The 53,493-nt window shown below is 33.9% G+C and overlaps 1 protein-coding gene across 3 annotated transcripts; it reads left to right on the plus strand.

Moving 5' to 3' along the window:
* The first annotated feature begins 3,219 nt into the window (after positions 1–3,219).
* Positions 3,220–46,883, plus strand: LOC124368783 (5-aminolevulinate synthase, nonspecific, mitochondrial-like). Of its 3 annotated transcripts, none has more exons than XM_046826151.1 (10): positions 3,220–3,315; positions 25,572–25,863; positions 26,907–26,984; positions 31,582–31,792; positions 34,778–34,962; positions 35,506–35,717; positions 36,372–36,504; positions 40,968–41,236; positions 42,439–42,648; positions 43,813–46,883. In XM_046826151.1, exons 2-10 carry the CDS (start codon positions 25,605–25,607, stop codon positions 43,912–43,914), a joined length of 1,659 nt encoding a protein of 552 aa, XP_046682107.1. In that variant the 5' UTR covers positions 3,220–3,315; positions 25,572–25,604; the 3' UTR covers positions 43,915–46,883. The 3 variants fall into 3 exon arrangements, with proteins under 3 accessions (XP_046682107.1, XP_046682106.1, XP_046682108.1); XM_046826150.1 differs by lacking the exon at positions 3,220–3,315 and adding an exon at positions 21,058–21,190; XM_046826152.1 differs by lacking the exons at positions 3,220–3,315; positions 26,907–26,984 and adding an exon at positions 21,058–21,190.
* Positions 46,884–53,493: the final 6,610 nt, after the last annotated feature.

A 53,493-nucleotide genomic window follows, 5' to 3' on the forward strand; every position in this document is an offset into this window, starting at 1 on the left:
AATATTATAGGTTAATCATTTTGGAGATGGTTAGTGTAAAGGCGTGATCAAAATGCGATCGTATGATAACACCGAAGCAGAACAACACTTCAGTTACATAAAGACCGCCCGAGCTGCTCTACTGCAAAGATTAAAAACTGAGTTAGGCCACTTTCCTTTCTGTTTCTCTCGAGAAATATGCAGAATTACTCAACGCCAATGAAATTATCGAGTGGATGGCTGGTGCAGGCCTAGCGCAAGAAGTCAAGGTGAGACAGAGGGCCTTGTATGACGAAAGCTAGAGAAAGTGAGGGCCGTGGTAACAGGTAGCAGGGGCGGATCCTGAAGGGGGGTGGGGGGTCTGGGTCCTCCTTAATTACAGTTTTATTACACCCCTACTTCTTGTTTACAATTATGTTTTGGTGCCATTTAAAAGAACGTTTTTAACACACACCGGTTTAATGTTGTTTAAGCTCCATTAATTATATTTGAAATGTGTACACACCTTCGAATTACGGTTAAGAAGATAATCATGCGGGAATCGATTATTGTGTACGGGTTACATTCCGGTTCAATCAAACTGCAATGTTACAAAAATAGGCTGCTACTATCCAATTTACAAATTTTGAGCTGAATTACCGCTTTTGTCATTACAACCAAATTTCCAATTACACAAGGTTTAATTTTAACATTTTCACGATTAATTTTTAGTTTAAAAATAATGTTAAAATTGTACTTCGAAGCGTAAAAAAATAAGTTTACCTGTCATTAGTACTAGCGGTCGTCTGGATTTGTTCACTATAAAAATAATGATAAACTTCAAACATTTTTACGATCGTAATTTAGCCGTAGAATCGTGGGAAGTGCCTTATTTTAAAGGTATGGTTCAAACCCATCCAAAATCTGTATATTGTTTCATATTTTAAAGAGTATTAAGAAATATCTAAATATGTTTATAATTCATCGTTTGAATATTGAAGAATATATAACATTTACAAGAAAAACTAAAATTTGTTTTGCATGCGAATTAAATACCATACCTGTACAATGACACATGTTCCATTATTATATAATACTAGCTGTTTCCCGCGGCTTCGCACGCTTTTCGTAAGTTTTGCCCGCGTATGAGCATTTCTGGTTGAAGTAAATTATATTTCCAACCCCGATGTAGATTTTACCTTGATGTCACGATCAAGAAAATATGTCAAAAATGTATTGTACATGCATAATGTATTTTATTACAAAGTGGTCTACCACTCAACCTTTAAGTTCAACCAAAAATTTAGTTTAGACAATTATACATCATAACTTAGCGCCTTCAAATAGTGTTTCACTGTTTAATATACGTATCTATCTCGTAATTGCAGGTTATAATGTGCAGGCGCTTTGAAAACTTTTCTTCATTTTATTCGTTTATATTCACGACATAAGCGAATAATTCAGATAATAACTATCCTATCTTCTAAGTTAGACTAAATTACGGATACATGTGAAATTTGATTGAAATTGGTTCAGTCGTTTTGGAGTTTATTGGCAACATACATCGTGACTCAAGATTTTTATATATATAAGATTAACGACAAATTCTCCGGCCCTACATGTCACCCCACCGAGACATGAGTGCCTTGTACTGAGCTTTTCCTCTAGTTTCTGCAACCAACCGTGCATATCTGACAGGAAAATTAATATTACTAAGAAATGGGTCAATAACCGGCACATAATAGTCAGGCTACTAGCTTTCCCTCAGTTTATAAAATAACAAAAAACGCAGTGCTCAGTAAAAGGAGACCATGCAGAATCGCCGAAACAAGGCAGCTACGCTGCCGCAGCAACAGACACAAAATATTAGTGAAATGTGTGTTGATTATATATAACAAAAAGAAGTAAACCCTTATTATAACGAAAAGAAAAAAAAGAGGAAGAAGAGTTTTCCATCAGCGGCCATTTTATGCGATAAATTATAATAAACAATGCAATGAAAATTGGCCTCCGTCAGAAGGTTTGTTTAAGTGAAGTTATGTTTTGCTGTCCTAAAATAAGACCGATTCCAATGCACAATTAACAAATTTCATTTTGTATCATAACTCATAAAATTACAAAACTTTAAAAACCTAATATGCTAGCTCTATAAAGTACTTGTGTTGGGTGAACTACTGAATACATTCCAGTCTATAATGTGAACAGCAAAAATAACTTCTATACATACATTGTACGGTACTGGAATGTATAACATGTAAAGTCCTACTATCGACAAAAATATAAATCTTTGGACCAAACAATGGCAACTAAACCACACATATACTTTTATAAAACAATAACAAAAACCACCACAAACACGAAAGAACAACGGGGACAGAACAATCTACAAACTTATAAAAAAAAATGGATATTACACTTAAAAGACCAATACAGAGCTAATACAGACAGAACTCAAGAAAAAACCAAATGACAAGCTGTGGTAAAAATAACTGCTGTCTTACAGCATCTCGCTAATGTTTGTATTTATATATTAGACTATGTCGAAATAGAACTGTACTGTCCCATAATGTTTTTAAGACTGAACGTACTCCTGCCTGTTATTCACTAGCCCCGATATTAGTGAAGCCATACCAAAACTAATAGGATTAAATTAAATTTTCTTATTTTAAATTCCTATATTATCCGTGTCACAAGGGTCGAAAATAAGTAATCGTTGAAACATACATTCGACATTCTAAGCAGTTTTATTTATTATTTGACCTCCTCAGGCCTGTACTTAGATATGTTTTTTCGGGGGGCTCGGACTAGGCCCTCCAAAATTGTACGGGAGCGGGTGGAGGTACATGACGGGGTCCGCCAAAGCTGAGCACGGCCCTGGACCTCCTACCGTACAGCTACGCCAAAAGCTTTAACTGCCGCCCGCATAAATTAATCTCCCCCCCCCCCCCCCAATTTAGTTAAGAGGAACAAGATGTTAATCCAGTGTGACGTATAACCTTAATTTCACCCGTAATTAGTGTTTATCCAAAGTGCCGTGATATATATTTAACTAGTTTTCACGAATTAAAATTTATTCTCACTTTTTTCAAAACTATACAATGCACGAGTATAGGCGTATACCTTTACGTTTTTTCTCTTTAGTGCTGATGTAGGTAGTGTGTGTTCTGAAGAAGGACCGGGCTCTCAGTATGCAGTGTACGCCACTGCGACTGCCGGACAGTGTCTATGCCCTCCCCCCCACCCCTAGCGAGATGTGACTGCTAGATGACTTGCCACACGGCACACTGCACACACTCACTGTACTTGTACTAGCAGCACAGCTCCCGACACTGGCACATCGTGGATCCCGGACCTCAGGTAACTGACCGTACTTGAGACTGTTCTTAGTTTAGTTATATTCAGGATACCAGAAGAAATATGTTCCGGTACCCGAGTGACCTACTGCCCTATATTTCCAAAATACGGCAATTGAGTCCAGATTGCTTAACCTGTCATCAGGAATTGAAGTATCCCCCACGCAGAAGAGGCTCTGTCGATGACAGGGGTAGTGGTACAAGAACCGTTAATCCATATTTTTCGCAAACTTTCTGATTTGGTGCGAAAATTAAAGGTATTTAGTTCTAGTTTACTGATTTTACAGTTTTATTCTCAATGCAAAATTCGACAATTCATGAACAGATATTTAGAAAATTATCTTTGCAAAAACGTAAACATTTTGTTATTTTAGTTCTGTTCTGTTGGGGGACGCATATTCATATATCGAGGTTGAGTGGAAGAGAGGGCTAACTCAGCCTCAAAATAAACACATTTTTCGTTTAATTCCTAGGAATTTTTAGTGTCCTGAAAATAAAGGTCTAACTCACTGCCTTAGCTAGTAATAATAAGACTTCTCATTCTTATTAAATTTTAGAAAAGTCCAGAGTGTTGTGTTTAATTCTTTTATGCCCACTTGCCTTTGATATGTGTGTATATCCAAAGCAAAAATTCATTTGGAAAAATTACTTTTCCAACCTTATTATTTATTTATTTCTAAGTACCAACTTAGATATTTTCCTATTGTTACCAGAGGAAATTGTATTCCTTACTAGAATACACGTTTTGTTTTATTTAAACTTATCTTTATGCTTTGCAGTAAATAATAATATGAATATGAGCGTAGTTCTTTTCTCCATATCATAACCAAACTATACGTTACAGGCGACGGTTGTTAAGGAGTTGCTATTATATTGTATAACGTACGAGTATGTTTAGAAGTAAAAGGGAGAAATTTAGAAATTACTTGCCTTGAAAAGTTTTCATGTAAAATTTGGTATCAACCATTTTGGTCATTTAAAAATTATTATCAAATAAAAGGTAAAATAATACAATAATTGAAACTGTATATTACTGTGTGTTAATAAATAAATGCTAACTTTAAACATAATGTAAATGTGGATTGAAATAAATATACAAGTTACTAGTAGACGTTACTAGCTAGTAGTTTACTGGACAGTGGTGGGTCTCTCACGGTGGTTTTTACTCATCTTAAAGTACGCACACTGAACATAAATGATGAAGTTACAGGAATATTCTCCCCGCATAGATAATGTAGTCTGTGCGCGGGGAGTCTTGCGTCGCATAGTCCATGGTGTGCACTTCAACATAAGAACATTTTTTATTAAAATTGAGTTATCCCAGTGGACTCACAGTTACATACGTTATTAGTGGTTGTGAACGTGTTGTAAGGATTAGACACGTATTATATCAAATGCTTTTTATAAAATATTTAAATACGTGATATAGTCATCATAGAGCTCAGCATAGTCAAGGGTCACCTATGAGTTGAGAAAAACTTGTCAAACGATGCAATAAAATATCTGCGATCATCGAGTTTCCGGTTGATAGAATGTTGTTTGGTGCTTTCAAAGTTTTGTAAGCTGGACTTGGCTTTCCTGGCCTCGCCAGATGAACTTGGTTCTTTTAATTCGTGTCCATCACTTAGATAGGACTTTTCAAATGGCATGTCCTTCAACTAAAAACCTCGTATGTTTAAATGTCCGCGCTACAATGATAAGTACCCGATTGTATTCTGATTAACCTCATTTAGCTCCCCCATTACAGATAATCCTTTACCAGCAATATTACACTCGACTTGTGTGCAGTATTACATCATAAGTATTTCAAGATGGTGTAATTGTTTTTTGTTTTGTTTTTTATTCAAAGAAACGTTTGGTTATAGCCCTTTAAGTTACCATGTAAGAAGACAGGAAAAATATATTTTTTATTATTCAACGAGCAGTGGTAGGAATGTTGAACACAATTTTGGAACATGTTATAATCGGGCCCAAATAAAAACTGTTGACGATAAAGGATACGAATCTTTTGCAGTATATACGTAAATGATGCCAGGAGAGAGTGACGTGTATTTTATTTACTAAAATATTGAATATCTTTTTAAAATAATTAGCAGCGTGTCATTTTCGTTAATTATATGAAATCAAAATAGATAAAACAGTGAATGTGTGGTAAGCTTTTGAAATAAAAAAAATTTTCTCGACTAAAAATCGGTTTTCCACGTCATGGAAAGCAAGATAATCAACGTGCGTTCGCCCGCGAACTAAGTGGGGAAAGTCATCCAACACGATTACTGGTGTCTATCCCTAGTTCTGTGAAACTGTGCCAATGTCGCGGTGTAGCGGGTAGAAAGGTTTAACACGATTACTGGTGTCTATCCCTAGTTCTGTGAAACTGTGCCAATGTCGCGGTGTAGCGGATAGAAAGGTTTAACACGATTACTGGTGTCTACCCCTAGTTCTGTAAAACTGTGCCAATGGCGCGATGTAGCGGATAGAAAGGTTTAACACGATTACTGGTGTCTATCCCTAGTTCTGTGAAACTGTGCCAATGTCGCGGTGTAGCGGGTAGAAAGGTTTAACACGATTACTGGAGTCTATCCCTAGTTCTGTGAAACTGTGCCAATGTCGCGGTGTAGCGGGTAGAAAGGTTTAACACGATTACTGGTGTCTATCCCTAGTTCTGTAAAACTGTACCAATGTCGCGATGTAGCGGGTAGAAAGGTTTAACACGATTACTGGTGTCTACCCCTAGTTCTGTGAAACTGCCAATGTCGCGGTGTAGCGGGTAGAAAGGTTTAACACGATTACTGGTGTCTATCCCTAGTTCTGTGAAACTGTGCCAATGTCGCGATGTAGCGGGTAGAAAGGTTTAACACGATTACTGGTGTCTACCCCTAGTTCTGTAAAACTGTACCAATGTCGCGGTGTAGCGGGTAGAAAGGTTTAACACGATTACTGGTGTCTATCCCTAGTTCTGTAAAACTGTGCCAATGTCGCGGTGTAGCGGGTAGAAAGGTTTAACACGATTACTGGTGTCTATCCCTAGTTCTGTAAAACTGTACCAATGTCGCGGTGTAGCGGGTAGAAAGGTTTAACACGATTACTGGTGTCTATCCCTAGTTCTGTAAAACTGTGCCAATGGCGCGATGTAGCGGATAACCAGATCAAACTAAGTCGGGCGTTGCTGCTGCTTGGATGGGTGACCGCTGAGCGATCCTGTCTTTGAAAGCAGCCCGCCTGCCCGGCTGTTGGTGGTGGTTCAGAAGTCACCTTTAAGTCGCTGGTCTCTAGGTCAAGTGTTAGAGTTTGTTTCACTGGCAAAATAAGACATATTTACTTTACTTTTTCTGTAGTAACAAAAACGTCTTGGGTTTCGACTACGTTATAGTGATGAATCTTGCCCGATATATACCTATGTAATAGTTATAAAACACTATATAAATATAATACAAACTACTCTGACCTACACATATACGATTTGTCGGGAAACCACAGTTAAACCAGTGGAGACCACTATTACTTTATATCGTAATCGTACAGAGAGTGAAAATAAAGATATGTCTTCATTTACATAAAATACACAAGTGCCATAAAATAGAAGTTACCAAATACGTCATCACGTGTCACAACATACTAATAATAATTACCTGTTACATTAATAATTTTGTCCATTAAATTGGGTTTCATATCAATGTTTAAATAATAAAAGTCTAAACACCAAGTCGCAATAAAATAATGTCGTATGTGTTGCGATAATTAGGCTACATGTCTTAGAATACTTCATATGTTTAAATCTCGTATGAGTGTATTGAGTATGTTAACAAATGTATTCATTCTGATATTTTCTAGTTGCCATTTTGGTTACGCTTATGACCATTGTAGAAATTCGTTATCACTCATACAAATCTCATACAGTGAGAAGTACCATCATGGAACTCAGAGTTCCTCATATAGAAATGACGCTTCGTGTACATTTCAAGACTATAGGTCACTTCGTTTTCGAGATATCGTGCGGACAGAAAATGAAATTTTTCTAACCCATCGAGTAATAGGCTTCGCTAGCGCTTAGCCAATAATATATATATATATATACACATATACTTATATATATATATATATATATATATATATATATATATATATATACAGGGGGGTGCAAAAGTAGGTATACAGTAATTAAATATGTTAAAGAATAAGTAGGTTTATTTCTACAAAAACTAAACTTTTACAATCTATTTTAAGAGCGTTAAGAAACAGAAATTAACTCTTAAAAGTGTTGTACTTCACCAATACACTTACTTCCTTTTGTGTTCAAATTGTTTGCCTTCACAGTCAACACACTGCTGTAACCTTGAAGTTACGCTTAAACACACTTTTCGGCAAAGTTCTTTATTTTCATCTATGTCTTGGCAAGCTTGGCGAATGAATTCAACCATCTGATTAAGATCACGAGGTTTTTTTTCTAAAAAACCTTGTCTTTGACAACTCCCCAAAAGAAAAAATCCATCGGTGTCAGATCGGGAGATCTTGCTGGCCATTCAACCGATCCTCTTCGACCGATCCACGAGTTAGGAAACTCCCGATTTAGTAGGTCACGCACGATTGTCGCATAGTGGGCAGGAGCTCCATCTTGTTGGAAGTAGAATTCCTCATTACCCTGCTGGATTTTGATTTGTGGTATAACGTCAGTCAGCATGTTCCTGTATGCATGTTGGTCTACAGTGTTATGAAAAATGACAGGTCCAATGACACATTTACATGAAATGCTAGCCCAAACTGTTACTCCAGGTTGATTCAGCTGTTCTTCGAATGTCAAGTGTGGATTATCAAAACAGTAATAGACAAAGTTGTGTCTATTGACTGCACCTGAAAGCTTAAAATTAGCCTCATCGCTCCAAACAATTTTTTGAATAATTCCCGCACCTTGAAGTTCCTTGTTTAACATTATCTCGCAAAACTGCAGTCGACGATCAGGGTCGTCCTCTATTAGCCCATGAATAAGTCTTGGAATGTACATTTTCAAACCTAACCGTTTCATTAGGCGTCCTAAAGATCTGCGTTCAATGCCCAGTTCAATTGATGCCCTTTTTCTTGACTTTTTTGGGCTTTGAACATAGGTCTGCGCGACAATCATTTCGTTTTCAGGAGTAGTGACAGTGATTGGTCGTCCAGCCTTTGGACCATTGCAGATAGATCCTGTAAGGTTAAACTTATCTCTTAGTCTATAAATACTTAATCTGGTTGGTGGTGGTGTATCAAACTCTTCTCTCCATCTCTCTCGAACTCTTTCACAGTTTTCTGTCTTCCAATATTCTTTCAAAACCCACTTTCGTTGATCGTTGGTCATGTAACCAGCCATGATGACAGAAGTGTAATAATAACAACAGTAACAATGAGAAAACATTGCCAGCTGTTAGTAGCAAACGTATTACACAGCTGATCAGGTGGCTAACTTGGGTATTACCAACCAACTAAAACTGTATACCTACTTTTGCACCCCTCTGTATATATATAAAGATTCCGAACACCGAACTTCCCATAGCTAACTCTATAAAAAGAATGATATCCTCTCTTGATTCTAGACAGCACACCCTTGGTCTTTTTGTGACCTCAGCAGGGCATTTGATGTTGTAGATCAGCATATATACTTCTTGATAAACGTGAAATATATGGATTTCGAGGATTGGTACTCAAAATCCACCCAAATTGGTTTTAAAACTTACTTATTGGGGCGCGTTTAATGTGTTGAAATCCGCAATAATTCCCAGCAGTATTTTTCTGTTATCAAGACAGGAGTGCCTCAGGGATCTATCCTTGGACCTCTGCTTTTCCTCATATACATTAATGATCTTCCAAAACACGTTGAAAGTCATTTCAACATAACCATAAAACCTGCTGTCACTCTTTTCGCGGATGACACTAGCGTTATTCTAAATAACTGTCACTTTAGTACCCTGTTAGAACATTATACCGCAATATCATCTTTGATTTCTGACTGGTCTGCACCAATAACAAGTTCTTAAACTGGGTTACTTAGGCTTCTTTGAGTCAAAGTTGAGGTACGGAATAATATTTTGGGAATTTTCTAGTGCCATCAACTATAATAGAGTATTCACTCTTCAAAAGAGAGTGTTAAGGGTCGTCTAGGGAATGAGATGAGATGAGAGCTGTAGAGAGCTTTTAATATCTGGTGAGTTCCTTACCTTGGCCTCCCTTCTCATTTTTCATTCGACAATGTTTGTTTATCAAAATAAAAATATTTTTCTACATTTAAATCATGATCATAAGACACGGTACAGAAATTAACTAATTTCAGACCGTTTCAGATTCAACCTTTTCCAATATTTTATTTTGGTCCTAAACTGTACAATTTACTTCCAAATGTAATAAAAATTCAAACAAACTTACTTGATCGGGAAGGCTTTCTGCAGTCTCCACGAGGCTCTCGTGATAACCTGCTTGACTACACCGATTTTTTGCAATAGGAATAACTTAAAATTGTTACAAGAATTTATTGTGTTTTACTTTTAAATTGTATGCTGTTCTGTTACTTTTTATAATGACTTTTGATACTGATGTTTTGACTTGCACAGAAACCTTGAGTTCTATTGTGTGAATAAATTATTCTTATTCTGATGACGTTTAATAGAAGATGTAAAAGTGGTGGTTTCAATGGAACTATCCGAGTTAAATATTTCTTATCGCTGTCAAGATGACGGACTTGCAGCTGCTCAGCTGGGTTTAGAACTCCAACCTATTCTATAGGAATACATCTATGTAAATTACGTTTATACTATTTGATAGCTCTCTCAAGCATGACCAGACCCTCTAGAACTCATTTTCATTATTCTGTTACGTGTTCTTGTTCAAACAAACATAGAGCCTGATTTTTCATTACTGTTTGTGTAGTTTAAGTATACAATAACAGAGTTTGAATTTGAAACTGCTATTAGAATTGTACCGGCGGTTTCATTTAGCTACATTGAAGATTTTGTAATAATTTTTATTTTCTACCATTCTCAAAAAGTATGGAGGGGAAGTTAACACGCCTGTAAAGTTAATACATCTGTCGTCGGTTATGCAAATTTGTTATATTCTCAGTAGAAAATAACTGTCATTTAAAGTTTAGAATCACATATTATGGTAAAACAAATAGCCTCCTTCAAACCATTATTATTGAACTTGAATTAAAGTTTCCGAGAATAACCACTGTAACCCTAAACTTTGTGTGGAGATATAAATAAATCTGAACGAATGATAATTTATATGATTATATGAATAATTCAACTCTTTATTTCACCATGTGAAGTTACACAACCTGAGTCAACGGTACTCTAAGGGTGAGTAGAAACGAGAGTTAAATTTACTAAAATAAAAACCATAAATAAATTTAAGAAAGACTTATTATGTTGTTTAATACACAACATCACAGCACGTGTTGTGCATATAACACTATTTTTCTAATTCAATGTGGGACATGAGGGAATAATTACATTTAGAATAGAAATAATTAAATATGTATTAGAAAAAGAAAACATCTCTATTCTAATCCAATATTCGTTACCTCGGAATGATCCGCTGCAGGATACGTCTTACAGCCGAGGCAAGCGATTCTGGCCCACTTAAGAAATTATAATGATAACTATACTGATTTCAACCTCACAGGAAGATCTCTAAATCCCAGACACTCAAATGCCCTTATCTTTGGTGGAGAAAAGTCCGTCCATACGTGGCAGTCGGACACAATAAATGGTCTGTTTAGAATAATTGATCTGTGATGGGGGATTCGCAACACCGATGGAACTGTATGAATTCGTCAAAATTAAGTAAGCCTTCTTCTTCGGAAATTAATTTAAATTTGTGAAAATAAACGTTGGAAATCCGTTAAAAAATTAAAATTGCAGAGGTTTAGAGGATCTTTAAGTTTAAAAGGTTATAAAAGCGCTTAGATCTTCCAACCTTAAAACCAAAATGAAGCTACTTAATAAGATGAACATTGTTCGATTCGTCCGGAATTGTTCAAGCTACGTAAATAATAATTGTAAGCTTTCTGTAGTCTATTATTCAACACATAAGTGGGGGAAACGAAATATAAAAAAAGTGCCGGAAAATCATTAAAGGGCCAAGAAGGGACTCCAGATACACTTCACGTGAAACAGGTTCCCAATCAGACTGTTGTAGAGTGCAATAGACTAGAACTAATGTAGTGCATTGGTGTTGGTTGACTCATGGTCAACAAGATATCTCTTTAAGAGACTCCAGTATCGTGAGCGGTATCGTGACGAGTGTCAGACAGCAAAACTAGTGCAAACATACCCGTAGAGTACCGTGAGCTGTGTCGTGACGAGTGTCAGACAGCAAAACTAGTGCAAACATACCCATAGAGTACCGTGAGCCGTGTCGTGACGAGTGTCAGACAGCAAAACTAGTGCAAACATACCCATAGAGTACCGTGAGCTGTGTCGTGACGAGTGTCAGACAGCAAAACTAGTGGAAACATACCCATAGAGTACCGTGAGCTGTGTCGTGACGAGTGTCAGACAGCAAAACTAGTGCAAACATACCCGTAGAGTACCGTGAGCTGTGTCGTGACGAGTGTCAGACAGCAAAACTAGTGCAAACATACCCGTAGAGTACCGTGAGCTGTGTCGTGACGAGTGTCAGACAGCAAAACTAGTGCAAACATACCCGTAGAGTACCGTGAGCTGTGTAGTGACGAGTGTCAGACAGCAAAACTAATGCAAACATACCCATAGAGTACCGTGAGCTGTGTCGTGACGAGTGTCAGACAGCAAAACTAGTGCAAACATACCCGTAGAGTACCGTGTCGCAACAAGTGCCGGATATTAAAATTTCAGCTGTAAACATTGCCGAGATTTCACTGTCGTGTGTGAACAGATTTTGCGTTAGCTTCTGCAGTATCCAGTGATGCAGCTGTTACAAGTACTTGTGCAGTATTCGTGATAAAATCTCTTATCCTTGTTCACATTTTATGACAGCAGTTGCGCAAGTTTTCTCGCAACTTTACAAGCCAGTGTAAAAGTAGCTAGAATTGGGTCACCACAAGCTGAACAGTTGAAGGATGCTATCATTTGATAAGTTAGCCCGGATGGCAATTTTGGCAGCTCGCTTGTTATCAGTGCTGTCTGATAAGGTCGGGTCAGATGGGTGGAAGACTTGACCTTGGAACCCGCTCCACTGTCACTGCGTGATTTGAATAACGAATGTGTTATCCACAACAGTGTTGCAGTTGTTCCGAAAGGTTCGATAATGCTTATACAATTCTGTCTTAGATCGAACCCTCTTCACCTCATACTACTCAGCACAAAGTCCATCGGAATTTGATAATAGTTTACTATTTAAACTTGTGTTGCACATATTGTACAAGGCTGCTCTTCGCCTTCCGTTTGACTTTTGAAACCCCTTACTTATTCAAATATTATATTTGTACATCCTTTTTGACCAAATAATTAATAGAAGGGCATTGATATTTCAACATTTTTCAGTACCTTTGAAGCTTTATTTGGCAAACACCTCAGTAAACCTTCAAGTAGTATAATTTTTGTATTTTAATTTCAATGATCTAATATAATATTAGGCAATCTTTTAGTAAACGTGAACTGACTTATAGTATTTTAAGGTTCAAAATTTTATTTCGATAAATAAAGGTTTTTTATGCACCTTTGGATTTTTTATGAAGGGTCGCAAAATTATGAGAGTGGGGTTTGATATTTTTAAATCTTATGTAACCCCATATCGAAATAAGGAGCAAAATTTAAAACATGTCAAACCAAACTTTAAACAGACTAAACATTTTAAATTGAAACATCAGTTTTACTTTAGATTCATAGCCCCTTAAGACAACTTCCCTGGAGACAAAAAAAATTAAACAGATTTTTACTCCGCGATGGATATTTAAAGTGGGAATTTTAGACAATTTTGTAATCAGGGCCAAATAAAAACGACTGAAGACAAACACGTGAAATTACTACAATGTGCACATGAGTAACACTTTCAGGAAGTAACATATATTCGTTTATGACATAAGAATATTATATTTTTAGTTAAAGTTTATTTTTTTATTATAAGACGTTACAAAATTGTGCCTCAAGTTCCTAACACTCTTATCTTAATCTTAAAGAACTGTGATCAACGTTTTCCTTTAAAATAAAAAAATAAACCAACCGAAAATCGAAGAAATAAATGGTTAAAAATGTAATTTGCTTAAATTATATTTAGTTTAAAAAATATAATTTACTGCTATCATAAGTGAAATGAAAACATGTTATTCCCTGAAGCTACATATTGTAAATATTTCACATTTTTATCTTCAGCAGTTTTTGCTTGAATCTAATTCCCTAAAGGTCCTAATTTAAAAGCCTGCAATTTCACGTGGAGTGGACGTATTTACTGTTTTTGAATCCAGTATAATTATTTTAAATACCTATAAGTGTAAAAGTTTAAAAAAATATTCTAAAAAATCTATTACACCACATTAAACGGTTACTTCCTTCAGTACATTATGACCCCCGAGTGGCTTGACCAGGGTTAGTTTTGGTGGAAAGTAGATGTTTGAGTTTGTGGTAGCAAGTATCTCAGTTAAATTTTTCAACCTGTTTGTGTAATTATTCCAGATAAGTCTTTTCCACTGACGAACTTTCAATCTTGGTGAAACCTCCACCGAAGCTGATATTTATTGGTAATAACTTGAACCACCTATCACTACAAGAAATACCCTGTTCACAAATATATCCCTTGAGGTAGATATATCACTGAAACAGAGATGTGGCTCATCATGTGACAGCTGTATCCCATAAAGAAACACTGCGAAAGTAAGCTAAATAATTAAATCTATGAAATCAGAGCTCTGCTGATTAACTCTATTCGAAACTACTGTAAACTTGTGATGATGAAATGACACACCCCATTGTATTTGTAATATACAAATCATTTACAAAAGGCATCTCTCCTTAAAAAAATTAAACAAGCAAGAGTTTATACAAACCTAAACAAGGAAATGAAACCAAAGAAGAAAACTACCGGCCGATATAACTGTTCTCGACATTTTCAAAGGCGGTTGAATAGATTGTACTTGTCAGACTACTGCCTAACCTTGGTAGGAATAACTTACTATCGCTTGACAACAATTACCATCACAAGCAATGCCTGATTCAAGATACTGATTCATGGAACACCCACGACAGCAGTGTTCCTTGACTACAGCGAAACGTTTGACTTTGCCCTAATACAATCAAGGTTGCAGTATGCTGTACATTGCTGGGGAGATGCATACAAGTATTTAATCAATAAATTAAAAACAACACAAAACTACTTGATTCGTGTAATATTGAACAAAAATAGAAGAGAAAGTGTTTTCCCCCTGTATGTTCAGTTAAAAATCTTGCCGGTAGAACATTTGTATGTATATAAAGTATTAAGAATTTTTTATTTGCGCAGTGGGAATGTTGGAACAAATGATTTGTTGCACAGGACCAGAAGTATAAATAACAGAATTTTCAGAATACCAAAAGTAAACAAAGAATCTTTTAGGAAATCCATTCAGTATATAGGACCGAAGCTTTTTAATCAGATTCTAAGCGAAATAAAATCATGCAATGTCTTGAATTGTTTTTCTAAAATGCTGAAAGCTTGGCTTTTGACACATCTTGATATTGGTGAATTGACAAATGTTTTTAGCTGAATATTCGGTTTTTAGTTTTTTCAAATAGTACACAGATTTCTTAATTTATTTTATTTTACCACTATTACAACTTTTGTTATTTTTCCTTGTAATTAGTATTGGCCAAATTTATAATAATGTATCAGATTTATTGTGATTATAGGTTAGTGAATGGTAACTTTATCTATTGTATTGTATATTTATGTATACTGTATGTATGTATGTGTATGTGTGTATATGTATGTTTATGTATGTGTGTATGTATGTATGTATATGTACTGTTGATCATTATATGTCTCTGGACGTTTTAGCCATATGCAGACGTCATGGAGAGCAGCTTGTTGGCTGGAATATTGTTTATTACTAGGAAAGGACTCTTTTTATTTCATTTTGTAAATTGTTTTGTTTTTGTTACACTGACCAGCTACTGATTTTTGGTCAGTTTATTTCCTAAGAATGTAAATCGTTTTGTATTTGTCTTCTAAATGGTGGAAATAAAGTATTATTATTATTATGTCGCTAAATCGCGTTTGAAACTTTTGACCTCAGGTCTTTCACATTTTAAGCCAAAATTTAATATATTTGGAAAATTTCATAAATTACAACGTAAGTTTACACAAATTTACTGTGTTATGTGTTTTAATATTTAAAAAATGACAGGTCTTTAAAGGTGTGCTATCAGAATGAACCTCACATGTTTCCTGTTCTGCATAATTATAAGGAAACCCATTTATGGCCCACAATATTGACATTACATTAATGGTGTTAAGAAATCTAGTTTTAAATAGTTTTCAAAACACTTATAATAACTATTAATTAAAGAAACCTTCAGACGCATTGAAATGGGAGTTGTTCGAAATCCAAAGCGATTTCAATAACGTGTAGTAAGTTAACGTGTAAGCAGTTTATGCTTGCTGGTTTACATTGGCTGAGAATAATTTGGTTTGCATTTTTTCTGCTGTGTTCTAATTATGTTCCGATGAAGATTCTGTAGTTTGGTAAATAATTATTGCAAAATATAAGACACTGGAAAATCATATTCAAAACTGATCTGTTTTTGACTATACTATTATACACAGGATTTTAATGTGTAGAAATAAAACAATGATACTATTTTAGATAGTAGGATAAGTGTCGATAACTTTAATAATATATTAAGTCAGAAGATTAAATTCAAAGTTTGATCCTGAACACCTACCTGTAACTTGCTACCCAGTGATAGTAGTACCTAAAGTATAAGCTCGGGTATAAGGGTATATCCACCAGATCGCTAAGCAAAATTCGTAATAGTGTCATTTAATAGTCCCCTTAGAATGTGTTCTTACATACTCTGTATGTGGATAATTAATATGAGACGTTTACAGCGATTTCAATTCTTTGTTCAACACTCACCACCCATCAGAAACGGTAAGCCTTAAACGCCTTTAGGACATTATATGTTAGAATTTGAAGAAGACCAAACAGCAAATCCTTATAGTGGGTATTCCGTACTGCAAAATATTTCTAGCGTTTGTCCTAAAACATCTATTCGAATCATACTTACAATCCATATGAAAATGTTTGTAAGAAATTAAAATTGTATTGAAAACAAGTAAAATTTTGTTTAATGCCGAATGTAATTAATAATGAATTCAGTAGGTAGTCGATGTGTAGCACATACTTTAGTGAATGGATGAATTATGACCACAGTAAATTTGGGCCACAAATTACAAGGATTCCGATTTGATTGTTTGTTGTGAAACGGATATTTCCTTCAATTGATAATTGCAGTCTGTGATACTTAGGAACTAAACAGTGATTAAACAACGATTGGAATATAAAATCTTGTGCTTAAAGTTTAACCCATTTCATCTTAGTTTATTACTGTTACTACACTTTAATTTTGTCTAAGTAGATAAATATATCACATTATGCCACTTGATGTTTATCGCTGATGGAGTTTGTATTAGTACACTTATAATGCACTCATAATAGCCACAGTCAAATGTTGAATTTCATAGATATAATTGTGTTAAGTTAAAGACAATGTAAAAATAAACTAAGGCACAGGAAGATAATATTGAGACGATAGATGATATAGAACTTACTTAGTACTTAGAAAGTTTCGTAAGGATTTTATGTAATACAATTGATTTTACAAGATATCAAAGTATTGTTGTGTAATCAAGGACAGTACAAACCGGAAAGTAGAGACAAAAAACCACAATTGTTTACACAGTTCACCAGACGATTGTGCCCTCGAGGATTTGATGACTAAAACAATTTGAATAATGCGTTCATAATGAACCACCATTAAATCTAGTTGGTGCCAATTTAGTTTATTGATTTTTATGCATTTATATTCGAAATTGCTTGCAGGTAATTGTATTCTCAACAAACTTTTTTTAGACTTAGCTTATGGAGAACACGTCTTGATCGAGATATGTAATAAGCGTTTGTTAAAAAATAAACTAAAAGGGTCAACCAGTAATCTACAAAAAGTGTCGGCTTCTAAAAATGCTTTGGGAGAGGGTATTATGGGTCACCCCCAAGTTACTTTTATGTCATTCATACTTTCTTCTCTTCTCAATCTCTAAATTTGAAGGAATATATAAATAAATTATGGTAGGTGACTTTAAATACTATAAGTGAAATACACATTTTTATATCTCTTAAGTATTTCACAGAAATAATAATATAATCAATAACTTTAAAAACGTTTAACATTGTTGAAGATATATTGGTTTAGGTTAATAAATTTCTGTTTAATCTCAGCAGCCTTAGCTATAAACGGTGTCACTGACCTGAGGTCAAGTGGAGTTGAGTTACGTGTCATCTCTCAAATGACACAGCACATTTTACATGGTCATGATTTGCTAGTTTTATGCTACTCCAACAAGCAACAAGTGTATTGTAGGATATTTTTTCACACAGAGAATTCTGTACACAAACACATCAGAAGGTAATTAAATAAGTAATGAATTGCCAATACAAATATGATAACCAAATGATCTGAACAAAGTGTTGTATTTTATAAATATTCCCATTAATAACATTTGGAAACATTGTATATATTTTTTATCATATGCGACGTCTGTTCATCGAAACAATTTTTTTATAGTATATATATATATATTGATAAATATAAATCGTGCACTCCCGTAAGTAAGAAACAAACATTTTAGAGGATATTTCAAAAATCAAAATAAACAAGAAGTATAGTCTATCTTACGTCAATTAGTTTATATCCGTTCGTTGTGTTAATTTATGAAATTTTTACTTAAACATTCAAAATATACAAAATACTGTTCGATTTAGAGTTATAATTTTGCACGTTCTTTTGTTATTGACACTTAATAGATACTAATGATGAAACAAATTCTAATTTTTCAATATGTCAAGTATAATAAAAAGAAGTATAAGAATATAATTTCCAAGAAATCTTAGCTATAGACTAAAGAAGGAAGACATTTTGGCTAGTTATTTGTTATTAACAGATACGCGAGACAAAGCATTTTTACTGCTAAACTAAACATAAATATGACGTAAATGTATTTAAGTGACGTACTTACTTTAAAAGAAAAGTTAGTTTTTATTTTGTTTGTTACTATCCAATTATGAAAACTGATGCACCAAACACTTTGCATTCCTAAACTAGTAGGGCAAACATAGCAGCAGCTGTCAATCTTGGACTTCTTAACTTTATGGCCGGAACAAGTTACAAAACGCCGCGCTTATTCGAATTTTACGAATACATACTCTCGAAACTTTTTCGGCACTCGGCACTCCTCCTATCGTACGTTAATTTAACTCCCTGTGTGTAACTGATACTTTATATCCCCTAACCCTCCTCTTTGTAACGTTCCTCACGAAAAATCCAATAACATGATAAAGATTTGTTTTGCCAGCGCTAAGGTGGCCCGGAAAGACTTTACATTTACAAGTACATCTAAGCTAACGTCAACAACATTTAAACTAACGAAAAAATCAAGAACTCTTTAAAATGTGGCTCTAAAATAAATGTGGACTGGGCCAGCGTCGCGGAGCGGCCACAGTGGATCCTTACAGCGACTATGTAGTCTGAACTTGATAGCAGTTGATAGGGAGTTCCGGTAGTGGCAGATGCTCTAAAATAAATAGTGGACCGGGCCAGCGTCGCGGAGCGGCCACAGTGGATCCTCACAGCGACTATGTAGTCTGAACTTGATAGCAGTTGATAGGGAGTTCCGGTAGCGGCAGAGGAACACAGACAGCTGATCGACAACTTCCTTTTACACCACTCTATTAAATCCACCTACTATTAATATGTTTCATTTCCAAAACTGTTAATAACACCGAGTTCCGATTGTGGATGTTTTGTTCTAATTAGTTTGATCCTTGAATATACGTGGGATTCTATATATTATGAAACGCTTATCCAAATTGTAGACATGTTTTAAATTGTGTACTTATAATACGGGGGAACTAATAACTTCCTTAATAATAAAATATGTAGCTTAACATTAGTACTCGGTTGTACACGTTAAAAAATATAACAGATTATGAGCTCTTCTCGATATAAGTACGTGTCCCCCCGAGCAGGGTCGCCACAGATGCACCCCCCTGAACTAAAACTCCCGGAGGCCTTGGCGTTACACTTAGGGGGTGTAACGCCAGAGCCTGGTCACGTTCAAGGACTGGAAAATCCCCTCTTAGTAATTAGGGGGGGGATTAATACCAGACTCTAGTCATGCTCAAGGGTTGGAACTAAACTCCTCGGTGTTGTAACGGCAGAGCCTGGTTGGTCATACCCAAGAGTTGGAACTATACCTATCGGGGGTGTAATGCCAGAGCCTGGCTGGTGTTGCCTCAGGGTTGGAACTATACTCCTCGTGGGTGTGTAACGTTATAGCATGCTTGGTTATGCCCAAGGGTTGGAATTGTACCCCTCGGGGTGTTACGCCAGAGCCTGCTTGGTCATGCTCAAGGGTTGGAAGTATAGCCTACTCCTCGGGGTGAAACGCCAGAGCCTGCTATTTTTCCCTTAGTTAATTTAGTTTTCACACGTGTCCCTCCCCTGGCCACATGTGTGAAAAACACACCGCATTTATCACAATATAGGAAGAAAGATTGCAGCTCGCATTTTGCAATATTGTCTCATTATTGAGCTTACTTTTTATTGATGTGTATTATATGGATAGTGAACAAATAATTTTGGAGATAGAACAGAACCCTATGGCTATGAAACTAAACATACAAATTTTTAATCATGCGATCCGAAGAGAAATGCCTGGAGGACTATTACAAGGGATGTATTTGATAACGTATCAAACTTGATTATGATTCTTTATGTTAACAACTGTATATATATATATATATATATATATATATATATATATATATATATATATATATATATATATATATAACAAGACATATTTATATGAAAATCTACTTTACAAATAAAGTTTATATATATATATATATATATATATATATATATATATATATATATATATATATATATATATATATATATATATATATATATATATACATACATACAGTCCTACTTTATTTGGTTTCCTGATACATGTTTTTATTTTTACGATGCAGTTAGTAACTGTTTGAAGGCATGAATGGAAATTTAACCCCAAAATCTTTATTTTAACCATATTAAACGTAGCAGAAATAATTATCAAACTATTTTCAGCCAAATTCAAACCAGTAGGCATTTAATATATTTTAATACATGCTATTGAAATTGCTTTGGATTTGGAACGGCTGTCATTGAAAATGCGCCTGGATGTTTCTTTCATTAATAGTTATAATAAAGTGTTTTACTTGTGAGCATATCTATTTTCATGATTGTAATATAGCGATAATTTAATTATTAATGTTTTGTTACTTTAAACTATTTACTATCTTGTTGTTATATGATTACTTATTTACTTCTTTATTTAAGATACAGTTTAGTGGTATTTTATCAGCAAAATAAATTGGCTATATAAAATTATTGAAAAGGGGGTTGGTTGCCTTTGGAATGAAAATAAAATAAAATTGTAGGTTTGCTATTCCGTTTCCTTTCTCGGATTTTAATGTTGGCTGCTCTGACGCATTTGTAGTCTGCTTCCAAAAAAAATGTGTTTGTAACCTCTATAACCTATTTTGAAATATCGGATATCTGTGTCCTTTCGATACCTGTCTTGGTGACCGATATACAGGTTATCAACATTTCTTGTTTAATTTTAAATTAAAGGTAGGCCAATATTGAACAATTCCATAAGTAAACTCATAGAGCTATTGTTAAATATAGATAAAATAACATATTTGGTCAATGTTAAGGTTATATGGATTGAATTTACATCTATTATATTTTAAGCGCCAGAAACCCCAATAGGTTTTTAGAATTCTAAAAATTCTATTTTGTAGAATTTTAGTACAATTTATACCAAACTAGCTGTATTTGTGTAAGCAAGGTTTTATTTTCATTGACTATGTATCATTGCACATTTAATTATTTGTGGTAGTCCTAGTTTGATGAAATAATTTAACTGTTTACCTTTTCGACCTGTCTTGTTCAAAATTATGTTGATATTATCATTATTTTCTTCCTTGCAACTTCTTGTTTCATGAGCTCATATTTTAACAATAATATAAACTCATGTTCTCTTGTTTCTCATTTCATCTTCCTTTTTGTAGTATGTCCAATTTTAGATTTGGGGAGCCCAAAGCTATTATATGTCTCAAATCAATTGATTTCTATGTCAAAGTATGATACATTAACATCCCTTTTTTTAATAAGTACTACTATGACCGGTGATGTGTGAGTAATGAAATGAGTAGCCTAGAAGGATGACATTTAGATTTCATCTGGTATAGAAGTTTGGAACAGATTTTATGTTTTTCATTTGAATATTTTTTCTAAGGGAGGTAGTCTCTGGAGACTAAAAATAATTTAAACTAAAGCATGCATTGGTTACTAACTTTAAAAACTTATAACAGTACACAAATAAAAGCCATTAATAATCACATTAATGTATGTATAATTAGTTAACCATGATATTCATTTTGTGTTTAAGAGTACTGTATGTCAAAAAATGGACACAACCGAATTTATGACAGTGTGAGATAAACTTTATTTGTAAAGTAGATTTTCATATAAATATGTCTTGTTTTTTTTTATATTTAGAAATTTTAAGCCCAAAAACATATTCACCTACATCGGAAAATCTCATAGGTGTAAGTGATGATATTTTGTAGCTTCCACGCCTAAACTTTTGTTTTGAGACCTATTTCTGATCTTAGCTACTTACTTTGATATATAATCTAATACATTTCATTTTTCTGTGGTAAAGCAGGCTGTATATAGGAGATCAAATGTGTGTCATGACTTAGCTTCTCTGATATAAAGATTTTGGGACACAGATAGTTTGTTATAAAGTCGACTGTAAAGTCAGTAAGTTAGTCGCTGTCCTTAATAGTCGTCATCTAGTATTAATGCTCAGTGAGTGTTAACTATATGAATCATAGCTACACGTACAGTACTCGTATAGGTTTACTGCGGAAGACGACGGTACCAGCAGTCAGTCATAAGTATTTCCTCACCAAGTATAGAGCCAAGTAAAGATGTGGAAACATTAATTCAAATATATTATAATAACCGTTAAAAATTAGTAGTTGCATTAAGTTAGGTAACAACTTTGTTATGATGAGCACACATGTTAAGTTATACTACAGAAGCATCTAATGAGTACAGAGCTGTCTATGGTATGATTTGATTTAAAATTAAAAAATAAAAGTTGTATAGGCTATAAAAACTCAACATTTTTGATCAAAACTCCTAGTTTTATAAGTTTTATGATAAGACGATTTTAAGTTATTCACTAAAACGATCCTAGCGACAAGCAGCCACTGATGTGTAAAATCTAATGGTCAAATAAAGTTTGGATATTTCTTAGCTCTAGAATAACTCTCAGGTGACGATTAAAACAGTCCTATTATCAAGAAATATCTTTCTTTTTATATTTGTGTTTTTAAGACCTATAAAAATAGTTACTTAAAAAAAGAAATGAAGCCTACAACTAGTAAAAATGTATTAACCTAGTTTAGCTACTTGATCAGAGTCTGAATCTTCACAAAAATTCTTGTCTAAAGGATATTAAGTCGTCAATTTTTAATTTTTGGGGGGAGTGCAATTTAATCCATGTTATACAAAACAGATTGATTGATTAATTTTCATGAAATCTGAATTATATACTGTTTCAAAGGAGCCTTCATTACCCAATCAAAATGCAACTTAGTATCCTCACCCAATATCTTTAGTTCTCTTTTGACTTTAAAGTTCACTCCGCTGTAATGATGCCAACATCTTAGAAATAAATAATAGACCTTTACACATAGGAATTGTAACTCTCTTAGTAATTTAAATTTTACTGCTCTACACAAGAGACAACACAATGAACTCAGCTGGATTAAAGATAAGCCCCTGAACTCTTGCTGCCTGTGACATTTTATCCAGATGTTCTAAAGACCTCTTCTAAAAAAGTAAAGATCATCAATGACCGAGATGGAGAGAGAGAGTGAACAGTAAAACAAAATATTCACTGCTCCTGGAAAAATATTATCGGACACTACAGTGATACTGCCTTGTGGTTGTTTATTACATTACAAATAAAGTGTTTACCCTATAGAAACTAGTTGCAAGGTTTATTTGAGGTAAATATTTTTATAAAATTTATTAATTTTCACGTAAAAGTGAAATTATAATGGTACCTGTAGTTTCCTTTTTCATGCTTGTGAACCATGTAGCAACATTTTATAAGTCTCTTAAAGCATGTGGAAAGTTAGGTTTACTACTTTATATTATTATTTATATTGCTTATCCTGTGCAAGGATCTTATCAAACAACAGAATAAGCGGGAGTCGATGTTGTACAAGGCCAATGGTACTGATAAAAAGTACAAAGGACACAGACAGATTTGAACCTCTGATATCTCTAACTCAGATCTAAAATCCTACGTCAGACCACTTTGCCATCCACACTCTAAAAATTATTACTTATTACAGGACGTTATAAATGTAAAAATTGTAAACTCACAGTAATAATTAAAAATGTTTTTAAAATATATATTTTAATAATAAGAAAGAAGTACATTGGTTTTTAAAGTAGTCTGATTAATTTATCCTGGACATGTCATGGTATTCTAGGTTTTCTTTCCTCTTTACCATAATAAGGAAAGGTAAATGAACTGTTCTTTTATATTAATACAACTAAACTTCGTAAAAATATAACGTAAAATGTTCTCGAGGTTAAACAACTTTCAGAAAACGGCCTTTGAGCCACATCTCCTTAAACGAAAGCAGGTTTAAACTGCTCAATAGGATGTTTTATGTGTCCTAGGGTGAACATATTGCAAATTGTGTATTAATTTGTTCTTAAGAGTAAGCAATCCCACAGACCTTGGGTTCACATATCATGTAGCTTGAAGCCATGGGTATAATCCAAATTTCCTTTTATTAAAACAACAGATCAGAACACAAAAGGAGTCGCAGTTCTTAAAATGGAACAGTTTGCACAAATGAGTGCATGCTGTTTTAGCAACTCCGATTTTAGTTTAATAAAATGGAGCTGGAAAATATATTTCACTACCCTACTATGGGGTAAATCAGTGGTAAATTTGGTTTTTTAATGCCAATACTTTTGCCATTTTTCTCATTATAAAAATGTCTACAGTAGAAGAGGTCATTATTGTGCAATGTTGGAGGTTATAAGACTGAGAAACACTTTTGTTACCTATATTATAAAATGTATTAAAAAACACAACAATTAATCAAAATAAGATTGTTTTATTAGCAGTTCAATTAATATTAATAGTTGGCCAATTCTGTTATCAGTATTAATTGTAACTGTAATATTTTAACTCATTTATTGTTTGTATTTGGTATGATTTCTGTTCTAAGACAGAGTAAGGTTAAAAGTAAACTGCTTCTCAATAAAAATAAAAACTAAAGTATCCATCCGATTATGCCTGTTTAAATTCTGCTTCATAAATTTTTCATTGCAATTTATATAGCACCTCCATTTTTAAATAGAAATAATGCAAGTAAAAATAGAATGTATATGTGAGCACAGTGAATTTGAAATTCCATACATGATTGGACATACAGTAGATTTGTTTATTACATTCTAGATATACTTATGTGTACATTAGCCTTGAATCATAGATAATAACAGGAAAGCAACTAGATAAGCAATAATTGATGAATTACTAAGTTATTTTAATCATATTATATTTAATATTGATACATGATGTATTTTATGTACGAGCTACCATAGCAAAGTTCTAGTGAAAATATCTAGTCTAAATCAATAAGAGGGACAAATCTAGCTATCAATTTTTACACATTGATTAACTCTTGAAGTAATTGAGTGGCAGTTATCTCAATCTGCTCTGTTGAGAATATGCTACGTTGTAATCTGATGAACCACTATCACAATGACTTGGTCATTTCCCGTTGAGTGAGTCTGAACATTTTGATGTATAACTAAATTACAGTTGTTGTTATCTTTGACGTATAGTTGGAGCATTCAATCAGTAAAATAATTGTATTAATTTTGTTTGTTTTTATTCTTTCAGAGGTAAATTGTAATCAACGTAATCTGAAAGAAAATGCCTTGTCCATTCCTAAGTCGGCTGCCCTCAGCCTACGTACGAAACTACGGGTTGAACCTTTTGAAGAGCTTCGGGAGTCATTGTCCCGTGGTGTCAAGGTTAGCTACCAGCATCCCAAACGACCCCAACCCCTCTGAGTACGCTGAGACCCCGGCCAGCCGGTGTCCTTTTCTGGCTGAGGTTAGCTCTCCTATTGTAAAGGAAGCCAGTCAAGAGCTTCAAGGTGACATTATTGAGTTTACTTCAAAAACAACAGGTAAGTGATTTTAATTTTTGTTATTTTTATCCCACACCATAGTATAAGAGAAAGTATTGTGGCTGTACAAAAATTAACAGCTTGGTTTTAGTGGTTTGAAATATCCAAACCAGTATTTTACACAGGGTTTCCGGAGTAAAAATATGGCATTTTGAAAGTAACCATCCTAAATTGAGTGTATAAACATCGACCATGACCCAACTAGACCGATTTTGACTAGATTTGGTATACATGTGTTTGGATACATTTTCTCTTTTTTTAACTATTAATTTCTGTAAATTATGATATGAAATGAATATTTCATAGTTTAATTTCGAGGTTATTAAATTTATATAATTTTGTTAGTGCCAAGTTCAACAACTCATTTTTATGACTGACTTTTGTAACCCAGATTTTGCAACTTTTTGTAGTAATTTGCACTAAATTTTCATGTTTTACAAAAGACTAAGAACTTACCAGATTAAAACATATTAAAAAACAAGTTGCCTCTAGTTTTTGTTGCTCTTTTCAGATAGATCACAAGATTAGATTATTGTTTCAAACTTGAGTTGCTCCTTCCCCACTTTTGGGAAAATGCCAAAAATAAACTTCAGGTGTTCTTTTATATATATGAGTGATGGAGATACATGAACTGCACTGTTATAACTCTTTATTTCAGGAGATGGGGTTATATATACAAAATGTATTAGGCTATGAACATTATTCAGATTTTTCTTTTCTTTCATTATAAATATGTTATAGAGGGAGATTAGTTTATTTCTACTCTGTTTAGTTTGAAAGATAAATATGTCATAAAAAATTGTTAGAGACCAACTGTTGAACTACTACTAATGTTGTTCCTAACTCTAAACTCTAATTCTGCAAACTTAAATCTCTTAAAGAAGCAAGTAATTATAGCGTTAATGTATGCTAAATAACTCTGAACACATACTGACTGTTGGTTTGATATCACTAAGTTAACCCTTGGATATTCCTTTGGCGATTCTTATTTGACCATTTTTGTGAATGAGTTGGCTAAGTGTACGGTTCATGTGTGTTGACAGAGGAAGGGGATGAACGAGACGGTGGTGCTAAGACAAGTCAGGCGGTCTCCCCTAAATCTGCTTCTCAACAAATCCAAGGTGGTGGGAACTGCTTAACTATCATGCATGCTAATTATGGGAAGATGATAGTGGAAGTTCAGGTTTAGCTTGACCTACTCTTAAACATAATATGCAATGTTCACTTTATTCTGCAACTGTTCTAAAACAAATTACTTCTAATAGTAATAATTATAGAGAATTTTCAAAATTTGATGTTTTAGGGTGAAAATCATTTGAAAGAATAATTTATCAAAAACTGATAAATGCATGATAAATTGATTAAATAAAATCATATTAATTGGATAAATGCTTAATGGCATTCGTTTCAATTGGTGGTGGCAGGCCAATTTTGATCTTCCTGTTTTTTTTTTTTTTTTTTTTTTAATAAACAAATATTAATGTAAAGAAGTGTAATATATTATACTGTTTAGAATGGCATGAATTATAATAATATAATAAAAAAATGTTTAATTAGTGTTTTTAAGTTATTGTGCTATGCTTACGTATTAATTTGTTGGATAAGATCATAAAAGGAGCCATGTTTAGAGATAGCCATTATATGATAACAAATATTATTTATGTTTAAAAAAAACCAAAAGTTTTTATGATATTTATTGCAGCATGGAAGTTATAGATAAAAACATGATAGGGTCAGAAAATCCAGAAAATATGTAGTAATAGATACATATATGTATGTCAACCATAGAGATGCGAAAGAATGTTATATTGGATATAATTTAATTTATAACTAAATAAGAGTTAATAATGTAGTAAGATGACATTTTAAATTTTGCTAAAAGCTTTTATCTCTAAATTTGTATTAAAAATATATTAAGTGAAAGAAAATCATCAAGTTTCTTTGTTTTAAGTTTGTTATTGACGATGGAAGGTTTGAAAGGATAACAGCATTTTGGGCATTTGCTATCGTTAAGGTTATAAAAGGTATAACACAACGTTTCAAAGATTGGAATCTATCCTATTCGTCAGGTGGGGGAAGTATTAATATGTACAAAAATAACGAACAGAAAGAAGTAAAGAAGGGAAAGATAAGGGTTCAAACATACCCAAAAGCTGCTTGGACCCAGTCCAGGCGTTGTCACTGCACAGGATGCAAGTCCCGAGCACAAATCACAAGTACGAGGATAACAATCACACATCACACTAGCCCAGGCTGCAGTGGGATACTAACAAGCATGTTGATGTTGGTTCTTTCACCGGCACCGCTTAGTGTCATCTGAAACAATGGGACTGGAAGGTGATGGTCAGGAGGGGGAAGGGGTAAAGGGAAGCTGGCCTTAAGTTTTAATCCTAGACCTTAGTGTCATGGTGTGTGTGTGTGTGTGTGTGTGTGAATCCTTTTGGTTGAGGTTTGTTTGATTGTTATAATCTTTTTAGGTTTCCTAGTTAGTTCTTTTTTTAATATTGGTACCAAAAGTGGTGTAACCTCAACCGAAGGTTGACTTAGCGGTTGTTCTGCTAATTTTGTGTATGAAGCCTCAATAAGTTTGTGTTTAAAAAAATTCTCCTCGCGGTGTATTATGTTGGCTTCATCCCATTTTATTTGATGATTTTCAGACCAGCAATGTTGAGCAATTTTAGACTTTTCCAGTAGTCCTTTTTTCGTAATGTCTCTATGTTCTTTAATTCTCAAATTTAGTGATCATTTTGTCTCGCCTATGTATTCACTGTTACAAGAACATGTTGTACTGTAAACACAGTTTTTGAGTCCTGTGTGCCATTTTTTGGTTTGGTTTTTACAAGACTTTGTCTAAGAGTGTTTTGTGTTTTAAAAAGCAATTCTAATATTATATTTCCTGCCTACTCTTCTAATTTTCTCTGATAATCCCGGCACATAAGGGATCGACATGTATGTAAATTTTTCTTTGTTTTCATTCTCTGACTCTTGGATTTTTTTATTGGTTTTTTTGCACTTATTTATGACAGACTGAGGGTATCTATTTAAAATAAGATCTGATTCAATGTTTTTGATTTCTTCTTTTAACCCATCTTTGTCTGAGCACAAGCTCTTTGCTCTATCAAACAATGGGTATACTTCCTCCATCTTTGACAGATTTTTGATGGTTTGATTGAAAATTTAGATATTGGCTAGTATGTGTTTTCTTACGATAAACTGTTGTCTTAAGGATGTCCCTATCTCTTACTACACACACATGCAGAAAGGGGAGTTTGTTTTGGACTTCTACCTTGATGGTAAGGAGAATGGAGGGAGAAATGCTGTTAATGTGGGACAAAAACTCTTTAAAGTTCCTTGTTTCCATGAGGGAAGAGTGATCCACGAATCTGAATCAGATCCTCGGTCTGAAGTGACTTGAAGCCTGGTCTTTTTGCTCAAATTCTTCCATAAAGATATTGGTGAAAATGGGCGATAGAGGAGATACCATCACCATTCCCTCATCTTGACGGTAAATTTGACCCTTTAGTTCAAAATAGTTACATTGAGTGCATAGCTCCAACAGTTCCATAATTACATTGATGGGAAGTTTTGTTTTCTCGTTTAATGTTTGATATTCTTTTTACCTCCCCCACCTGACGAAGAGGATAGATTCCAATCATCGAAACGTATTATATTTTTAATAACCTTAGCGATGGCAAATGTCCGAAATCCTCTTAACCCTTTAAGGAGTAATCACGTCTTAAGACGTGATTATATTTTAGACATAGAGGAGTAGCTATTTTTAGACTAATAAACGTCCAGAGAGTAGAGATTTTTTTTAATGTTATTTTTATAAAATCACTTTTATATAATTGTTGGAGTATCAAAATATGTATTTTACCTTTCAAAAATGAAAAAAAGCATTAACAGTAAATTTTGAGTTGTCATTGCGTAATATGACTTTATGGAATAAATTAATGTGCAAGGCAGGTTTAGCAAAATAAATAAAAGCCCTTGAGTTTTACAAATGCATTGTTCTAATAGAACATTATTTATTACTTGATGTTTATTACAAGAAAACATGAATACTGAAAAAATTAATTATATACTGGTTTTAGTCACTTTTCAGAAAATTTTTTTCGAGTGAAAGTCTCCAAAACATGGATGAACACATAGGGACACTTCACACTGTGCACATTGATAGACAGTGTCTTTTCTCTTCTTTTCTTTGAGCTTTGTGTTGCTACACACATAACATTGACGCTGCCGTAGTCTCTTCTTCGCCTCATTGTAGGACAGAGGACTCGGGAAGTGACGACGGCTCAAGACGTGATTACTCCTCTATGGCACAACATGTGTAAACGTCTTAAGACGTGATTACTATTTAAGCGTAAAAGGAATTACTACTTAAAGGGTTAATCAAGTTTCTTTATGCATAAACCTGTTCACTAACACTAATGTAAAATCCAGTAGATAAAAAACACCAATTTAATTGTGAAAATAAATTAAACTACCTCTAAAACATGAAGTACTTCAAAAATCATAAATTTCAAATAATCTACGAAGTGGAAATAAACAATAAACATGTTCAATATTTGATGATACCCCAGCATTGTTTAGTAAGAAAAGGATGTGTAAAATTCTAGCTTACAGTCTGACGTTTTCACTGGTGCCTCACAGTTACATTGATGTACTGTCACTGTACCATAGTGTGAGAGAGTTGGCACATATTGAAAACTCAATAAGTGGCTATAGAAGGTTTAAGACTGAATTAACTGTGAATTGTGAGTAATTTGAATATACTATAAAATTATAAATAATCTCCAAGCAAGTATTTCAGTATAATGCTGTAAATTTGAAGGTTTTATTATATATTGAAAATAATAGTTATTTTAATGTTTGATTATAATAGAAGCACCTAAACTATATAAAATGTTCTTTTTTTAATGCATTATTCAACTGGGCACGTGGTAACTCTATGAACATAAAATTGTGAAAATTTTCAATATTGTTTCATGATTTTGATTGTTGGAACTTGATAGTTCATGATTCTAGATAAGTTAATTACATTATAAAGTGGTTAGTAATAATACAACTCAGATTGTGATGTAATGCAGCAATTAAGATTGGAATTTGACTTATTTATTATTTCATTACTAGAGATTTATAATAATTTAGTTCTTATCATAATCTCTTCGAGATTTTGCAGAGTGGATCCTCAATCTAAAACAAAGTTAATTGTTTGATGTTAGATTTCGTTTTAAATTTTCAATTCCAAAAATGTTGTAAATGTATTTTAGGTGTTATTTTTAGATTAATTATAAAAAACGTTAATTTTGTTAACCATAAATACTTTAAAAATATGTTTACAAAAACTAAAAATGAACTGAAATCTTTAAACTTTCTGTAGTATTAAGTGTTGACTTAAGCGGTTTTTTGAGATTTTGTACGTATAAAACAGACAAATAACAACCAGAAATTATATATTTACAATAAATTATCATAACAATATAAAATAAACAAGTGTATATTAAATTTTTTTTAAACAAACAATAATACATATGATTTTAGTTGTATAATATTGGTAGCAGAGCATGCTAACGCTATCCACTGGAAAATTTTTAAACTGGCTTTCATTCAACTGACAGTGAATCTATGACATATATTATAACTAACATTTTATAGTAACTTCATTTACCACTATCAACACTAGCTTTTAGTGAACAGAAGTGTCTGTTCCAGAAAATAAATTCCCATATGAGGACTTCTTCCATGAGCAAATAATGCGCAAAAAACTGGACCACTCGTACAGGGTGTTCAAAAAGGTCGCTCGGTTGGCTTCAGAATTCCCAACTGCGCTGGAATACACCTGGGGAGAACAACCTATCACTGTTTGGTGTGCCAACGACTACTTAGGCATGTCGTGTCATCCTGTCGTCAAACAGGCTGTCAGGTGAGTCTGGCAATACTATCAACTGTTTTGTGCAACTCTCAAGGCAACTTTATTTCTTAACGCTTTTATTATCATGTTTTTCATACATTGATGAATGGAGTAATCGCCAATTTTCTTAAACATTTTATAATACTGTGCGTATCATAGCTCTAATGACAATTTTCAATCAGGGAAAATCAGGTTCACCCGTTTGCTACCAGACTATTTGCTGACATCTGATCCAATAGGGCCAAAGTACAGTTCATTTCAAATTATTAACAATTTTCCAAGTCAGAATTCCAAACAATTAGCAAGAGTGGAGAGATAGTAGCACTTAATGTACTCCATTTCTGTATTTTCACACGTTTGTGGATTTCCTTCTGTAAAAAAATGTTTTGTATAAATAATGTAATTCTAAACACAATGCACACATTAAATACCTTCTAATGTGACTTTTAATATATTTTATAATTATTTTTGCAAACATTTGGAATATCAAATTTTGGCAGTAAAAGGGTTAAGCGTGGGAGAAAATCAAGATGTTAGTCAGAACAGCCAAATCATGTATAACTCAAATTCAAATTCAAATGTTCTTTCAAATTCTTTCTTCAAATTGTTTCTTTCAAATTCTAATAAAAGTTGTGTTTTAAAAAATAAATCTTAACAATGTTACATTGATTAAACATTCTTTTACAATCGTCAGCACAAAAATTTTATTCATTTCGGCAACAGAGTTAACAAAGTAATTTTATCATTCCCAGCGATTTGTCAAGAACTCATCAATGGAATAAAATGCATTCGACACTAAAAGATCTCGTAATCGAGCTTTGAAACGTTTCTTTGTTGCCAATTCTTTTATGCACTCCGGGAGTCTGTTGATCACTTTAACACCAACCTGCGATGGAAGTTGTTCATAAACCATCGTTCTGTGAGACTGAACTCTCAGGTTGTCCCTGCCCCTCACATTATATCCGTGGACGTCACTACTATGTGTCAATTCGCATTTGTATCTACAATACAGGGCAACTTCCAGGATATAGAGGCAGGGCAAAGTCAGTAATCCCAGACTCCTGAAGGCTCCTGTCAATAACTTATTAGTAATTCCAATGTTTTTTTCCAAAGAGTTCTACTCATTGTATTTTTCTATAGGTATTTTTGTAACCCATACTCTTCTTACTTAAGTAATACAATAACAACAAAAATGTTGCTCATCGTGTGATCTTTACATGGCTCTTTTCAATACCAATAGAAATTGGTGCCTCAAATATTGTTTCTGTTGGCCAACATGAAATAAACAATGTAATACTACATAATGTACGAAAACCTAAGATAAGTATGGATATGTAATGGGATATGGTCATGTACTATGGTCATATTTCATTGTAATTAATGATTTAAATTCATACAAAATATGTTAATTATTTGTATATATTTTAATCTTTAAAAACCAAGTTACTAGTATTCATGCTTAGTGTTCATACAAACTGATATTTAGTATTTTAATATATATTATTACTTGAATTTTGAGATTACTTGAGGACTTGTATTACACGCTTCTATAAACTAATAAAACCACACCTACAATTACAGATTGTAACGTGGCATATCAAATCGCTATATTTTGGTTTACTGTTAAAATTTGTGTCTGGTCTGCTTAACTTGATCAAATTTTTCATTTGAGAGTCAATTTTTTGTTAGACTTTCATTTGCTTTTTAAATATTCATTAGTCGTGCCTGGCTTTAGGACGTGTTTGTCAATGTACCAATCCAGAGCGGGTGGCCTTGTATTGTTACAAAGAAACATGCAAATTATGTGACGCATGAGAAAGCCATTGAGTCCATTGCCATCTCCACACACTCGTGATTTACATGATCATTTTGAATAATTGAATCTTGGGTTCTTTTAATTTACGTGAACTATCTTGTGTGCATTAAGTCAGTTGGTTCAAAAAAATTTCAAGACCCAAAATCATTCATATAACAATAGGAACAAACACAATATTAGTAACAACTTAGTACAACTAACTGCTTTTAAAAATCTACTTACTCTAGGTGGTTTAAAGAAGTGATATTTTACTCCACGGATGAGTATATACATTTTAATTTTAGTGACATGATTCGTTAATCACAATTTCCTAGTTACCTCTTAAGTAGGTCTATTTCATGTGATATTTAGTTACCATTGTAAATTCATGACATAGCCTATATTACCAATCGTACGTATAATGCCCACATAAATTATTGATTAATTGAATTGCATGTAAATTCAGTTCAATTCAATTTATGGCTTTTGTTGACTGTCCAGATAGGATTTACGGCTCTTAAAACTGCTTCTCTATGAATAGAAGCTATTCAATTCCTACTCTTTTCTTTTCTCAGAATTTTGTACCACGGATTGGTGCAACTATCATGAGTTGTCTTTGCTTAGTTGCCAGGCCCACTGAGTTGTGATTAACGTGACATCATTCTCCAATTAGCACAAAATATACTCTCATATGTTCTCATATCAGAAGCTACCCGGGAGTAGCCTACATTTAAATATTTCGCTTTGAATTATGTTTCTATTTTATCAAATCTAACCCAAAGTAAATGTGCTTAAGACTTGTGTTTATTTAAAAGGGAAAGAACATTTTTAGTAATTTTTCAATTAACTGTAACAATTAAGGTAATGATTTTCATTAGAGCTATTTTTTATGGGCCGTTAATTTTTTTTGTGTTAATTAAGTTAGTTTTAATCAGACAAAATAAAATGAAACTCAAAATAACAATATTGCAATTAATGGACGTGGACAGGAAATTTCTAAATTATTTTTGTATCTTGATATATTTAGCTGTTAAGCTCATATCATAGTGTTTAGATTAAAAATACCATTTATGCCTACTGTTAAAACATTTGGTTACAAAATCATGTTTTCGATTTTTAAATAGAAGCTATCAAAAATTAAGTTTAAGACAGCTAAATCTACACAGCAGGGTTTGAAGTTTTTTACTGTTGTTGATTGGTAGAGATGCTGTGGAGATATACGGAGCTGGAGCTGGTGGAACTCGCAATATCTCTGGAAATTCCATCCTAATAGAGAAGCTCGAGCAGGACCTGGCCGAGTTACACCAGAAGGAGGCAGCACTTTTGTTTACATCGTGCTTTGTTGCCAACGACTCCACACTTTTTACTCTGGCGAAGGCTCTACCAGGTACTAACCAGCATGAATTTATAAAATTTAAACTCTTTTCTTGTTGAAGTATTTTAGTTGTAGTAGTGAAAAACTAAAGTAAAAACTAAACTCTTGTAATGCCACAACATCAAGCTGTATGTCAGTAAAGAGTAATTAAAACAATTCTTAATTCAATCATTGGCCTGAGTGCAATTAATTTATATCTCTTTACTGTTTTGGACTCTTTCCCTTCTCTTTGTGATATAGTAGATATTTAGCCCTCCAACTATTCCTCCTATAATATTCCTTTGCTCAGTTGCCAGACCCTTAAATTAACATGACATCATTCTCCAATCAGCACAAAATATTCTCTCATCTGTTCTTATATCAGAAGCTATCCAGGAGTAGCCTACATTTAAATATTTCACTTTGGATTATGTTTCTACATGCTTATGTAATATTCAAATTGACCTTGGTCTCTTATTTTCTTTTAGAAATAACCAACTGTTCTTTTGAAGAATTTATCATGAGCAGATTGAATATTTTTGGTGAAAAGATTTTTATAATAGTTGTTTATTTCAGGGTGTCATATATTCTCTGACGAGGGCAACCATGCTTCTATGATACAAGGAATCAGAAACAGCAGGGTACCTAAGCACATTTTCCGCCACAACGATCCTAACCACTTAGCAGAATTGCTGGCCAGTGTGGATAAAAGAGTGCCGAAGATTGTCGCTTTTGAGACAGTTCATTCGATGACCGGAGCCATCTGTCCTCTTGAGGAATTATGTCAAGTGAGTACTTGATTTGATCATAGTGGATCCATAGCACTTTGAATCATTTATGGCACTGACACTCCTTTTCAAGTTCATTATAAAAATTACTGTAACTTTGATAAAAATAAACATTGTCGATCAAAAAATTATTTTATGGGAAAGCAGATTCAGATAGAACTTTATTCTGCTCTATTCTGTCTTATAATTACAAGCAATGTTTAATTGAATAAAAAAAATCAATGAGAAATAATATTTACAAGGTAGTTCATTTTGGGTTTGAGAATCTGTGTGTATAATAATAATAAATAATTGTATGTTCAATATTATAAGTTAATGTAACTCTAATTTAATTATTTATGTTCATTCATTATACCATGTAATGATGTTTATTCCTCAATACTTTCAGAATATAGCCTTTTAAATTTTCTTTATATAGCTTGAACAAAATAAAATATTTTCGTTCAGTATACTTACAATAATTTTTATTTGCATATAGTGTTAAGTTTACATTCTGCTGGAAATTATATGGTAATACTTAGTTTGTTTAAAAAAATTACTAACGTTTCAATGGAGTAAATATTGTAATAATGAAGACATTTGTAACAAAGGCCTATGAGAATGATCTATGAATACTGTTGTACATGTATTGAACAGTAAGGAGTGTGTTCACAGGTGTCCCATGAGTTTGGTGCTCTCACATTTGTGGATGAGGTGCATGCGGTGGGCCTGTATGGACACCATGGCGCAGGGGTGGGTGAGCGCGACGGCCTTTTGCCTGAGATGGACATTATTTCTGGCACTCTAGGTGGGTTTTCATTTAGCCTACGTCTCAAACGAATTACTTTATTCCAGTTAATACATTTTTAGGAATATTAATTAATACACTAAATTTTAAAGAACAAAACCGATATTTGTCAAAAAGTTTAATTTATTTAGATTTGCAAAGAGGATTTTGGGTAATATAGTCGCTTTTTAAAGTTGAAAAACTGTGTATTTTTCGTACAACCAGTCTCTTGTCTGGGGTGTCTGGAATCTTAATTTTGAAATTCTTTGTCACTGACTTTTTTTAATCTCTTCCGACGAGCATGACTCTAGATTCCAGAAGTCAAGTCTGAGACAGTTAGATTTCAGACAATGCACTAAAAGGAAGGTGAACTGGAGCTAAACTCAACATTCACATTGAATCAATCTTTCCTACAATAGCTACGTTATGTGTGAAAAACTTGGTTGCTCCACCGTGCTTAGAGATCGTGTCTAAAACATTGCAGTGCACTCAGCTGTGTTCCTGATGAGACAGTGAGAATAACTCTTCACCTAGATTACACTATATTTTGTCATCTAGGTGTCGCTAATGTTGATGTAGAGTTCATTGTCAGCTTCTTCGTCGCCGACTTTTTTGGATCTCTTTAGACGAACATTACTCCATTTTCCAGGTTTTTACATCACAATATCGTGCATAAAATTTCAGGGGAATTTGAGAAAAATATTTTGAACTTCCGTAATTGTGACAGGTTATATGAATTTTCAGCACTAATTCATCAGGTACAAGGCTACCTCCAGTTACACTGTGATTCTCATTCTGAAAATTGGTTTGGCCATTTTTAAATTTGGCTAGTACTCATAATTTTTTTTCCATACACAAGATAAAATTTGTACATTTCAATTGGTTTGTAGTTTTCCTCAACGAAAAGGCCTACCTAATCACAGACCCACCTCAAAGTGGCCGGATTTTTAATTGCAGCTTGCAAATTTCAACAAGTCACAGAGAGCAAAGTAGGAAGAGCACAGTCCACACGCTACATCAGGGAAATTACATACTGAGTGCCGGGAACATTTTGAAACCAATATGGTTACTCTAGTCTTACCCAACACAAATGAGCCTAATCTTTATTTAATTTCTAACCCATTTTTCATTCCAAGTATCATATTAATATAAAATTTCATAATCGGAGGAATTTCACACAGTAATAAACCTAACACTTCTCAAAAATATTTAAATTTAGTTAAAATCTAATTCTTCCCTTTTATTTAACAAGGCGTTCAAAAAGTTAATATAATGAATCTAAACTAATCATTGTTTCATTTTTATTTATTGAGTGTCTAACTTTACTCAATACTCAAAACTATGTTTTCATACATTTACAAATACAACTAACACTCATAATAAATATTTAGACATAAAATCCAAAATTGTAATCTATTCATAACATCTCTCTTTCCCAGGGTGCATAAGTGAATAGACAGTTTGGTCGATCAAGCTTATTATATTGTATTTTCCACAATCACTAAGTTTCCATTTTTATCACAGAAATGCACATATTAGAAGTCATTAGTACTTATCAGAGTCCTGCAGATAACATGAGCACTGATAATGACTACTCTAGATAACAATATCCTCTACATAGTCACTTCATAGTTTATTTCCAATTGTTCTTTCTTTTTTTCTCTTAGGACAAGAAGCTGAGAAATTGTACTTAGTCCTGAAAGGACCTTTGCACTGCTTCCAGAGTGACAGGATATTCTGGATGGGTAAGGGTGGGGGTAGGGACCGGCTCCTGTATAGATCCATGAGGAAGGATTTTGGTGATTAATCTTAGTCATGTCTCCTTGGAAGAAGGGGAAGTTGAAGCAGGCAGGGGGTGGCACGCCATTATGTCTAGGAACAGTCCTTAACACTTAGGGAGCCCCACCAACTCCAACAGTCAACTCCCGCAGTAGACTAGACCTAAGCCCATCCATAAGACTAGATCCGTAAGGTTGCCCAAATTTAGTGACACAATGGGTTTTGGTGTACCAGTCAGAACGCCCAAATAATTCTATCTCTGTTAATTACAAGATCTTCGAGACTATCACTCACTCATTCTGTTGCACGCTCTTTTAAATACAAATTGTCCCAGTTATCTTTCAAACAACTTTCAATTTATATCTGAAATAAGTGAACGAAGTACAAGGAGAGATACATCCTTATTATCTATCCCAGTTCATCGAACAACTACCTTTAGTAAGTCGTTTACAGTTTCTGCCTGTCGATTGTGGAATGCCTTACCTATAAATATCAGAGCCATTGAATGGTGCGCTCGCTTTGGGGCGGAGGTCAGGGCCTTGATGCTGGGGGCTCGGGGGGGTATAGCAGTTGGCGGCTTTGGAATGTGGTACTTAGGGCAACTGAATGCAAGTTGAATGAATGCGTGTATGTCTTATTATAGTATTGTAAATATTTATAAAGTTACATTAATTATAGATTTTTTATTTTTTAATTTTATTTTAAAGCTAAGATTCTTGTAACGTATAAGGTTAATTAATATATTTATGTTTAGTTATACATGTATATATATGTTAGTTTAATTTTTTACGAGGTTAAGTGGTAGAGAGGACTTTATAGTCCTAACTTCGCCTCCAATAAAGACATTTTTCATTTCATTTCAGAATTGAACCCCCAGCAGAATGTTAGTGCTCATAGATTTTGCACCCTTTCACACTCACTCCGTCATATAAAACAGTTTTCAACAAGGCATCAATTAAAGTCTATTTCAATATCATTTATACAAGCTCTTTCACTGCGTTATTAAAGATTTTCATCTAATTTAATTCAAAATAAATGTATTTTCATTAACAGATTCTGTGTCCTCTGTTATTTAGTGATATTCCTGCTGGAATGTGTTTTGATGCTCTCAGATAGAGGAGACATTTAGTGTTTTGTTGGTTTCAAAGTAATGCAGTTAACATCTGGTAGAATGAGTTCAGATATCCTGTTACATTAGTTTGTCAATGACAGTTGGTCAAGTGTCAGTTTTTGGTCAAATAAACGTGAGTGAAATATTTTGCTTTTGTATCTATTGTTTCAGATTTATTTGTCTATGAAATGTAAAAACAGTATATAAAAATATGTTTTAGAATAGCAATTAGTGCAATAAAGAACTGCCACAAGCAATGTATGTAGATGCAGTGAACTGTTTTTATCGCTACACCATCTGCCACTGCAAATACTTCTGGCCGCTGGTTGTCAAGCGCTCAGGTGTTTAATCGCAGATTTACATAATGATTTGTATACTTTAACTGATTCATTTGTTAGATACTAGCTTAAATGTATAAACTAACTTTGGGATCTATCAATTCCAGAATAATATGTTAATTTATAAATTCTATCTCTTTAATCTAGGACAAACAATGATTAGTTTAATATTTATTTAAACATTACTCCAACTCCTCTATCAATAAATCAAGAATATTATATGGTCATGACATTGCAAATAGACTTATTTCAGTCAAATATATAGCAGGCGAGAAGAAGTTTACTGCACCATTCTAGACACAGAACTATTGCAATGGATTCCCAACAGCTGTGGAGTGGTTCCATCTTACAGTTCCATTGCAACAAAACACTATAATATTCATTTTGTTACATCTCGTCGTGTCACGTTTGAAAAATCAAAGGTCGCTTATATCGGATTTGCTGAACTGCAAATTATACCTAAGTCAAAAGACATACCAATTAATAATCAGTGGTTGAAATTACAACACTTTTTATAGGCACATGGAATTAAAATTTGTGCATTACACCATTTGTTTAATTTTTGTGGGTACATTATTACAATTAACGTACTGGTATATTTAAAAATTTTAATGCATAGTTAGGATAAAAATCAAATTTTGATAAACTTAAAGCTATAAAACGTAGTTAGGTAGATTTTATAAATTTATTCTCATTAGATTTTATATACTCAGTATCTCAAAAACTGTTTAAGATACAAAATGTTTATAACAAAATGTTTTGGAAATGTTGGACAATTTCAACTGACTGATTTTGTATGCAAAATCTACCTAAAAAGTGCTAAATATGAATAAATGCCCAATCAATAACAAATAATATTGGAGAGAGAGGAAAAAAGGTGGCAATTAAAAATTCTAGCCTCTCTGGACTAGTTGCAATGTATAGTGTTACGGTTATCTCATCATTCAGTTCTCGTTCCAATGAACCGGCCCAGAATCCTTGCCATTGTTTACTATATTCAACTAGGTAACAAGATTTCTACATTAACTTAAATAATAAAAATTATTTGTTTTATGCTGTTTATGGTTTGATTTACGAAATAATTCATATTTGTTCTAATACCGAGTGATACTTAGAGCTGTGATATATTAGATCTCAGCCTCTAAAAGCGTAAGTATCAGCTACACTGAGAGTCTAAATTTAAATTTTTATGAAAATATTACTGGTCATGAGAAGGTGTAACTGGTCTTCAATGACGTGTTCTTTTTGGTTGTCAGGCAAAGCCGTGGGAAATGTGGGCGGCTATATAGCGGGTACCAGCAAGTTGGTAGACATGGTCCGTAGCTACGCAGCAGGGTTCATCTTCACTACGTCACTGCCTCCTACAGTGGTGGCGGGGGCCCGAGCAGCGATCTCAGTACTCGGTAGCCAGGACGGACGCACCCTTAGACACAAACACCAGGAGAATGTTGCCTACATGAAGACCAGGCTGTTAGAACATGGCTTCCCTGTGGAACCATCTCCCTCTCACATCATTCCGATAAGAGTAAGTCACGTATATTAGGATATCCTGAAAATTTCTTCAGAAAAATATTATATAGTTTAGCAAAAATGCATTATAACAAATAAAAGCATTTAACTAACTATAGGAAAATTTTAAAAACGTGTTCAAAGCCATATGTTTCTCAGTTTATTAGACGATTTCATAAAAATTATTTTATAAAATAAATCTTCAGTCAATTTAGAGCCATACATTCATTTTTATTTCATTACAGATTAATCATGTAATGATAACCCTCAGCTATACTCTTAGTTTGGACAGGACAGCTGCAAACTTCTAGAATTCAGGAAATGGTCAGAAATATGCCTTTGAAGTCTTGAATTAAAGATCATATCCCTAGATGTAATAATATGTATCAATCACCATTGCATTATTGTTAAGATAGTGGACTATTGTTTGAATCTACCTCAATTTTACATTCACAGCTTCAGATTTGTGTAGTCACTTCTCGGCCATGGGAGTGCCGACGGCCGAGTGGTCTAAGATGTTAGACAGCGCAGGTTCAAATTCTGTCTGTGACTCTTGCACTTTTTATCAGTACCATCAACCTTTTACTGTATCGACTCTCCCCCTTATTCTGTTTGATAAGACCCTCGCACAGGCAAGACCCTCGCACAGGCCAGTGGCCCATGAGGACGGGCAGAATAAGGCATAAAAGGGGATCGGCTTCTCCCAAAAAAACTTTTGTTTTTTCACGCTTATTTTCCCTCCTCCTTCTCAACTACATTCTGCCAATTTTACTCCCTTTATGTTAATGATATGTGTGTGGGTTTTTATCAAACAAAATACAGGAAGAAAGTACAATACAGTAAGAGATGACAAGTGGTGAAAAGTTAGTCACTGTGATGGCATTATTACCGTCTTCCAAAGGCTCAATTTTCCAATTTTTAATGTCCCCTCTAACAAACTGAAATACTGATTTGTTTTCTAAATCTAGATTTATCAAGATGTCTCTACTTACAATACTTTAAGCCTGCAAAGAAAAAGAATTATCACCTGTATTGAAAAGTGAAATCCACTCTTTCGTATCTGCCATTAAGTCAATCCTGAGATTGTAGTAACCCCTTCCGTACTTAATATTCTTGTCAAAAGGTTAATGCTTTGCTGAGGAATGGGTGAAATTCGAATAAACCTAAACCAATTTCGTCAGTAATTTAGTTCCTGACAGAAAATGTTACTATGTATAGATTGGAGACCCCGCACAATGCACCGCTGTGTCCGACAACCTACTGCGCGAGAAAGGTCACTACGTACAGGCCATCAACTATCCAACAGTGCGTTTAGGGGAAGAGAAGTTACGGTTAGTTCCGACTCCACACCATACCCTCCAGATGATAGATACCTTCGTACATGACTTGCTTGATGTCTGGACATCCCTGAAACTGCCCCTTGCTCCGGTAAGTGATCTGTAGAAAATGTATTATTTCTTTTATTTTACATAATGGGAATAAATATCAATCCCCTCAATTCTTGTAATACTGAATATAATATTACATATTTTATAATATTTCTATTAGACAACATGAAGATTATTTTTAAGTGGGAGGAAACTAAGATTGAAATTTTAAAAATTGAATTTATAAAACTTACACCTTATGACCCATCAGATAGATTTTTAGAATAGAATTTTAAAATAATAGATAGAGTTTAAATTTATTTTTTTTAAATTCCATTTAATTCCAATAAAAAGATGGATTACAAAATATGTTTACAAAAATATGAAGTACATATTTTTGTAAAAGAGAAAGTGTTCAGCACGGAACTATTTAGTATTTAAAAAAATGCTAAAATCAAAATTGTGAATTAAAACTTAAAGATGATAATAGCTCTCATCTGTTTGAGATTGATGAGACCATGATGACTATAAAAGCTAATACACCATACCAAGTTATCCTTCATGGGCACCAGTAGGATAACGTGGGTTAAACTGTTGTCGTACATTATTTTAAGTAGTATATTAATAATATAATAAATATTCTAATAAATAATAGACAGCCAAGGTCATTGAGGTTGTTTTAACAAAGTTAATATTGCAGTAGGTTGCTCTTTGTTTATTACGAAGTCAAAACCAATCATTTAAGCTGTACATAACATAGAGGAATGTTGGGAAGGGTTGATTCACTACGAATCTTAAGTTCTGCTCCATTTCACCTTCTCCTTAGTGCATTGTCTGAAGTCTAACGCTGTGATAGAGTTGACCCCTGGAATCTGGAATCAACATCAATCTGAAGAGATCCAAAACAGGCAGTGACAAAGTAGCTCAAAATGAACTCTTTACATCGTTTCACATCAGAGACTCCTCGACTACAAACAAATGTAATCCAGATGAAGTGGTGTTCTCATTGTCTCATCAGGTGCACAATTGCTTGATGCTAAACAATTCTAAATTAAAAGGCCATGGAATAAGCAACGCTTTTGTTGATTAATATTTCAGGCAGCTTCAATTTGTTTCCAAAGTTAATTACTTTTACTACTCCTTTGAATGTATTTTTAAAAAAGATTACTTTATATTCCACTCTCTGTTGTGTAATTGTGATGAGTGCTCTGTCTCTGTTGCGCAGATCCAGAAGTGCAGCCACTGCCTCAAGTTGACACCGATGAGCTGTGACTCTCAGGCCGGCTGTGTTGCTCCCAACTGCCCTCAGATGGTTGCCTCCAATTAAATCTCTACACCGGTTCCATTTCCTGTTGTTCTCTCTGAATCCCGCATGGTTACAAAAAAAGCTTTTAAAGACCAAGTAGACTTCCCTGTATCCAGTAGGTGGAAACCTCACAATGCTTGAGGATTTGGTATTGTATCTAAAATTGTTTTTTGGGGGAAAATAGTCTGGAGGACTAAGGAAGTACAGGGGAGTGGACAACACCCGTTGTGATATCCTGCCCCAAAGTACACCACTGGATAATACAATAGAAAAAGTGGTATTCTAGATCTACTATGCTGTGAAACTTATGTGCACTACAATCGGAATGATGAGACACCAAGTACTTTCGTAACGACACCTTGCTGTAACAGAGCACTAACAAACTCAAAACCAGATAGGAATCTGGTTAAAATCTATTAGTGTAAAAAGTAATTAACCCTTTCCAATAATTTAAAATACCTTTCTGATTTTCCCCAGATCTGATTTTAATACACGCAAATTGCTCAAAAATTTAAAATATGTACTCACAGATATACTTATTTCCACTTTCAACAGATTAACTAATTTTTTATTGTTTGTCTATATTATACATTTACACAAAAAAGACACTTCATTTACTCGTACATTTTCAAACCTGGTGCAAACCAGGTTTACTTACACAGAAGTAAACAGTTTCTTTACTTCCATCAGATACTTTCCCGTTACTACACACTGCACAATTCTTGTCATTCTTCTGTTCATTAGGCATACATAACACAGGGAGGTTGTCTACTTAGCCTTTCATCCTTCAACATTCAGTGTTCTACAATCATGACATTAAAAATACCTACAGTTCCAATTAAAAGAAGCTACAAATTTATTCTAGCAGTAGAATAACAACATAGAAAATCAGATACAAAATATATTTGTCACTCTCAAACTCGGTCCGACATCAGATCTCACTTGACAAATGATTGGAAAGGGTTAAATTTAACTACCAAATTTTTGTTGTATTTACTCCTGACACATAATTATTTCAACATAATATTTACTCTTTTACTGAACTTGTATATTTTTCATTTAATGTTTCGGTGTTAGAAGGTCTAATCTTTTTCATGTTATAATCACACATGGAGATTATGGCATTTATTGATTTAGTTTTTGCTGTGTCTATTTCAATAGCTATTATATTGGATCATAATTCATTGACATACAAATCTGTATTAAAGTGCATAATAAAGGAGTTGTAGTGAAACACAAACTTTAAGGTTGACTTTAAAACTGGCTTTGACAGAAGTGTGTTAACGTCATGCTATTATCTCCTATACTATATAAAGAACCAAACCACACACTATATCAGCATTTTTACAACTAAACGTATTGTCTAAAAATTAGTAGCATCTATCTAGCTGTATAGTTTGTGATTCTAATTTTCCTGTAGGTGGGGAGAGTATAAGATATAAATGTTCAAATTGCAGCAAACCACATAATATGTTTGTAGTTACACCATATTTGCTTAGTTACATTTGTTATTATTATGTTATCGATAGTCCATATAAACATGACAAAATGCTTAAAATTAGCTACCAGATTGTGTTCAAAGTAATTTACAATTTTTAAGGTATAGATTACATTCCAAATATTTTACTGGAAGAGAATTTATGAGATTTTATGCGATTAAAATATATATTTATACTTACTTTGATGTTTAAAGTTACCAAGTGTTATATAAGTTCAAGAGATAATTTTTTCTCTGGTTACTTCTTGTACAAAATACCAATAAGTAAATGTGCTGTATGATAATTTTTTTTACAACTAAGTATTTTAAGTTTTACCAATTAGTACAAATACTGTTTTAATTTTTACTCTGAAATTTAGTTTTTGTGATTACTGTTACTTTTGTGTAGCTATTATATAGCTTTGATTTTTTTATGTGTATTTATTGGAAATTCAGGGGAAAGTGTCAGAGAGTTTACTCAAGTTAGTAGCAGATAATTCAAGTTTTTTTATTGTTTTGAGCCACAGAATCCTGTTTAAGTTCCTACAACTCCTTGGTGGTTGGTCATCCTGGTGGGAGAGGAGCAAGGCAATTATATTTTTCTACTGACATTATTGTTCATGTTCTGACTCTTGTGACCTATAGTCAGCAAAAAAGTATTAAAATACAAGATTTTATATTTATTATATATGTTATAGAACAAATAAAACTAATAACAGTTGTGCATCCACATCCGTAGCAAAATTAAGACTGCAGAATCTGTAGATAACAAATCGTAACTAAAAACATACTCTGTAACTCAAAACAGTCAAAAGAAAATCTATCTGCTGCAAGACATCTTATTGGAGAATTGTTAAACTTAGTTAAGTTCTCTGCAGTTTTTCCCTCTAAAGTTTGAATAGATCAGGTCAAAATGCATGCAAGCCTCAATTGTATTATTTATTTATATATTTTTAATGTTTATGTTCCTCATTACTGTACGTATAAATAAGGGTAGGTGCAGGGTGGTATGCATAACTGAGCTTTGCTAGATTTGTAAAATAAGAACTCTTTTGATTTATTTTTGCATATTTGTATTACTATTTTTTCAAATTGCACTCTGATTAGCTCTTTAGTTACCAACTAATTTAATTTTTGTCAGGAAATCAATGTACAAACAAATCTTTGTGAAAAGAGCAGTGTAACTTACCTACAAAAGTTTTACCTTCCTTAGTAAACTCCTGGTATGTTTAAAATAAATTTCCTAACTTTTCACTCAATCTGTCATAATATACTGTCCGTCAATATTGGAATGTTGTAGACATTGATGTTAGTGTTGTGGATGCATGTACACCACTGATATGTAGATACCTCTTGAGACACTCCAACAATTTTACGGGATAATGTGAGTGAGAGGTGTACTAATTATAGATATCTGTTACACAATTGGATATTGTTACAATGAAGGACAAGTACTCAAGAAGCACTTTAATGTTCAGTTATGAAAGTTCAGAGTAAAATATTTTACTACTTTCTTGATGTGTTTTATGCAGTAGACCTCTTTTTTCAGCTCAAGAACTCAAATTTGGAACTTAACGCTTTGTAACATGTTATTTTTTACAAAATGGGAAAGGCGAAATAATAAATTTTTTTTAATTTTAACCCTCCATCAGGCGCTTAAAATTAGAAACACCATCAGGCGCTCACTGAGGTTTCCTCCAGGTCAGCGAATAATGGATATCATAGTCGTTTAAACTGTTTTTATTTGTTTAAATATTCATACTGATTTAATTACAATGTAATATATTCATTTTTAGAAATTAAATAAAAATTACTCTCTTATATAATGAATTTTCCAAATAAGAAATTAAAAATCTTAAAAAATGTTATTGTATAATAACAACATGATTTATTTTAAGGAATAATGCAATTAATTGTAAAAATGTTTAACCTACTGTAATAATATATGTAAATTAACTTAGTTTTTAGCTTCTTACAAAAACAACTTACTTCAGTTCTTGAGATATTATACAATTGTAATGTCAATTATTACTCTGAAATAAAAATGTATTCTTTACTAAAATTTTTTTAAACACTACACAAAGTTTCAAAACATTTTCCTTCTGGTTCTTATAACGACAATATTTACTCCATAAACAGTACTGAAATGTTCCCTAGCACACGGGTACTGTACTGACAAGTCTCTCGTCTTCATTCTCCATTTCAAAAAATTCAAATAAAATATATTGTAAAACTTAAAAAGATACCATCACAGGTCACACATTTAGGCGCACACGGATTATTACACCATAAAAGCTAAACACAATAAGGCGCTCACGGAGATTTCGTCCAAGCACTACAAACACAACATCGGGCGCTCACAGAGCAATCGTCCAGTCTCGCACGGAAGTAGACCTCATACTGACAGATTTTGACAAAGATAAGCGGGAGGCTATTGTTTCACTTCCCCGAAAGATGCTCGTGAATTAAACTGCGGGAAACGACTGCCAACATCAGAAAAGTAGTACTATTTTTAATAATAAAAAATACACGGAGGAAAACTCCGTTTAGCGCCCGATGTAGGGTTAAAGAAAACGCTTCAGTTTTAATAACATGTTCTGGACTATGTCTTCGTCACCTACTAGACAAATCCACCGCAGAAGACGTACATCGTAGTAGTACCTCTGCTTGTCTGGTTATGGTAACGTGGTTACATAGTTCAGCACACAATTGCACTGCATATAGAAAGGGAGTCAAATAAACCAAATATTTTATATAACTCCCCACAAGGAATACTTCCACACCACTGATCTGAATGACAATTATACAGAGTTAGGTCATCATGTCGCATAAAATAAATCCATTATTACGAAATCAATCATTCGAACATTCTCTGAATATAGCTTCCACTGTGGTGCTCCTCTAACCTTTTAAAAAATAAAGCCATCTGAGTCTGTAACTGAAGAAATGGCCAGTTTTCAAGCATCCTGAGGTTTTCAAGATTCCTGTTATGGTGTTCTCTATGTAGAAAATAGGACTGCTCTCTTGTTTTAGAATTGAATGGAAGTAAATTACAGTGTCATTCAAGGGTGTACGCTTGGTCCATTATTTTTCATTGTTTATATTAACAATGTAGTAAAGCTAAATATAACTGTAACATTACAGCTGTTCACAGATAACACAGTAATTTTTTTTCAAATTAAAAACTGGGCATAAAACCAGGATACACATGAACGAATGCTAATTCTGAATCCTAACGTTTCAACTATGAACGTAAATATAACTAAATGTTGTACCCAGGAGGGTTCACTTCTGACTGGTTTATACCTTCCAGTTGAACCTTCACTGGGTACAACCGATGTCACTAAATCTGGGCAACCGTATGGATGTCCAGGAACAGCACATCACTAACCGTAAATGTCAAGATGTTGGGGTACAAGGGTAGATCAATAGGTCAAGTCTACTGCGCAGGATTACTGTTAGAGTTGGGGCTCCCATGTCCTAAGTTCAATATAACAGTTGCTAACCTGGACATAAGGACGTAAGGGCATTGCACCCCTGCCAGCTGAGAGCCACAAAGCTCGCCTCCCCTTCTTCCGAGATGACAAGATATAGTGCTCATAATCCTTCCTCATGGATCTCGACAGGAGACGTCTCCTACCCCCGACCTTATCCATCCTGAATATGCTGTCACTCCAGATGCAAGCACAAATGTCCTTCTAGGACTAAGTGAAATGAGGGGTTTCTCAGCTTCTTGTCTTAAAAAAAGTTTACCAATTGCACTGAGAAATGTTCTAGCAGAGCTACAATTAGTGCTAAATTAATGCGCAACCTCGCCAACACTACCTGCCACTGCCAGCCTATCGAAAGGGTAGACCTACACAAGTAACTTAGGTGGGAACCGCACATTATTGTAAATCTTAAATGATAATGAATTAAAAATTGATTGTTTTGCAAATGTTCAGTTCCCAGTGCAGTATGGAATCGTGCGGGGAGGGGCGCTCGTAACAATCATTGATCCTTAAGCATTGTTCAGCTCAATCATAACATTTTTCCTCAACTCAGTTGTTTATAGAATCAGACCTTCTTACAACCTGTCAATAGTATACCAGAACTGTAATGGTCTACACGTGCAGGCACAGACAGGCAGTACTTGACTGAACCTCTCACAGCTACTCTACCAGAGCCGCTATGAGGGGTGGCATACAGGTCCCTGTCATTGAGGTGGCTGTAAACCTGACAAACACCTACTACGTAATTTTTGTTGTAGATTTAGTATTTTTGTGAGATTTCTATTTTGGCCACTGTGGCATTGCAGATAAGGTCATTAGCCCTTTCATTATAGTGTGAATTTTATCTGCAACAAAACTATGTATGTTCACTCATTTTGTTTTATATGTATTCAGATAAATTTGGATTAATTCTCTGAATTCATTTCGAGAATTTCTATGTGTCTTGTGTTATTTTATTCATACATATAGGTTTGTTTTTGGATCGGTTTAGTAAACATTGTAGCTTTTTAAAATTGAATGACTATTAAAATATTATGTAAAAAAGAATCAATTTCATGATTTTCATAACTTTTTTGAAAGTTTAAAACAGATCAAGTTAGTAGGCAAGCCCAGAAGGCAAAGCTAATACATAACTTTGGACAAATTCAAATTTTTTATAATTTTGTTGTTATTAGATTTGCCAGACGGAGCTGACAAATCTAGTGGGCACTCCTCAAAATCATGGTAGCATTGGGAATATACTGTTCTCGTTTAGAACTGGGGTCTTACAAGCCTCAACAGCATTGGTAACATTACCAAACTAACATTTTGCACGAAACATATTGAATATTTTGTTTGTACCAATTATTATAAATCATATTGGTTTATATATTAAAGAAATTCTTATAAGCGTTTTTAATGAACTATTGTGTTTCAGTAATAGTTTTGTTTAATTTTGCTAACATTACCAAACCAATGTCGTTATGAGGTTTCTAAGACCCCAGTTGTAAACGAGAACATTATGTTCCCAACGCTACTGTGAGGTTGATAAGAAAGGATTGCCAGTAAATTTCATGTATTTCCAGTGCTGACATGAGAAATTATTGTTGTCACTGGTGTTGTTTTGGATGTGATGTTGTGAGGCTTGTTATATTTTATAATTTTGATCAAGAGAACAACATTCGAGATCAATTTGGGTTAGTTTTTAAAGTGTAAAAAATCTTGAATGGACATAACAAAGAAATGGAATGGAAGAAATTCTGCCAACGAATGTTAGTTAATTTTACTGATTTTTTATGACAGTGTTGGTTAATGTTGAATCTGTAATTTATTTGACCAAATACACTGTATTGCCAACTTTAGTAAATTATAAATAAAACAATAGATAATGTTACTTTAATTAATATCATGTAATGATTGGTTGCTTTTAGTGAGTTTTGTGAATGTTTTATTACGTATATGTTCATACCACTATACTGGCTAGCCCATAAGTTAGGCGTCTGCGGATGTGAAATCTTATAAAATAAAATCATTCCAGATAACATGTTTAAATTATTAATTGCTATAAAAATGAAATGAGAATTACTGCTATTTACTTGTGGGCCGTGCTGTATGTTAACAGAACACACATTCCTGCACTCTTGTCAGTGTCGTTTAAAAATCTGATTTCATATTATGAATGTAATTTAATTATATAATATGTGTTTGATCAGTTGGTGTGATTAATTTTATTTAATATTACATTTTATTTTATTTACAAGTCATAAAAACCTGTTTTCTTGTGATGTTTTTTGTTGAACGCTCCCACAAAGAAACAGTGATTGAATTAGTAGTAAGATGGTTAGTAACTTAACAATGTTTTGTTATTTGCCTCTGTTGTATTGTTGTGAATTCTATGCAATGTTATGAGTGGCTAAATAAATTTTAAATGTTCACAAAAAGAGTGTTATTTATTGCATACTTATTCCTGAACAGCTTTTTTTAGAAAACTGTTAACATTTTTGATTGGGTACAAAGCGACGGGGTCGTCATACTCCAACACATGAGCCAAGTATCTCATCAAATAGTGCTGTATTCTTTGCACGCACACCTGGGGACTGTCTGATCCAAGGACGTTGTCACCGAGAAGGTCCAAGGGGTCCCTTCCCAAATTTTCAATTTTTTCCAATTACTTTTGTTAGCAAACGATCATTATTATTTAAATAACTCAGTATTATTGAAATGTACTGCTGAAATATTGTTCTCAACATTCAAATGGATCAGGAACCTTTTAAGGAACAAAATGGGGAAGGATCAGTTTCTGTCCGCTATGGGAAAATATCAGTCGCCTTGATCCCCCCAAAATTTTTCCTGGCTGCGTTCTTGGCCTGATCAACTTTTTGCCTTCTAATTATTTCCAATCAGGCTGAGCTGCACAGAGCTTCTTCCTTATCATCTATTAATCACTCAGTTTCTTTTCAGTCTTATCTTCATCTATCAGGAAAACCCTCTCCCACAAACATGAATTCTACTATACTTATCTACAGTCAAGTATAATTTTCTGTTACCAGAAGAATAGAGAATCAATGCGGAACCTGGGGTCCAAAGAGCTAACAAAGTTCAACTCACTTGTCAAGAAACGCTAAAATGGAGAGGTCGTGTAAATCGTCGACCTGTGTATTGGTGAAATGATGAACTAGCTGAACTTCACCAGACATGTTTGAAAAAGTGACAATGCTACAAATGAGCTTGTAGGAGGCATGATGGGGAGGCTACGGTTTTAGCATAACTGCATGATGGGTTGTGTGAGGCCAGGTTAGTTCTTAAGTAAACAATAGCAAACTCAAAAAGGAAAGCATGGAATGATCTATTTCTGAAAATAAATGAGGATGTTTTGGGGAACTGCATACAAAATAGTGGCTAAGACAATTGGAAGAAAGGCCACATCCTGCACTAGAAAGAGCATGTGGTGATGGACATTTCCCAACACACCAGCCCCCAGATTATGAGGAAATAACAGCTGTGGATATTCCCCCTTCATACTGGAGGAGCTCCATACTGTGGGAGAGAAGCTAAGAAGAATGAAGAGTCCTGGTCCGGATGGCTTACCAGCAGAAGTGGTGAAGGAGGTAATCTGTGTAGCTAGTGAAATAGTGTTAGTAGCTATGAACTGAGCAATCAAACAAGAATTGTTCCCAGATGAATGGAGGATGGCAATAATGTTTCTGCTACTGAAGCAGGAAAACCCAGAAGAATCTCCATCATCCTACCGACCTTTGTGTCTACTAGACAGTATAGCTTTTTGAACAGTTCATACTATCACGTCTAAAGGAAGAACTCGATGCAAAAGGTGGTCTGTTGGATGGACAATTTGGATTCCGGAAGGACAGTTACTCTGGTCGTGTACCTGGTTAAGGGGACCACGAGGTTTGTATAAAAATTTAGACACGTAAAAATACATCGGACAATATATGGTTCAGATTTGGAGTATTCAACTAAAAAGTTGAATATGCTAGTAATGTTGTACTGTGAAATACGGGTGTATGCTATGAGTGACGGCGAGATTCAATGTATGGAGTGCTCACCTTCACGTTCACAATACCTGTACACAGAGGCAGTCTCAGAGCTACCATTTAAGAGTCAACAAAATAAGTCCAGAACCCACAACATTGTTTAAAATTCTATTTTCAGTATGTCAAAAAATTCGCAAATTATGTGGTAACCAGACATTCTTAAGGGAACTGTGCACACGATTCTCAAGGAAGCGGTTTGAACCATCATCTCAAGCGAGTATCAGATGAAGAATACTGAGGATGTGGGGATCATGAAATACCTCCCAGGACGAAAGGAGGTCCGGGTGGGCCCATGTAGAATTATCATAATGTAGCGGCTCTAAATGGTGTATTAGGTACTATTAAACTGATCTGGTTTAAAGAGGAAATGCAAATAATTTGTTACTCTTCCAAAACAATTTCAGAAATTTTTGTCTCAAAGTGCTGTTTTTAGGTACCTTCAAACTTATATTGTTTGGTGGAAATACAAATTTAACTTATTGCTCTATGTAAAAATCTAAATTACAAATATAATCCTATTGTTACTGTTGAGTGAGTGATCTGGGCAAATGTAACTGAGATTAATAAAACTGATTTTACTGGCAAGGGATCGTAAATATAA

Source organism: Homalodisca vitripennis, chromosome X (assembly GCF_021130785.1).
Source record: "Homalodisca vitripennis isolate AUS2020 chromosome X, UT_GWSS_2.1, whole genome shotgun sequence".
NCBI lineage: Eukaryota > Metazoa > Arthropoda > Insecta > Hemiptera > Cicadellidae > Homalodisca > Homalodisca vitripennis.

Bases quoted from the DNA above. Each gene is read 5' to 3' on its own strand.
- LOC124368783 (XM_046826151.1), top strand. From the start codon at position 25,605: ATGCCTTGTCCATTCCTAAGTCGGCTGCCCTCAGCCTACGTACGAAAC. The intron at 26,985-31,581 runs GTGGTGGGAACT...TGTCTGTTCCAG, and splicing joins TGCTTCTCAACAAATCCAAG to AAAATAAATTCCCATATGAG. The intron at 41,237-42,438 runs GTAAGTCACGTA...TACTATGTATAG, and splicing joins CTCACATCATTCCGATAAGA to ATTGGAGACCCCGCACAATG.